The sequence below is a fragment of the Anser brachyrhynchus genome (assembly GCF_964034855.1).
Source record: "Anser brachyrhynchus genome assembly, chromosome: 3".
In the NCBI taxonomy this organism is placed as follows: Eukaryota; Metazoa; Chordata; class Aves; order Anseriformes; family Anatidae; genus Anser; species Anser brachyrhynchus.
This window is the reverse complement of record NC_137696.1, coordinates 74,371,826-74,443,914: the sequence shown is the minus strand read 5'-3', so window position 1 is coordinate 74,443,914 and position 72,089 is coordinate 74,371,826. Positions and strand designations below refer to the sequence as shown.

The following is a 72,089-nucleotide window of genomic DNA, read 5'->3' as shown; positions in this document are numbered from 1 at the left end:
AGTTTAGGCTTGGATAGACAATCTTTTCTCTGAACATCTGTAGGATCTTAATGCCTCTGAGCCAGCCTGGCTCTCTGTGTTGTGGAGAAGATCTGGCAGCAGCATAAGCAGTAGGATGCCCTTTCTTGCCTACTCAAATCCTGCTGTTTGGCAGAGCAAAGGTGTGGATGTTTTCTAGCAGAAGACAGGATCCAAGTATGAAAACTCACTGTGTGTCTGTTAGGTACAAAAGGTGAAGGCCCACTGAGCTGAAAATTTGCTGGTGAAATTAAGAGGGTTTTAAAATAAGGTGATTGTGGTAAGATCTAATAGGATAATATGCTGTTCTGTTTTCTATCAGGACACTTGGTTTACTCAATTACTACATTATTAGATTGTACTGCTGAAGTAATGGTAATTTTCATATGCTGTGTCATAGAATAGTTGTGCTGTCAAGATTTGTTCTCTAAAGGAGCATTTATATGGCAAATGTGATCCTGAATAGATCTTAGGAAAGTAATTAAAATTCTAGATCTAAACATGCAGACAGATGAACTAATAAATGAACAAATTACTCTACATATTACAGGGAGTATGGGCCTGGCAGAACAATTAACTGGACCAAAGGACCTCTTCTTTTCCCAAGGACAATATAGAAGGACTTGGGGGTGTGTAACATGATCATTCCTGTGGTGAGGCAGGCCTTTTATGTGGTAAGGAAAGGACTTCAGCATGTAAAGATCCATCATTAACACTGAAATAAAATTAGTGGCCTAGACAGCCAGGAAGCTGGCTATTGCTAATTTACAATGCTTAAGCCTGTTTTGACATTTGCTCTGTTCAATTCATAGACTCCCACTGACTTCTGGGACTTTGGAACAGACCTTCAGTGATTTTTTTTTTTTTTTATAATTGTTTGTAGCTGGCATTAAAAGTATGTTTAGATTTTTTTGTTAGAGTTTGGATCATGGAAATCCAAAAATTTGATGAAAAAATATTTTCAAAAGATTTCTCCAGATGTTAATCACTGCATGATATGGCATCATCAGAGTTTAGTGAAATTTCAAAGATATATAGGAAAAACAACTTTAGATACCAAATATTCTGTCTAAAGTTCATTACAGAAATAAGCTGTTCCATTCACTTACTTTTCACTACAGGTGAATTCAGATTCAAGGGTAACTGATATGATTCAAATGCCTTTTCTGTCTCTGTGCGCAAAGCTCAATTTAGGTTTAATTATATCACTCACCCGAGGCTTGTTATGGATGTGTTTAAATTTTTGCAGGGTGGAAAAAAAAACAGTTAATATCTAATCAGTGCTCATGGGCTTCTAAAGAGGTTTAATGTTTCCTATATTTAGTAAAATTATATCAAGACTGAGGTTGTTTGCTCTGATGTACTCTGATTTTGGACAAGACTCTTCTTTTAACTAACAAACTCCCCAAATGATTTCTTTTTTTTTTTGAGGGGGGGTGTAGAATTATTTCTAATGTACTGCTCTGCTGAATGAAAGGTTTATAAAAGTGCTGGTGTAAGAAGCTTCGAATTCAGCTTATCAGTTTTATTGACAAAGCATACCAGGTAGGTGTTCTTCCCAATACCCTGTCAAGAGTCCTTACTGACTTTTCTTCCATGGGAAATACACATTTACAGAAGGGTATTTCTCACTTCTTCTCTTTGTTCAGTCTTTGTATTCTCTTTCTTTCTTTTTTTTTTTTTTTTTTTTTTAACAAAGGGAGTAATTAGAAATGTATTATCCTTAGTGTCTGTTGTAATACTTCACATGGCTAAGTGTTCGTAAACTGGTGATAATCTGTACATTCTTTGGTCTTCATTAAACAGACTGATTTCAAGGCGAAAAAGTACTTATTCCTCTCATGTTTAGGTCACTTAGATTGACTTTGTTTTCATTTTACTTGCTTTGGATTGCAATAAATTAAACTGGATATTTTCTTCTAGTAGGCAGACATTTTTTTCCTCCCCCCCTCTGTTTTTACAGATAAACACTAATCTGAAATTCTAGGAATATGAAAATGACCCTACAGAATCTTTTGTCATGACACAGGACTGCAGACTATCTTCAAGGTCATTGAGTTCATTTTCAAATGCAACCTTTGTAAGTTGCAAACTTATTAAGTGTTCTGATTTTCCTCAGCTGGGCAGCTGAAATCCAGCACAACCACTCTCTCACTCCCCTCCCCTCAAAGAGAAAGGGGAGAAAATACGATGAAAAGGGCTCAAGGGTTGAGATAAGGAAAAGGAGATTGCTCAGCAATTATCATCATGGGCAAAACAGACAGCATAGAGAGATTAATGTAATTTATTATTTATTACTAGCAAACTAGAACAGTGAGAAACTAAAAATAAACACCTTCTCCCCATCCACCCTCTTCCACCTCCTCCCCCTGAGCAGCACAGGGTAACGGGGAATGGGGGGGCTGCGGTCAGTCCCTAACGCTTCATCTCCGGTGCTCCTTCACAGTCAATCTCTGTCCCTGCTCCAGTGTGGGGTCCCTCCCACACAATGTTTTCCTTCCCAAACTGATCCTGTGTGCACTTCCCACAAGCAGCAGATCTTCAAGAACTGCTCCAATATGTGTCTGTACCACGGGCGGCAGCTCCCCCCAGACCCCCTGCTCCTGCGTGGGCTCCTCTCCACGGGCTGCAGCTCCGGCCCGGGGCCTGCTCCTGCGGGGGCTCTCCATGGGCCGCAGCCTCCTCCAGGCCACATCCACCTGCTCCACCGGGGGCTCCTCCACGGGGGGGCTGCAGCGTGGAGATCTGCTCCGTGTGGGACCCATGGGCTGCAGGGGGACAGCCTGCTCCACCAGGGGCCTCTCCACAGGCCGCAGGGGAACTTCTGCTCCCTGCCTGGAGCACCTCCTGCCCTCCTTCTGCACTCACCTCGGGGTCTGCAAGGCTGTTTTTCACTGCTTGTTCTACCAGCTGCTGTTGCACAGCAGTTTTTTTTCCTTTAAATCTGCTCTCCCAGAGGCACGAAGAACATCGCTCATTGGGTCGGCTCTGGCCAGCAGTGGGTCCCTTTGGTGCCAGCTGAAACTAGCTCCTATCTTACATGGGGCAGCTTCTGGATTCTTCTCATAGAGACCAGTCCTAAAGCCCACTGCTACCAAAACTATGCCATGTAAACCCAAAACATCAAATCATGTAGGAGTTTTCTCTTAAATATATCTATAGATGCCTTTCCAGTGAATGTTACTTTTTTTTTTTTTTTTCTTTCTTTTAGCAGAGGTTCTTTTCTTTGGTATTCACCTTTGATGCATTTAAAGTGAAGACTATTCTGTCAATTTGACTTTTTCTGAGCTAGCCAAAATGAGATAGTCTTGTAGGCTCCTTTAGCATGGTTCCTTTTATCTCACTCAACTTACTCTTTTATTGCACCCTGTTGCAGTTGAAGGATATCCTCTCAAGGACTGTTAACCAGAATTACGCACAGTATTCTAAGACAAATCTCTGGGTTTTCTGATATCCATATTTTTTTATCACTGTGTCATTTGTGGCTCATGGACTTCTGAAAAATAACTTGGAGTTCCTTTTCTTTCACAGTGATTTTCATCTGATAGACTCCTTACACCACTTCCTATCACTCTAGTCACTCTAGTCTTCACTGTTAGCCTGCCCATCCTGTTTGATTTTCTGAATCTGTTGAGTTCTGACATTACTTTTTAGCAGCGTCAACAGTATTTTTCCTGTGCCAACCCATGTAACTACCAAATAAAGCACTCTGCAAGACTGTTTTGAAGTGATATCATCAATGGTGATATTATTCCAACCTACTTCTAGCATCTGCTTACTTCCTTTCCAAACACCTAAGTCTCATTCTAATCATTGTTTTATTTCTAGCTAGATGTGGTACAAACTGTCCATATACCTATTATTTTCCTTCTCCTTTCTTTTTCCAGTAGTACTAATTCCTGGCTGTTGAGCAGTGCTGCAGATATTTTGTATCCTCTGTCTCCTTTCAGCACACCAAGGTCCATGCTCGGTGTCCCAGTGTGGTTCCATGACACGGTGCCAGGGGGCTGGTATAATTTTACCTTTTATCTTGGGAGCTGTATGGATTCTTACTGTATCAAATGTTTTTATGCAGCCCTTGTTCATAAAAGACCTTTACTGGTGTGAATAGATGTTACTTATCTACGATTAGAAAGTGAGAACAAGTTCTGAATAAAATCTTATAAGTAGCTATCCATTGCTGGAATAAACTCACAGATACAGTTGCTGAGTATCCGAGCTTCTGGATTTTATATTACAGGGAGGACTTGTGTTTAATTTTCTCTGTCATCTCCAAGTCTGATCTATGTACAATATACAGCAAAACAGATCTCACTCAATTTGTCTACTGTCTAGATTGCAGTCAGGGTTGACAAGTTTAGAAGGTTAAAATATATACGCGTTGGGTGTAAATTAAGTACCTTGAGTCTGTGAAGGACTGAACAAGATCTAATAACATCAAAGAAAGTTGTGCTTTGCTGGGTTTGGAAATTGAATCTTAGTTAGAGAAAATTAGGTTAAAGGATCAATAGAGATGGATTATTTTAGACAGAAAACATGGATTTATGTTGGTTCTCACACTATTTACAGGAATGTTCATTACCTACTTTTGGCCTTTTTTTTTTTTTTCATATCCATTTGTTTTAGCATTAGTTTACACTCTGATGGATGAAATTAAGGTAGTAGTACATCACTATGTCTATAAACACTGTGCCTTCCAGTAATGGTCTGGGACCACATCCTCTCATTCATTTGCAAAGTTAAAGAGCAGAGGAAAAAAAAAAAAAAAAAAGGAAGACAACTTGGGAAAGGAAGCCTGAAGAAGAAAACTAGATGCTCTATCAGTCTGGTTTTCTGAAGGCATTTGTGTCATGCAGTGGAAACTGGAAGAGATAAAAACAGGTTACACAGCTCCCAAGAAGCATGGTTCTCCTGCTAGAAACACACAGGATAAAAATTCACTAGTTTGTGCAGTGAAGCGGGGAGAGGAAATGGACATTTTTTTAATGAAACTAAAGACAGCAACATTTTTTGGTTTATTTAGTTTCTTCCTACTCTCTGTTTCATCTATTGAAAGTGAGAAATGAAAATATAGTCTTATGTGACTGGATGTTACCACACAAATAATTACGCTCTCTCTTAAGGGCAGATGACTAGAGTGTTTAAGGTATACCTTTTCTCCAGAGGTCCAGAGGTGGCAAGCAAGAGGTAGGGTTCATTCAGAGCCATAAGATAGCTCCAAAAAGTTCACCAAGTTTACAGGTAGAGTTTATCTTAACTGTTCGTATCTTTTTTGACAAAATATTCAAAACATATATGTCAAAATCAAATCATATATATCACGATCATATATTGGGTATATTGGGAAACATCGTCGTCATCCCTGAACTGTTGAAAGCCCCTACATCTCTTTCCTTTCCAAAGAGGTCAGATTCAAAATACACTCCGTTAAATTAATAAATATTTTGTAGACATTCTGGCTAAATTGGGAATAAAGGTTTTGCCTTATGTTTATTTAAGAATACCGTAAATGGAACTACGAAAAAATTTGAATCTGACCTGCTATTGCTATTTATTTGATTTCTCTCTAAGGTAATTTTTAATATAATGAAGCACATTTTCTCCTGTATCTATTATATTTCTTTTTGATAACTAGAAAAAAAAAAAAAAGCCTTTGTGAGCTGTTTTATAGTTACATATGGGAATTTTGGTGCAGCACTTTTGTCACTTGAGTGGCACTAGCTAACACAACAGATGTGAACATTCACTGTGTTCTTTATAGCTTTGTACAGTAACTATAATTTCTTTTCCACAAAGAGATATCTGAGAATAATGTAGATTACTAGTTAACCATGTCACAGAGATATCATTGTACAATACTGCGCATGGCACCTTTTATCTGTGTTGAAATAGAATACAATTTTCTTCATGAAACAAGGGGTATGTTCTATGAAAGTCTTGCATTGAGTTATTAGTAAAATAAAAAAGTCACACTTAAACATGAATAGAATAAAATACATCCCCGCTCCTGACATTGTAGTTTACATTTAAAAGGTGTGATATATGTATTCATGGGTATATAAACGAGGCAGACAGAAAATATATGCAAAATCACACTCTACTGAATATTTGTGTAAGTATTGAAATGCCACCTGTTTGCACAATGTAGAAGTTTTATTTCTGCGTGTCACTGTCCACATTTCCAGATATTCTTTCTGCACTGTACAAGAGTGTCAGATTCAGAACATTAAATGAAGGGTATGGGTTTTCTTAAATGTTCGTTGTTTTGTCACATAAACAGATAACTGATATGAAAGCAAAGTTCAATCTTTGCTTGATCATTTGCTACCCAAGGAGAATTAAGGTTCTGAATCTACAAGGGACATCTTTAAATTCCCTGGCAAAAAGTATCACCTCTCCCTTCAGCTTCTCTACCTGTATTTCCTGATTTCTCAGTAATTATGATACTTAGTAAAGGAAATATTTTGGCATTTTTGGTTTTCCTCAGGGGTAGCCCCCATACTTACCTGTTTGAACACTGCTTTGACTGTCACGGATAAAAGCTTATCTATATTGAAAACATTATTGCATTTAATGTAATTAATATTTGAAATAAACCTTTTGTAAAATGAGGTCCTTTCACTGGAGCTAGTTCTCCTGGGTATCAGTATAAACAGGACTTTACCTGGGGACATTTAAAAAGAAAGGAAAATCTCATGTCATGACCAAATACCAGGTTATGCTACTATAATGATGCCAGTAGTATGAAGCTAATGGTCACCAGTAAAGCCATGTGGATGAAACCTAATGGTCTTTAATTGCTTCTGTGTTACCAGAGAGAAACAAATTTACCAAGAGCTCTAATGCAAAACATTCACTAATCTCCTTGGATTTACTGGGACATCAGTGTGTTTAACTCTAAGAGCTCTCAGTGTACTACAGAGTAATGTAGGCTGCCTTGATTTCAAAGCATCTTTGCAGTTCAGTGGCATTTACTTGGAGCTCTTGAATTCAGACTAGCAGATAGAAAACAGAGTAGATTCATGTTAACAAGGAGCTATTAAATGGGATGGGTGGTACAAAAAATTCCCCACCAAGAGAGTGGGAAGGACAAAGCTTTCAGTCAAAACTAAGGAAAATGAAAGCATGGTGCTGTCAAAGACCTTAAAAGCTGTGCTAAAGTAGCTTGTGCTCATCTAGGTTGAAAAGGTACAATATTTAGAGTTAAACAGCCAGAAGAATTTAGAGAACTTTCTGACCTGGTGCCCAAACCACTGCCTTCTTGTTAGTAACTAACATAGAAGGCAAATCTAGTGTTGTAATTTTGATTGCAATGATTATTGAGTTTTCCTTCCTGAAAAAGGGGAAAATGCACTTTTTTTTTTCTTTTACATTTCTTTCCCCCAACTGTCAGTCATTTCCTGTTTGCTTCCACTCTTTTCAATTGTTAGCCACTTATATTACTGTACATAATAGACATGGGCTTGCTGTGTTCAAATAGCCACTTGCCTTAAATGCTAGTTGAGTTTTCAGTGCCTAATTGTGGGACCACAGAGTGCAGAGTTTAGGGATTTGTCCACTTTTCTGATATACTAGAGACAAGAGCACTCACGAAACACTTTCAAATTGATTAAATCCACTTATCCTCTTTGACTGAACCTGTACTTACTGTCACAGCAGCAGCAGTAACCTTTTCTGTTTTTCTCTTTACCACTGCCTGCATGGTGTGTGTGATATAGTTTAATGCAGAACAAGGAATGTTAGAAAATGAAATAACACAATGAAATAACAAATGAAATAACACACACCCCAACAACAACAAAAAAAAACCACTATCACCAACATTTCCTCTGCTGTGGAGGAATCATTCCTGGAATTTAGAATAAGAAGTCATGGGCAACTGATGCATTAAACAAAGCATAAAGTCAGTCAGCAAAGCATCTGCTATGCCCTGCAAAGGACTACAAAAGCACTGTGTTCTTAACCCCTGGGCATTTAAATGTAATAGAGGAAAAAAAAAAAAAAAAAAAGGCTTTTTGTTGGTGAGTCATCTTTTTACCTGTTTGTTTCCAAAAAAACAGATTTTTGTATTTTGCCAAGCACTCTTAAAATGAAGTACTTCTTCCTCCTTGTATACAGGAAATGATAAAAGGAATGCAGCACATCTTCAGACTTTGTTGTGAGTCAGGGAAACTCACTGAGTACCAGGGCATTGCAGAAGCCTTGACTTCACTGTGTCTGCACAGAATAGCCCAGGAGCAAAAGAATAAATAGTAACCTGAAAATATAAGTAAATAAATCTATGAATGAAAACAGAATATCAGCTTGCTGTAAGGTTAAATATTTTTGCTTTTGGACAGCTTAGCTGAATCTTCTTATAAAATACAGCATGGTTTCCCATGTTTTCCATCTTTTCTTTTGTAGCCTAAAGGCTAAATGCAACTTTTATAGAAAGCATTCAGGATTTTGAGCAGCCATTGAATTTTTGAAGGCAGAGAGGCTATTCAGCATTTCAATTGGCATTCTTTAAGTTTAAGGTTGGGTGGCTGTGCAGGGCATTGTTGGGAAACATATTGATCTCCTAACACATTTGCTGGAACTCTTTTTTTTTTTTTTTTCTTTCCTCACTTGTCTGCAGCACTTTGTCATTGCTTTGGAATTTTTTCTGTTGCCAGAGACTACCCTCCACACCACTGATGCACAAGGCAGGAAGTATACCTGAATGTGCACTTGATGAATTGAATGAGGACGCTTACAAGTAAATTTTTTTTTTACCTTGTATTGCTGTTTTTTACATCTTAAATTATTGCTTTCTCTGTGTACTGTTTGGTGTTATTCAGTAACAACAGGCATTTTATCCTTTCACCCTTGAAACTAATGTGATTTCTTGCGGCCGAATATAACATTGTAGCAAATTTAATGCAGGAGCTCAATCTTGCTTCAAGTTCATTTAATGGGAATGAATGCTGAAGAGGAAGGCCCAGGTGCTGGCAGTATTTTTTCACATGAAGTAAAGAAAAATTATATATATATATAATTTTATATAATATACATTATATATATATAAATATATAACAGTTTTCCTTTACAATCTTATTTGTCAGCAATCCACACCATCCAAATTCATGGAATTTGACTGGCAAAAGCAACATTCACAAAGAATCAGCTTTGTTTTAGAGACTTTTTTTTGGTTGGTTGGTTGGTTGGTTTGTTCTGATTTGTTTTTATATATACTGAAAATTTTGAAATGCCTAGGGTTTTATTCTTGGAAACAGTAATATCTGAATGGACTTTATTCAGAGCAAGAAATTCATGCAGTTATGGTTATTATTGATGTAAAGTGATACTAACTGGAAATGAGTTGCAAAATTCAGTCCACAAAATTTAGTCCACATCTTCATTCACTTCATCAAGTACACATTCAGGTAGCCTTCCTGCCTTGCACTGATGAAACACCATTCCCTTGTGTGTCTGTGGAGTGCTGGGTAGTTTGCTTCAATATACTGTAGTGAAGCTTAGTTTTTGCTACTAACACTTATAAAATAAAGAGCTAAAGGGGAGAAATGCGGTTTGTGATTTAAGTTTATTTGTGCAGACTTGTTTTGGAGATTGGGGACACAAAGGAGTCGACAAATCTTAGAGATGAGCATGCAGTGTCTCATTTCCTACATCCCATCATGATAATGTGTATTCATGATTTCAGCAATGGAACCAGGACTTCCCATTATAGGAACTACCAGAAACAAGTTGTAGAGGGATTTAAAAGCCTGATGAACCACACATGAGCTGAACTTATTCCAGAGCTTGAATACCGAATAAGTATTTTTTGGACTTCTATTTAGTCTTCATGAAGTATCTCCCTGCAGGAGTAGGGGAATTTGCATCAGTGATCGTAACAGTAATTTCTGATACACTAGCCCTACAGAAAACAAATAAGAACTGAGAAAGAAATCAGATTTGTTTGTCATGAATGGTTACATCCTTTTTCATTTTGTTTTTTCTTTCCCCTTAGTTTCTGATTGATGTATTGTCTGTAACAGGAATTATAGTGTTTAAAACTTTCTGCATATTTATAGCTAGTTTTTATCATTTATCTTAATAAATAGCTAACAGGTTGCCTTCGTGTCACAGAGGTGTTCTGAAAATTAATTAACAGCTTTGAAACAATTGTAGTGATGAGTGTTATGGTAAACTCCACAAGGAAATGTACAATGCTGTAGATGGAGCAGGGTTGAAACAATAGGCAGCATGAGACTACATTTTAAGCTACAAAGCAATAGTAAAAATGGAACATTGGAGATGGAGAACAAAGCCTTATTGTCATTAGGTGCACAAGTCCATGTACTAACTGAAAAACAGGGTCATGTAACTGGGGAAAAAAAAAAAAATCAGGAACACTAGACAAAAGAGAGCAAATAATAATGGAGATATGGAGATACAGAGATTCTGTTCTGACTGAATCTTGACCAAAAATGCAAACTAAATTAAGAAATTTCCTTAAAACTATTTTTTTCTTTTTATATTTGCAATACATTAATATACTTTCAGGCTTCCTTTGTCTAGGGAATATACCTTCATAGAATTGGAAAACAAACATTTTTTGTGTAATATTGGTAACGACAGCAGTTTAAGTTATGATGGTGCTGTCCTTGTAGACCAAGTCAAAATGTGTTCTCTATTGTTCCTCCTCTTTTAGGTTTTTCTGATTGGTCAATATTCTCAAAATATTTAAAATTTTATAAAATCTGACTCAAAAGAACAACTAAGTATTCTGGCATATGTTATGAGTACTAAGTAGAACCTGGTGGTGAGAGGGTTCTTGCTGTGCATCTTAACATGTTGAATCATTAACAAGTGCTCATAAATCTAACTAAAATGATGGAAAGTTAATAAATACATAATGGCTTTCAATGGTATTAACTTCCCAAGTGCTTGTATAGTCCCAGCAGCCACAAAAGAGCATCAGTTCTCACTCTGTAATTACCCTTGGAAGAGCTTTCTGAGTTAAGAGGATACAAGCCTTCTTTATTTACTGTTTGGCAAATGGACCACCAGGGACTGAGATATACTGGACAAATAGCAGAGTAGGAGTGAAAAGCCAACACTGCCTCACCCAAATGAGCATCTTAATCTCTTTATCCTTGAGGAAAAAAAATATTTTTCAATCTAGAATTTCTTTTTGGAATCACATCAATTTCTGAATAAAATTGTGACTCATCAGGGGAGCTGTGAGCTGTGGCTTGTATTATTATGTTAATATTTCTAATATTTGCAAAGCTTTTTTTTTTTCTTTTTTTTTTCTTTTTACCCGAGACATCTACAGTACTTATTCTAACAAATTTTAAATGCTAAATATTTATTTTAACAAAATCCCTTTTTATCTAAATTAATTTGTTTCTTTGATAGAAGAAAGAAAATAATTGGAGTCCTGCTAGTATCATGATGGTCACAGCAGCTAATATTTATCTTACAATATGAGAAATATTGATGTTGCAGCTGATGCTGGCAATAAGCAATTGTAAATAAATGTACAAAAAAAAAGAGTTAAAAATCTTTCTTACTGCCAGGATGATGACACTGATGAATTATTCTTTAATAATCTAAGAGATATCTCTAGATTAGCTGCCCTTGTCCTTATGGATGACTTCAACTTGCCAGACATTAACTGGGAATACCACACAGCTGATTCAAACAGGTTTCAGGAGATTTCTAAAACATCTTGATGATTACTTCTTGGTACAGGTACTAAAGAAGCTGACTAGGAAAGGTGCCCTCCTACATCTGTTGCTTGCAAACAGAGAGGGCCTTGTGGGTGAAGTGGCAATTGGTGGCCATTTTGACCATAGTGACCACAAAGTAGCTGAGTTTAAAATCTTTAGTAATAGGAGGAAAACAGCCACCGAAACTTCAACCCTGTGTATGGGGAGAGCAGGCTTCAGGATGCTCAGGGAGCTAGGAAGTAAGGGAAACTAGCAAGCTGCTTTTCAAGGCATTAGGGTCCATCAGTACTGGTCATTTTTTAAGTACTACCTCTAAAGAGTGCAGGAACAGGCACCTCCAAAATGTCAGAATTCAAGCAGGTGGGGCAGGTCAGCTTGGCTAAGCAGGGATCTTCTTGAAGAGCTTAAACAGGAAAAAAAAAAAAAAGGTGTATGGCCCCTGGAAGAGAGTTCAGGTGACACAGGAAGACTGCAAAGATGCTGTTCACCATTGCAGGGAGAAAATTTATGTGGGCAAAGCTCAGTTAGGCCAGTAGTGTGGGGGACAATAAAAAGGGCTTTTTAAAATATGTTAACAGCAAAAGGAGGGCCAGAGGTAGCATTGGTATGTTACTTGATGAGGATGGTCAGCTCACTAACAGGGAAATAGAAAAAGCAGAGTTGTTTAATGCCTTTTTTTTTGCCTGTCTTCAACACTGATTATGGGCTCTGGGACCCCTGGAGACCTGAGCTAGAGGACCTTGGCTGCAGTAACAGTAAACTCCCAGCCACCCCTGAACTCATGCAGGATTTTCTGCTCCACCTGGCCACATGTAAGTCTATAGAACCTAATGGGTTTCATTGCAGGGTACTCAGAGAGCTAGATGATTTCACCGCAAGACACCTCTTAATTGTTTTTCAACAGTCTTGAGAATCTGCAGAGGTCCCAGTTGACTGGAAGCTGGCAAACATATTCCAATTTTCAAGAAGAGCAAGAAAGAAGACCCTGGTAATTACAGGCCTGTCAGTCTCACTTCAGTGCCTGGTAAAATTATGGAGAGAATTTATTCTGTGATTTACTGAAAAACACCTGAAGGTTAAATGTGGTCATTGGTGACAGCCAACATGGCTTCATGAGGGGAAAGTCCTGCTTAACAAACTCAATTTCCTTTTATGACAAGGTTACCCACCTAGTTAACCAAGGGAAATTACTATTGTGGGGTGCAAGGACCAACCATAATGTTCGGTGCATCAAGCACAGCATTGCTAGCCTATCAAGAGAAGTGATTGTCCTGATCTACTCTGCACTGGTGTAGCCAGTACTATGTGCAGTTTTGAGTGTCACAATATAAGTAAGACATAAAATTATTAGACAGCATCCAAAGAAGGACTACAAAGATGGCAAAGAGTCTAGAGGGCACGACGTATGAGGAGCAGCGTAGGTCCCTTGGTTTGTTCAGCCCAGAGAAGAGCAGGCCGAGGGGAGGCCTCATGGCGGCCTGCAGCTCCCTCACGAGGGGAGCGGAGGGGCAGGCGCTGAGCTCTGCTCTCTGGGGACAGCGGCAGGACCCGAGGGAACGGCATGGAGCTGGGACAGGGGAGGGTCAGGCTGGGGGTTAGGGAAAGGTTCTTCACTGACTGGGTGGTTGGATGCTGGAACAAGGTCCCCAGGGAAATGGTCATGGCACCAAGCCTGTCAGAGTTCGTGCACTGTTCGGACACCACTCTCAGTTATATGGTTTGATCTTTGCGTGGTCGTGTATGAAGCCAGGAGTTGGACTCAGTGATCCTTGTAGGTCCCTTCTAGCTTAGGATATTCTATGATTCTATGATTCTGCAGAAGATTTGCAAAACAAGTAAAGTTTACTCAAAAAATCAGACCAAAGTTGTGTAAACCAAATACAACTGAAAATATCTATATTTCACTTCAGTTTCCTGAAAACCGAGACTTCGGGGATGTGATATCTTATCCACTTTTCCTCAAAGCCATAATTTGGTGTTTTTTGTTGTTATTTGTTTGCTTTGTTTCTTCATTTGTTCATTTCCTTTAGGAAAGAACACTAACTGGTACTATTTTATTTGAAATTAAAACTCTAAAAATTACTTTTCTACTCTGTGGACTGCACTTCTTCCCATGGCTCATTTACCCTGCAGTGCTATTTCCATTCATGCTGCTGTAGTCTAGGCCGAGACTGTCAGTTGTGCTTTCCTTTTGCTGACAAAGAGAGAAATCCCATGGTTGCCACTGTCAAGAACATTTCTCTGCCTTCATTCCACAGGGACATCAACAAGATGTCTGATCCCTCTCTGTGCTTTCCTCTGTCATAAGGGTGATCACCTAAGCTTGGACTGCCTTTGCTTCTTCCTTCCATTGACAGCCACTGCTTGACATGTTATCATCATGCATGCAGAATCCTGCTCTTCTTATGTATAAAGGTCTAACTGAACAATAAAAACCTTCAGTCAGTCCTTCCACCTTGCAGGCTCTAGGAAAAAAAAATAAAAAAATAACTGAGCAATAGCCAGCGTATCAGAAAGCAAACTGTTGTGATTTCTAGTTCTTGACAAGAAGGAAATATAAAGTTTAGAAAGGTAACCTAGAAGAAATACCAATATACTATGACACTTGTTTTAGTTATATGTGACCAACCATATCCTGGTTAATATCTATTATTTCCTGGAGAGAGATAATGTTGTTTTAGTTTACATAGAGTCCCCATAAAACACTATACAAAACTGTGCTGTACCAAAATTAAAAAATATAATCTGGCAAGGTCAAATTCACCGTAGATAAAATGGTTCCGCACCTCCAGTTTAACTTCCAAAGATTCTTTTATTAACAGCCTGGAACAGGACACAGCATTGAATACACCTTTCATGTTCTAATACGACCCTCATCTTCCATCTCTGCACCTTTGTCTATTTCTCTCCCCTTTTCCCTGTCAGATAAGCAGTGTCCCACAAGTTCCTCACTGCCTAACTGGTCTTCCTGTACCTCTTTATTTCCCTGGGCATTTAATGTTTGATATGTTCAGAACTAGTTTTTGAGGGATCCCAGCAAAAAGATTGGTTCAAAGTCAAGGACTTCACATGGAAAACACTGCCATCAGCCTCCTTCTGTGTTATTTATTAGCATGAAGGGTGCTTTTAGCTGAAGTACCTCAGGTGACCTCGGCTGTGGAAGAGACACAAAACGAGGTGATGTTTTTTACCAGACTGATACCCAAAACACTTTAAAAATGGTTTAAAATGTTAAAACAAACTACTCTGCATGAAATGCTACTAAAGATGTGATCTAGCATGTTCTGTACCATCTACGTATTTTAAGTGGCTTGAAGGTGTGGCCCATGTAGAAAGCACTGCAATAACCTGCACTTGAGGTAATGAAGTTATAGGGAACCACAGAAAATTCACAATCAGAGAAAAAGGGGAAAATCTCTTTGCCAAATATTGAAGTTAGATCCCCTAGACCCCTGTTGCAGAAGCCAGTATGATCAGGCAATCAAGTGTTGCCCCTGAGCTCAGTACATCACAACCGTGCCTGAAAAAGCACCAGGCACAGTTCCAGCACTTGCATCAATATATCTCTACAAATAATTCAGTTCTGTTTCTTTTTCACCATTTGCATTGTGAGCAAATAGCAGAATCTAATCCTGTAACTGTTTTCATGTCAGTATCTTTCCATTAAACTTACGTTGATTTACACTTGAACTTTTTCAACTGAATCTGTTCAGTTTTCTCTTTGGTGTTTTCCAAATGCTTCCCATGAGGTCTATTTTCATGTTCTGATTTTTTTTTCTTCCTTACTACCTTATTTCTCTCTGTTCGCCCTGAATCCCTCCCTTTCTTTTACCTACTCTTTAGTTCATTTTTGTAATTTAATCTTTCTCTCATTCCCAGTCCATACATTGCTTTCCCTTTTCTATCCATTCAGCCCACCAGAACAATTCCCATTTAATAGTTCAGCCCACACTACTCATTCCCTTTTCCCATTCTACTTCACTGATTATGAATAATGCATTCCTTCGCAATTTCAAATCTTATCAATTTTAGTTTACTCTCAAGTCATTGAGACTAAACTAGAAAAGAAGAGAAATTAACTGCATTCAGCTGGAATCAGAATACAAGTAATGAGCGAAACTTGGAAGTGGAAAAGTAGCAAAATAGAATGAAATTAAATAATGGGAAAGTTGGACCGGAAAGTAGTAGTGAGTAAAATTGAGTGTATATTTGTATTAAAGGGCTACACAAATACTTGGCAAAGTGGCTGAACTGGAAACAGACTAGGGAATCAAGTCCAATAAACTAGAAATTGAAAAGAGCAAATATGGCCCAAATTCAAAGTGGGAGAAGAAAAAGATCTCCACAGGAGAGAGACTAAATCTGGTGAGATGAGGGACAAAAATAAATAAATAAAATGTTCTAATATCTTCAATTCCCACTGTGAGCAATGTTTTCGTTTACTACCTAGTGAGTGATAGCTCTGCAGCTCAGTAGAGAGAAAATGCTTTATTACAAACACACTCGGTGTGTAATTAGAACTTCAGCACAGCTAATGATAACATAAGCATCAGCCTATCTGAGAAGCAAATTATACAAGAATGCCTAATATTACAGTTTAGTGAGGAAAAGACTCTTGAACATCTGATTATTTTTTGAGCTTGTTCGTATCAGTAATATTGTGAAATCTGGCTTTCTTTCAAACTGGAGATAATTTGACTGTTATAGACTGGCAGTGTGGTTTGATTACATTGTTGCAATGAAAATGTGCCGAAATTGGTTTTGATGGAATTCTGACACCTGTTTGTTAAATATTGTTAAATATCTGCATTGATCCAAAAGACTAAGAATTATTTCAATTTACCCATAAGCACTGAAACATTCAGGATATTAATATCTAAATACATGAGGTATTGGCCATGAATCAGCAGTGTGTCCTTGTGGCAAAGGAGGCTAAAGGTATCCTGGGCTGCATTAAGCAAAGTATTGCCAACAGGTAGAAGGAGGTGATCCTCCACTTCTACTCAGCACTGCTGAGGCTGCACCTGAAGTATTGTTCCCAGCTCCGGGCTCCCCTGAACAAGAGGGATATGAATCTACTGGAGAGAGTCCAGGAAAAATGATTAAGGGACTGGAGCATGTCTCCTATGAGGAGAGGCAGAGAGAGACGGGCATGTTCAGCCTGGAGAAGAGGAGGTGTGGTGGGGATTTCATCAGATCTCATCATAAAAATGTACATAAAGGGATAGTGCAAAGAGGACTGATTTAGGCTCTTTTCAGTGGCATCCAGTGCCAGAACAAGAGGCAATGGGCACAAACTGGAACACAAGAGGTTTTGTCTGAACATCAGACAACACTTCTTTACTGTGTGGGTGACTGACCATCAGCACAAGTTGCACCAAGAGATTCTGGAGTCCCCTTCCACTCAGGACATTTGGATTTGTTCCCAGGCAAGTGGATCTAGATGTCCCTGCTTGAGCCTGTGTTTGAGCGTGGGTTTGTGTGAATCAGATGATCTCCAGGGGTCCCTTCCCACCTCAAACATTCTGTGATTTTGTAATGCTGTGATCAGCACTGTCAGTATCTGTCTAGACACTGTTGAAGTACTGGACTCAGCACTGCAGTGAAAGCTGTTACAAGAACTCAGCCTGGATCTCTCAAGTCTGAAGCAAGTGTCATTAAAAGAAAGGCAATTTTCTTTTTTCCTATGAGACGTTTGCTTCTCATGCTAAATCCTCTGAAGACCTGCTGAATGTCTTTCTATTTTAGTTAAGATAACTTGCATTTGTGTGTGATAAAATACATTAAAGAAAACAAAATTCTGTCTACTGTGCTAATAAAAATTTTAACTGTATTTGGAATATTTTGGTATATACTGTTAAAATAGCATTTTGGTTTTGTTGTTGTTTATTACAAATTCCAAGTAATGTTACAAAGTTAACTTCAAAAGTTTTAAGAGATAATATATATATATATTTTCGCTTCTTGTTCTCTATTGATAAAATTTCAAAATTGATCATCAATAAACAGTAATATTTACATAAAACTGAAGATTTCCTTATTGATATATAGAGATACATTTTTTTATCTTTATTTGGATACTTTTATCTGTCAGTTCACAATCTGCCCTCCTGGCTTGTAACAATCTGATAGCTTATTACATAATCGTAGAGAAACAAAGATTGGAAGAGGAGAGGAAGAAGTAAAAACTGAAAACATCATTAATCATATTGATAATAGCTCATATCTGTGGAAAAAATAAAAAGATTTTGAAACACATCTATTAGCTGTGACACTTAGATTCTGTATCTCTGTTATATAAAATACTGCTTAGGTATCATGGTTTCTACAGAGCCATTAAATGTCTTAGAAATCTTCATAAAAAGCCCAGAAGCTTGGCCTATTTTTGCCAAGATTTTAAACTGCGTGGTTTGAGGTTTTGGATAATCTTAGGAAATGGTCAAATTGAAACTTGAGCTTCATTGTATATGAAGTGAAAATCCAGGTACATGCTGTGGTTCTGTGGTTCTGTGTCCAAACCTTATCTTGAATTGGTTGAGAGGAGAAAAGACTCCCAACATATTTTTTTTTTCCCTCAAACAAAAGCTTAATCTAATTTTTTTTCCTCGTCTATTTCTACATTATTTGGGAAAAAAAAAAAAAGAGGAAGATAAAGAATCTCAAGACTTGTCAAATCCTCCTCCTCACTCCCACTCCCACTACTATTAAAAAAAAAATAATAAAAAAAAGGTCTAGTTAAATTGTTATTGAGCATCTTGTAAAAAAGGTAAATAAGCCAACAAAGAGTCACTTTTCCCATGTTTTTCCCAGAGGAATCCCTAATGTCCACTCACAAAGTTCAAAGTTGCTTAGAGAATTAGTATACTTCTGGGAAGAGAATCTACTGGTAAGATGTTGCAAAGCAGGGACATTGCATACAGCTTGCTGTGATTTTTAACCAGCGAAGGGATGTCATAAGCTGCACTGACAGAGAATCTCTGTTTAGGATTCTGAAGAAGTGGAAAAGTGGGTGGACAGCTGTGCTAGCTCAATGATTTTGGAGTCAGGGGTCTTGTCCAATGTTACAAGCAAGAGTGCCTGAATTTTCAACTTGTTTGGCTACAGTCTAAAATGTTTTCTCATTTTAGTGTGGCTGCTCTTTTGGGGGGAGTTTGGTTATGTGCCCAATAATAACTGCAGCATAGCACCATAGGTGTGGAAAAAAACTCATATGGAATAAATACCATTTAAAGGAATCTGTAGGCATGCTATGTAGCTGCCAGAATGGCACAAAAGGCCAAATTCCTCATAGTTTAGGTAATAGCAAAGAGTAATTTATAAAATATAAAATAAAAAATGTCCCACTGGACCTCTGAAAGGTGCTGATGGAGTTGGGGATTTATTGTAATGGTGCTGTGGGTCCCTTGCACCCACCATGAGCCGTCTGTCCACTGGCCTGTGTCAGAGAGAAATCCCACCATCCTCAGCATAGTTGCTAAGCAACAACCGATCTTAAAATCGTGAATAGATTTTTGAGTTTTCTTCCCTTACTCTTACACAGGTGAAGCACTATGTTTTGCTAAGGTGATGTTATAGCTTCAAGACTGAGAGTTATTTTCAGCTGTGCTGTTGAAATAACCATGAAATAAGCTTAAGGAAGGTGAAAATATACTTTGATATATAAACACTGAAGAATAAAACTTCACGTTCAAAATATTTGTTTGCTGCTCTGTATTCCTAAAACAGTATTATCCATAGCATGCAAAAGGACTATGGTGTATCTATTTGGAAGTAGATGAATTAATAGTAATTAGATTCTTTTATAAAGGGAATACATCTTGTAATGATTTTAACCACCTTCATCTATAATGCGATGCTCATTTACTACTGCTTTTCCCTCACAAGATCCTCTGACATATTCTGCTTATGTCTTAGATGTGCAAGTCTGAGTTTCTCTCAGGTGAGGAAGTGCATTCCTGTCTCTAGCCCTGAATTTACAGTTGTGGTTCACTTAACCTCCTATGGGAACTTAAAGAGATTTAACATGAGTTCAGCATTTGTCTTATGGCTCTCTCTCTCGAAAAAGAAAAAGAAAAAAAAGAAAAAGAAAAAGAGAAAAAAGAAAAAGAAAAAGAAAAAGAAAAAGAAAAAGAAAAAGAAAAAGAAAAAGAAAAAGAAAAAGAAAAAGAAAAAGAAAAAGAAAAAGAAAAAGAAAAAGAAAAAGAAAAAGAAAAAGAAAAAAAAAGAAAAAGAAAAAGAAAAAGAAAAAGAAAAAGAAAAAGAAAAAGAAAAAGAAAAAGAAAAAGAAAAAGAAAAAGAAAAAGAAAAAGAAAAAGAAAAAGAAAAAGAAAAAGAAAAAGAAAAAGAAAAAGAAAAAGAAAAAGAAAAAGGAGTTTGTCTGTAACTAGTCAGCTTTCAGAAAAGTGCTTTTCATTTAAAAGTGAAAAAAGACTCTATAAAAAAGTGTATCATAAAGCAATCTCTTTGCAGTTATTACACATCAGCTGCACATAGTACAGGCAAAAAGAACTCATTTGTTTCCCTAGTCCATGTTGCCAGCTTTCCCACTTTTGCTTCAGATATGGGCCGACCTTCTGTTAGTCCTTTCACCAACATCTTCATGATGCTTTTTAAACTGCAGCAAACTGTGTCCCCAGGCTAGAGGAAGAATAGGCTTTTGTCTCCTTCACCTTCCTCCAGTAACGCAGGAAATCGAAGCTACGTATCAAAGCTGCAGCAGTGATACAATTGGGAGAATCACACATGTAATGTCTCTAAGTATAATTCAGGATAATAATCTCCAAAATGTTGATATTTGCAAGGTCTCATCTGTCAAAAGCATCAAAGATGACTTCTAAAGATTGAATTGGTGTCAGAAGTTAGGGCTTTCAGCTAATAGGATTAATAGGTTTAACAGTTTACACCAGGAGAAATGACAACATCTCTTTCTGCAAGGTGGGCTAAGAATGCTGGACAAAAATACTGTCCTCAGTTGACTTCCTTGGGTAGCAGGAATGGTAGCTGAATGCCCCCACCTAACAGCAGAACTTGAAGGTTAGAAGTGTGCTTGGGTTTATATTCCTCATTAATATCCATGCAAAATAGTGCATATGTCCTACCCAACTTGGTATGTTTCTGTCTTTCCTAAACCCTTTACAGGTTTTCCAGAGGTGCTGCCCCCTCCAGAGAATAAGCTGAATTCAGGCCCTAAGTGCTTATGTAACTTTATTTAACAGAAAGTATTTTGGCCAAGATTGTGAGCTATTCATCAGCTGGGTTAAATGTGGCCCCAAAATATCACTTGCTATGACAGCTGGTAGAGTGGTAGCTTCTACATATAGCACTGTGACAGTTTCACTTCACCTTTCTGGGGGGAAAAAAAAAAAAAAAAGACATTTATATCTTGCCTGCTGTAAGAGCTAATAATAGGTACTTGTCTGCTACTAGCTGACAAAACCTGATTTGCAAGTTGCAAGACAGCTCTTTCCACATGAGTTTCCCTAAATCAGCTGCTTACCCTAAATACTAACTGCAATGATTTTACTACTGTGGAACAACAGAGAGGAAATGACATGATAGCTTTCCACTGAATGAGGCCAGAGCTGAGAAAGAGTCACAATATTTTTATAATGCCAAGATGAAAAATATTTATATTTTACCCATAACCAGGTAGCAGTTATGATGTTTTTGCAGCTGTGGTCTGTAGTATGCATATCGCAGTCAGTTCTAATTACATTATCAGTTCATTCCCTTTGGGTTACGTGACTTATCTAAATATTAATCTTCATTTTACATATAATGTTGCAGCATTCATAATTATACTACCTTCCCACTCAATCCCAGTAAAATCTGAGGGTGGAATTCATTACTGTCTTAGTGTTATCTTAGCCTCCATTTATGCAGGTTTTCAACTGAATTTACCTATGTCAACAAGTCAATAAGGAATAGTTTATTTTCATTTATAACATACATTACTGGATTAAAAATGGTTTCTTTTATAATGAGGTAAACCAAGATAGTTTGATTCAGTACAGGATTAAAGACAAACATGAAGTAAAACAAATTTCACAACTCTCAATATATCTGATTACCATTTAAAAATAAATAAATAAATTGTCAATGACCACCCAATTAACAACACAGAGATACCTCTCTTGTTTTTTTGTTTTGTTTTGTTTTGTTTGTTTGTTGGTTGGTTTTGTTTGTTTGTTTGTTTGTTTTTAAGTAAAAGAAAGCTTGTGATATTTAGCTGTTATAACACCACCACCATGTTAATGAGAGTATTTTTACATTGTATTGCAGTATATAGATAACTAATATTATGACAGTTATCACTATGCCAAGCATCTACAGTAAAGTGACAAGATGCATGTGAGAAATTGCCTCAGCCCTTTAGACTGCAGTACTGCACTGCAATTGCTGAACAAAACAGAAGTATCCTACTTCCCCTGCCATTTTTATGCCACTTCTGCACGCTCAATATGTTCAAACTAACTTGCATAATTGTAATTATTCTTTCACAATAGCTACATAAAATGTACTACAGTTTGCTTCTAGGAATTATTGGCCCAGGTGTGAGGCATGGCAACAGAAATGTAAAGTAATTTTTCAGTATTGCTATGTGACAAAATAATTGCCTCAAAACTATTTTGTTTTTTGCTCAAATCACAGCCTTCTGATTTGGATGCTTTATGTACAGTTTAACTTGTTGATTCCCAGCAGAAACTGCCTCAGACTCTCTCTCTGGTTGGTGAAAAAAGGAAAACAAAAACAAACAAACAGAAAAATACTGTTCATGGAAGTAAATTTAAAGAAGATAACACCCTTATTTCTACATCTCATTAAGTGAGTCCTTAGAAAAGTCTGTGTTATCGTTTCTCTGTTTACTCCAATGGGTATATATGATTATTAACTGTTTAGTTATTTTCTCTTTCTCTCCTGTTCCCCTGCCCCTCCTTTCTTCTCTCTCCCTCTCTCCTTTCTTTATTTTTTTCCCCCTAGAACTCTGCAAAACAGTACTCTTCATATCAACATGTCAGAGTTTTGAAGACATTTGTTGTTGTATCCAACAAAATATCTTATTTTAAGAAGGATGACATGATGCAGATACTTAGTCTCAGAATGGAAACATAGAATCATAGAATGGCCTGGGTTGGAAGAGGACCTTAAAGACCATCCAGTTCCAACCTTCCAGCAGTGGGCAGGGACACCTCCCACTAAACCAGGTTGCCCAGGACCCCATGCAACCTGTCCTTGAACACTGCCAGGAATGGGCAGCTTCTCCAGGCAACCTGTTCATGTGCTTCACTACTCTCTGAGTAAAGAATTTCTTCCTCATATATAATTTGAACCTACACATTTTCAGTTTCAAACCATTACCCCTAGTCTCTTCACTACAGTCCTGTGTAAAAAGTCTCTCTCCATCTTTCTTATAAGCCCCCTTTAAGTACTGAAAGGCCACAATAAGGTCTTCCCAGAGCCCTCTCTTCTCCAAGCTAAACAACCCCAGCTCTCTCAGTCTTTCTTCATAGGAGAGGTGCTCCAGCCCTCTGATCATCTTTGTTTCCCTCTTATGGACAGGTCTGCTCTAACAGGTCCATGTATTTCTTGTACTGGGGCCTACAGAGCTGGATGCAGTACTCCAGATGGGGTCTCAGAAGGTCAGAGAAGAGGGGGACAATCACCTCCCTCCACCTGCTGACCACTCCTCTGTTGATGCAGCCCAGGATATTGGACTGGCATTCTGAGCTACAAGCATGCACTGCCAATTTATGTCCGATTTTTCATCCACCAATACCCTCAAATCCCTCTCTGCAGGCCTGCTCTCATCCCCTAGTCTGCACTCATATCTGGGATTGCCCTGACCCACGTGTAGCACCTTGCACTTGGTCTTTTTGAATTTAATAAATTTCATGTGGGCCCACATCTCATCTAGGTCCCCCTGGATGTCACCCCTTCCTTCTGTTGTGTCAACGGCACCACTCATCACTGATCTCGACTTGGACACTGAGCCATTGACTGCAACCCTCTGGATGCAACCATACAGCCAATTCCCTATCTTGATGGTAAGTGTTGTATCCATAACTATATTTATGGAAACCTGTAAAACAAACTGTTTTCAGGTTTTAAGTCTGAAGCTGTTGTATCTTGTCAGTGTCTTCATTTCAAACTGAATCGCACCAAAGGCCACAATGTGCCCAACCCTTTTCAGGTATTAAAATCATTAATGTCACTGTGTCTACTTGCTAAAGTGCACCTTCATTTGGTAGTCTGGAGTCTTGATTGGTTTGCAAAACATACTTTCAGGGTTGATCAGCTCTTTCCCAGGCCTGTCTTGCTGAGACATTTGTAATGTATCAGTCTTAACTTGGTTGGAAAACCCTTTAGATTGCATTTCTTGTCATTTTTAGAACTTTCCCCCCAACCATTGGCTTTGCTTTTACATCTTATCAGTCTTCCTCTCTGCTGTAACTGCTCTCTCTTATAGTTGCCTGGTAAGCAGCACTGAGCTTATACCTCCTCTCACATCCCATTAATCTGTTTCCTTGATAGCTAGAAAGAGTGAACCCAATGACTGTCAATATTCTGTAAAATGCAGCCCAAGACTGGGTCCTGACAAAATACCCAAATATTTAAATATTATTTCAAGATATATTACCAAAGCCATCCAATCAGATACATATATTACACATTGTATGTATATATACACATATAAACTGAATATAAATGTTAAACATTAAACGAATAAAAACTAGATGGAAAGGTAAGGAGAGAGGCTGTATGATAAGTCACCAGTATCATGCCTGAAATAAAATCTGAAAATATCACCCATTTTTTACAAGATGTCTTTTAATCCAAAACCTGAGCTGAAGTTCTCACAGTAAAAGAGGTAAAACCTTTTTCTATCTAAACTAGGGAAACCTAAATCTAGTTTCCTTAGAATTTCAATAGTTGCTGAAATACATTATCCTCCTTGGAATAATCATAGTCACAAGTAGTAATTTCTGAAGATGTTATTAATAGTGCTTTGTCTATCATACTTTCAGAAAAATGGCTCTCCTCCATAGGTTATCTATTAATGGTCTTTAAGATATCTGGGTTTTCATTATTCATTGGCAGTTTCTGGATGAGTACAAACCCTTCCCTCTCCCCCGCCCCCCCCCCCCAAAAAAAATGTTTTCCTCTTATAAACATCTACCGAATAACAGAAATTAATTGAGGGCAATTTTAGGACATTTTGATTTTCTTTAATGCTATCACATAATCAATCCTTAAGCATGATTCCCCATTTCACACTCTCCTCAATTCACCTCCGCCCACATTTCTACAATTCTTTTATTTCTTCTTTACTCAGTGAAACAGAACATTCTTATAATTCCCTGTGGAAGACTTTTTTTTTTTTTTTTTCAGACAACAGCAATCTATTGCCACGTTATATGAAATTCATTATTTTTCCACTGGGTTAACTCAAACTGCCTTAAGCAGAGTTTGTATATCATGGGACAAAAATGGTTGAAGTTTGTGAGAGAGAACCTATCAAGTGTGTATGTGTTTATAATATACAAGTATTTACGTATATATTATTAATGTATTAATTTCATAGTCACTTAGGTATATGAAAATTTTCCCAAGGAATTTTGGAAATTTCCTGAACAATGCAAAAACTACTGAAGAATGATTTTTAAAAAGGATAAATAGTCAGAGTTTTAAATACAGTTTTTGCATCCCTTGGCATAGTTTTGTGCCCTCAGCATTTCCCCTTTTATTTTTTACCTTTTAAAGCCTTATAACTGATGATGACAGATTAGTAAGTGATGATGGAATTTTACAGAATTTCACTGCTGTAGATGCAAGATAATTCTTTCTAAGCATGTTTTGGTTTACTAGAACATTAAAGATTATAATGAACTCCTGTTCTTAATACTGTCTTTGCGTACTGCGTTTTAAATACATTGCAAAATATTATCAGTGGAGAGGCTGTCATTAAATTTTGTCAGAGAAAAAATAACACAACATATTTTTGCATGCAGAAACAGCTCGGCTATTGTAAACAGAGAAATGGAGAGATCTGTGATCCTACAGGCCAAATTTAAGATAAATAAATAAATAAATAAATAAATAAATAAATAAATAAAGTGGTTAAATAATGTGCAGTGTTGGCATATAGGAGGTGGCTGTCCATTCCTGGGATGTCACTGCTATTGCAGGTGGCTGTCCTGTTGATGCAGAGAAGTCAACTTCTGGGTGCATCCTACTGTGTCAGTTGGAGATTTGTGTTTCTCAGGAGTCCTCAGACCAGCATGCTACAAACAGTAGCATAAAAGTTTCACTTGATCTGCTTGTGAGTTACATATAACTAGAATTACATGCTCTACCCCAGCTTATAATAGCTAATACTTTGTCTGTAAAGACTAAGTTTATAACTAAGTGCTCAGAAGTAGAGGGAAGCGTAATGAAACACTGATATTCACAAACAAGTCAATTCACTGAAAACAATGTAATTTCTTTTTTGGCTTTTTTTTCTTGTACTTTCTGTAAAGAGATTATAGCCATTTTGAACATTACAATTACAGTGCTGAATGAATTTATCTGCAATACTTCATCTGAACATAAGTTGTTGTTATTAAATATTCAAGATTTCACTTATTTTGAATAGATAAAGACCATATATTAATTGGATGAATGTAATACTAAAACATAGTTTTAGAGTCTGTACAACAAAGCATTGACTTTCCCTGAACATTTCTTCAAGATTTCTGTTATAAACTCAGTCTCCAGGGTATGCTTTAAAAATTAATAAAAAGCAAATCAGTTTATTAAATTTATTTGATGTCCATGACTCGTATTGATCTTGTACCCACTTGCCTGACACTTGTCTTTCTCTGAAAATATTGTTGAACACAAATACATTGAGAGGAGGAGTACTTTTTGTTTGTTTTTAATGTGCTACCAACAAGACAGATTTGTGTCAAAAGAGCAACTCTATGTTTTCTGAAGTTGTAGGGCCTCCTTCAATTTCTTTGTTTTGCGGCAAGATGTCCAGACTGGATAATAGAAGGCAAAGGCTTATAACACCTGAATGCTGTTGTAAGGGATTTGTCACCCTAAACTTTTTTTTTGTGTGTGTTTTTGTATTCTTGTTCTTATTTTCCATATGAAGAATTGAAATACTGATGAGAGACATAACTATTGCCAGGTCAAAAAGACAAGAATAAAAATGTTTCCATTCCAGTATTTCAAATTAGTATTTATAGCCTAATCAACATCCTTTCCCTCTTTCTGTTTGTTGAATTTTCAGCTTCATTTGATTTTTCAGTAGTGGCAGAGACACAATAAAGAGTTATATTTAAACAGAGCAGAATTTGGAAAGTCATTCATGTACACAACATTCTGGGGAATGCACATATTTTCCTATGAGATACAGAGAATCCCCAGAGCAGCTAGGCAGAGCAGATATAAGACATATATAGATATATGTATGTCATCTGCTAAGAATCAGCATCACTTCTTTTCTGTCTCTCATTTTCTCATAATGTAGTTTGAAAATGGCTAACAGCCCTGTGTAATTTGCTATGCATTGGACAGCCTGTGATGTTATCTGTCTTTCAGCTGGACAGTCTGGCATCCCAGTAGTAGAAATCATTACTGGTATCAACTAACACAAGAATGACTGCATCTCTATTATTCAGTGTATCTTGTTATGCAAAAAGATGCCACTTTTTTTTTCAGTTTATTTCAGAATTTTGCAGTCCCCCAAAAGCTTGCATGAATACAAATAAGTAATGTGGTCTATCGCTTAAGGCAAAAAAAAAAAAAAAGGCTTTTTTTTTTTTTAATCTTTGAACTAATGAAGAGAATATTATTAAATGAAAATTTCACATTCTGTGCCCCAGACTAATATTACACTGACATCCACTTGGAATTGGCTACGTACAGGAGCTAAAAAATAAAAGTGTGGAGAAAGAAGTGTTCGATTACTTTGGCTTCTACTGTTTTCAAAATTAATTTCAACAGAGCACAGGACACACGTTGCAGCGACATGTGCAATATGCCAAAGCTAATAAAACTCCCAAACAGGACTCACATTTGCAATTCATTTCATGAAATAGTGGGGCATATGTTCACATTTTCTTTGAATTGAGTGTTTTTTTAATATTCTTTGTTACACGTGTTGTAATACTTACCAACTACGAAAGCGCAGGCGAGGCTATATTACTAGACTGCTGTATGTTCCATATAGCTCGTAAAGGTAAAATGTTACTTTCTGCCTTTTTTTTCTCTCTGTTGTTCTAATCCCATTGAGGAGTGTCTGGGGTATTTTTATATTTATTGTTTGATTCTTCTGCTCCAAAATCAACTACATTTTAGAAAGGAAAGTGTTCACACACCATAATTATCAATCTGCTTTGTCACCTGAACCCCCAAAACACAAGCAGACTACTTGGGAACTCAGTCCCAAGGCCATTTGAAATATTTACTTAAGACGTACTTGCCTATTTAGTCTTTTAGTTGATTATTTTAGCATGTTTGACTAATGCTTTATGAAGCACTTGATGGCCTATATAAAGGCTTTGAGGAAAGGTTGCACTTGTGTGTGGTTGTTTTACCCAGCTGGCCAGCCGAGCTCCACCACAACCGCTCTCTCACTCCCCCTCTTCAAAAGGAAAAGGAGAGAAAATACAAGGAAAAGTACTCAAGGGTTGAGATAAGGACAGGGAGATCACTAAACAATTATCACCGCTGCTGATCCTTCACGGCCACTCTCTGCCCCTGCTCCACGTGGGGTCCCTCCCACGGGATGCCGTCCTTCCCAAATTGATCCTGCGGGGGCTGCCCACAGGCAGCAGCTCTTCAGGAACTGCTCCCACACGGCTCCGTACCACGGGGTCCATCCCCCAGGAGCAAACTGCTCCAGCACGGGTCCCCCACGGGCGGCAGCTCCCCCCAGACCCCCAGCTCCTGCGTGGGCTCCTCTCCACGGGCTGCAGCTCCGGCCCGGGGCCTGCTCCTGCGGGGGCTCTCCATGGGCCGCAGCCTCCTCCAGGCCACATCCACCTGCTCCACCGGGGGCTCCTCCACGGGCTGCAGCGTGGAGATCTGCTCCGTGTGGGACCCATGGGCTGCAGGGGGACAGCCTGCTCCACCGGGGGCCTCTCCACAGCCCGCAGGGGAATGTCTGCTCCGTGCCTGGAGCACCTCTTCCCCCTGCTTCACTGACTTTGGTGTCTGCAGGGCTGGTTCTCTCACACTTTCGCACTACTCCCTTTCACAGCTGCTGTTGCGCAGCAGGTTTTTTCTCCTTTCTTCAATCTGCTCTCCCAGAGGTGCAAACAACATAGCTTATTGGCTCGGCTCTGGGCTGCGGCAGGTCCCTTTGGACCCGGCTGAAACTGTCTCCTATCTTACATGGGGCAGCTTCTGGATTCTTCTCACAGAGGCCACCCCTGCATCCCTCTGCTACCAAAACCTTGCCACACAAACTCAATACAGTGTGCAAAGACTCTGTGTAAGAAAGGGAAGGTTTTCTTGAAACAAAGATAAGTTTGCAGGACTTCTAGGTAATCCATGTCTTTCTTTCTCCACTACACATATTTATTTGGTTCCCAGCCCCTAGCTGTGAGTGGTTTTGGGGGAACCCTGGAGAGGCGCAGACGCTACTATGGGATCTGACATTCATTGTTTACATGAGCTGAAAACTCTTCCAGATACACATTCCTGGAAGCAAACACTTATCTATTGCTGGTATGATCATCACTGAAATTTCATGATACTTCTAAATCTGAAGTCAGCAAGTTGTTCATATTTTGGGTAGCAATTATTCCTGACTGATTTTCTAAATAAAAACGGGCTGCTATGTAATATATATTACCAAATATATTTAATCCGTTCTGTAGCTTGACCTTGTCACCAAACAACCTTGAACTCTTCAAGAATGTAAAGGAGATATAGTAGATGTATATGCCTGTATTCTTTTCTGTATTACCGATGGATTACTATTGGACTTTAAAATACTTCCGTTTCACTTAGAAAGTTGTATTATGTCTTTGCAAATGTTTGTTAAATTGTTACAGGATTTATTACAGGGTTTATTGAAAATTTTAATATTATAGTTAGCATTTCAACATTTCAGAAAGTATAATATTCTGCAAATTCTCCGTGTAATATGCCAGGTATCCTAATATGTTTAAAAACAGCAATAGAAACGATTTCAAAGGCATTCTGTTTTGTAAGTAAAGTTGGAAAGTTTCCTGCTTGAGGACAAAACACTTCTGAAAGGATCTGTAATTTTTTGGCAAATTTTAATGTTCTGGCTGTGTTTGCCCTTGACAAGCATGACCACATCTGAGAAAAAAAAAAAAAAAAAGCATTAGTGAAATGGCAATCATCCCTTATCTGATGTATTTCCTGAATAACTGTTACAGTTATTTATCAATGTTAATTAGTTTTTTTGTTTGTTTGTTTGTTTGTTTGTTTTCCCCTAGGTGTGCATATAAGTGCATATTGGGAAATACAGTTTTGTTTTTTTAGAATAAGGTAACACATTTGTCCTTAAGAGGTTCAGACGGTCCAGGGGGGGGTTCAGTTTACTTATTTTTATTCATTTATGTTTTTTTCCTTTGAAATCATGATGAAGCAATCAGTGAATTACGTAACTCATTCCAAAAGCTAATAAACCTTTTATGCTACCCCGATGTATGTTCTGCTTAAGGAACATTCTGCACAGGAGCATTATTTTACAAGTGGTTTGGGGTTTCATTATAACTATTTTTCATATCCCTCTGGCTGTGTTCATTTCTCTAAGAAACACAGACAGAGTCGTAGGAGAAAAATAATACATTAAAAAGAAAATCTCCAAAAATTACCAACATTTTTCTACTGCAGCCCCTTCTCTCTCTCTCAAAAACAAAACAAACAAAAAAAAACCTTTCCACATCTTCCACATCTATTTATGTTGTATGTATTGATAGTTAAACTAAAATTAAATGCTGTCTCCTTAAAAAGTAGGCTTAATGTTCTAACATTTTCATGTGCTGGACTACATTATTGGACTTTATTTGGCCACTGCTTCTGGATATATTCTTCTTTATATTTAGCTTGCATATAAATCTACAGTAACACTGGGAAGACAATTGTAATTTAAAGAAATTGTAAAAATATTTATTTATTTATTTATCAATTTATTTATTTATTTCGTTCCTGGTCTCTCTATTGAATAATATTCTTCTGGAGATGGTTTGGTAGATAGAATGAAACTTATGTGAGACAACTTGCATGCACTGTATGACTCTGATCAACTCATAAACTGTTGTAAACGGGACTATGCTTACTTTCTCACATTTATAAAAGTGTGAGCAATTAGCATGAAGTTTCTTTTTAAATTGACAGCTTTATTGTAGATATTATTTCAGAAGGGAAAGATCCGAAAATGGAAGTCTGATAGGAGACCACAGTGCAAGACATTTGCAGGACAGAAGCTTTGAAACCAATCACAAAATTCCACTTAACAGAAAGCACTCCAGGGGAAGTGAAGAAGGCTGGACACACTGAAATTGCAGGGAAAATTTAAGAATAAAATAAAATAAAATAATAAAATAAATAAAATAAAAATAAAAATAAAATAAAATAAAATAAAATAAAATAAAATAAAATAAAATAAAATAAAATAAAATAAAATAAAATAAAATAAAATAAAATAAAATAAAATAAAATAAAATAAAATAAAAAAGTTAAATTAAATTAAATTAAAGCTCTGTGGACTGAGAGTATGAGAGGATAGAGTTTCACCTATGTTTTTTAAACATAAATTTGCAGAGCCAGGTCACTTAAAATCATAAACTGGCTTTCTTGGTTTCATGGCAATGTAATTGCTAAACACAAACCTAATATGCATAGCAAGGAAAAAAAGTTGAAGCACAGTTTTCAGTGCATTTTTGTGAGCTCAGCAACAACAGTCAGTGTACACATAGGTAATAGAATTTTAAATAGAAGGTAAATAACAATACATCTGATTGGTGAGAGAGAGAATGGCAAAGCATAGCCTCCAAGTTATTAATGTTTTTAAAAAATAAGGCTAGGCCAAAGATGAGACAAACGTAGTGACCTAATTTGCCTGTTAGAGATTGTCTTCTCAGAAATGTCACTATCTCAAGCATATTCAGCCATATCCAATTATATTCAACCCATACTTGTAGGTTTTGTTTGTTTGTTTTTGTTTTAAGTTGAGAGGAAGACCAAAACCAGAATCTTCACAACACAATAGCCCATTGCAGGCTGAAAGGATGATGTTCAGCTTTTATGGGAGAAGAAAGGGACACTCTGCAGGAGATCTGTCCAGGTAGGAGAAGATAAAGAAACCACAAGCTGTTAAAAAAAAAAAAAAACAAAACAACAGCAACAACAACAACAAGCTGTATATTGTACACTTAATTCATTTAAGTTGTTAAAAATCAAACTCTAAAAGGAGCAGCAGAGTTTGAGAACAAACTGAAAATAATATCAGAACAATGTCTGCCTTCCTGGTACAAAAAAGACAGGGATCTCCTGGAAAGAGTCTAACGGAGGGCCACAAAGATGATGCGGGGCCTGGAGCATCTTCCCTATGAAGAGAGGCTGAGAGACCTGGGTCTGTTCAGCCTGGCGAAAAGAAGACTGAGAGGGGATCTCATCAATGTGTATAAATACACATGTGGAAGACAGAGGGATTTGGCCAACCTCTTTTCAGTGGTTTGTGGGGACAGGACAAGGGGTAATGGCCACAAGATAGAGCACAGGAAGTTCCACACCAATATGCAAAAGAACTTCTTCACAGTGAGGGTGACGGAGCACTGGAACAGGCTGCCCAGGGAGGTTGTGGAGTCTCCTTCTCTGGAGATATTCAAGGCCCGTCTGGATGCCTACCCGTGCAGCCTGCTCTAAGGAACCTGCTTTGGCAGGGGGGTTGAACCCGATGATCTTTCGAGGTCCCTTCCAACCCCTTCAATTCTGTGATTCTGTGATTAATGCCTGCTGAAATGTTACTCTACTGCCTATCATAGAGTGGCCAGGAAATATTTCCAAGTATCCCTTAATGAAAATCAGGCCCATAGAAAAAGACAAAAAGCTACAGAGAGGCAGTAAAAGACATGAAGTGCTAACATTGTATTTCTCAATGTGTGTACAGGCAGTGTTAGATAGATCATCCCAGTCTATTTCTATTTTTCATCTCTTTTTTTCTTTAACACCTTGGTCTTCTCCTTGTTACCTACTTTACAAAGGGCTATATGTAAATTTTTAATTCAAGTTGTGTTTTTAAATCACTGTATCTGGATATCACAGCATCCTAATCCCACATCAGGATCATGTCTATACATGCAGCAGATTCACCCGTGCCCTTTTTATATTATTGTTGTGACGCAAGAAAGCCTCAGTGCACTCTTGTCTACACCTCTGATCTTCATGACAGGAAAACGAGAATCTTGGGACCCACAATGAGACATGCTCAGCCACTGTTTGTTCTAGGAGCTGACACGATAAGAACACTCTCTGAGGGTATCCTAGTCAGAAGCAGCCATGCTACAAAGATTCAGAAAAAAAAAATTGTGAACAAATTCCCCAAACACATACAAGCCCTTAGGTTCTATATCAGCAACCTTCATGAGTGAATTCCTGGTTTCTCAAACTTAAGTTATCCTTATGGAAACAACTGAAATGAGCTGGAGTGGAAGACAGGGCGAAAGGCACATAGTTCTTAGCACATCCACCAGATAGCATGGCTCTTCTCTGCTTCTACCCTCATCCATACACTAGCTGATGACCGGCTCTGTGCACACATCAATCCTTTCAGATCTTTGTGAATCAGTTCAACTCTACTGCAGCACAACAAAGTACAACACAGACATGTCAGCCTCTGTATGACACTGTATCACACCACTTTGTGATTGGAATACTAAAACACATCTGTTAAGTTTTGCAGGATGTCTTCATGCTTCACAAGCAGCTTAAGATAAGATTGCATATGAAAGGTAAATATCTTCTAGGCTATTTACATTTAAAACACTTCCAAATATTTATGCTACTGCTAGTTTTGGTAACTGTTAACATTTTAAGTTCTCCTAATTGATCTTTATAAATACTTTATCAAAAATTTAAACAACTCATAGGTGATTTTAAGTATGTGGATTACAGTTGTTGTAAGAGCAAGAGAAGTGCTTGTTTATGTTGAATTTTTTTTAAACCACAGATTACTGCATTTTGTTAAACCACGGATTACTTCATTTTCCCACAATGAGATAACCTTTGCACAAACTTTCTAAAAAAAAAAAAAAAGTTAATTATTTGATTAGTCTTTAGATTACTTTTTTTATGAATTCATTCCCTGTTGGCTGAATACTTCATTCATAGTCAAGTGCTTTATTCAAGGACATGACAGTGAACTACTGTACAATACTTATTCCATTATTTGTTCATTAAGTGCTAATTTGGGAGATGCAATGTGAAGGAGTACAGCTTTCAACCTTTGACAGTTTCCTCTATGCAATTTTTTCTTTTTTTTTTGGTTGGTTGGTTTGGTTTGGTTTGCAATTCATTACAATGCATTGAGTGCAAATCTATTTTCATGTTATATTCCCAAGGGGCAGGTTTTTCAAAGTATAAAAGTTGAAATTCCTCTCCTGACTGCACATGCTATTTACTGACCTGAGGACCCTGTTGTGCCTCTTGAGTAGTGTTCCCATAAAGTTGCTCCCCCCCCACTAAGTGAACAACCCTTTTATCTGAAAGGTAAATACTTTTTTTTTTTTTTTTTTTTTTTTGGCATTTCTGTTGTCAGTAGAAATGTGAGAAAACCCTTTCCCCTAGGAGAAAATTGGCCTGTGACCAAAAGTCTTGCCAGGTCATAAAGACAGGCTTAAGATGCTGTTCCAATGCCCTGACGGCACCCCCAGGCCTGCCTGTCCCTCCCATCCCATCGGTGCTCTCCCACCAGCCCAGGACCCAGAACCCTATGTCAGCCCCAGAGCCACCAGCCCCTGCCTCAGGAAGGCCGCAGCAGTGCTGGGTTCCCCACAGCCCAGCCCTGCCCAGCCATGGTCACTGAGCCAGGCCCAAACATGGGCCCATGTCCCAGCCTCAGCCCATCCCTGTCCCCAAGGAGGTGCCTGGTTTGGGACTGCCCCTGTGCCCGAAGTTGCCCTGCTTCTGGCTGGGGCACTGGGATGGGCCCTGGTGCCAGGCCCTGCCCTGGGGGTTCCCACTGCTCCCAGCCCTTGGGTATCCTTGGCCCTGCTGCTCCCTGACAACTGCTGCCTTCTCTGATGACTTCACCCTTTCTATATTTTGAATGTAACTGCACTCCTTTGTATGTTTGCTTTATCTTGTTTGAACAGAAAACACCACAATAATCAGCAGAACAGGCAATATGGCAGCATCACAAATGTCAGTGGATTGTTGCCACCCAGTGCCACCTTAGCCTGCCTGTTGGGCACCTTTATAATTTTTACTTGCATGTCTGGTTGTTGGATGTTCTATTTCATTTGAGAAGCGGAAAGTGTTTGCTCTGTACTTGTGTGTGTGCTAGGCAGGCATTTTCTCCTATTTACATCTTCTATGACTATTCAGGGAGCTTGTTTTCCCTACCGCAAAAGAGAACTGTGTTAACTGCTGCTTTGCACTTCATCCACTGAATAGCCAAAGGGAAAAAAAAAATAAATAAAATAAAATAAAATAAAATAAAGTAAAAGTAATCCAAATGTTTACTACCCAGGGATTCATCCTGAAGGATCACAGAAGTTCGCTGAAAATTATAGGCCTTGTGCTGCTGGGCTTTCCCATAACCCCTTAAGTTTAATGGCTGCTCTGTACAAAGCTGTGAAACAGCTTTTTATTTATTTATACACTTAGACTACACTAAGCTATGATTCTCCAAACAACCTTAAATAGATTGGAATTGTATTCCTTACTAAATGAGAAAATCTGTATCTATTTCAAGAAATGTATTAATAAATTATTGTGTAGCAAGTCTGCTGGGAAAAAAATATGTCTGCTGTTAACAATCAAGATATTTAGTATGGAGTTGAGGTGGAAAGAGTTATTTTAACCCTTGAATCCAAAATACATGGTGTCTTCAAAGCATTAATTAAAAGCAGCTGAAGGAACAGATAAAGACATAAAGCCCCATCGGAAGAGTTTTATATTAACTGTACATGAACAGCCTATTTTCTTTTCTGTTTAAACAGGCTCTTATATCTGAACAACCAGATCAACAGCCAACTGAGTGAGTGCCAGTTCAACAGCTTTAGAGGCTTCTGCCATCTGTGGATAAGAGGCTGTCAGGTTTTTTAATTGCAGTACATAGGTTGGGAATGCAATGCATGTCCTAATGGCAGCTAAGTGGAATGACTTGTGGTTTCCTCTTACTAGAACAAAGTGGAATTATGACTCTGAACAACAGGCCATAGAGTATTTTATTATGTGGTCATGAGTGTCACTTTCTATGAGGAACAAAGTGGTAATTTAGTGCTTTAAATTATCACTTTACTTTGCAAAATCACATGTAACAATGAAATCTGAACTAACTTTAATTGAAGTGATCTCAAACTTCACAGCACTTTACTGAAGACCTGTTTGTTGTTATGTAGATATGTACTTTTTTTTTTTTTTTTTATTTTGGAAAATATAAATGTTTAAACTGTGCTCATATCAGGACAGTAAAGGAAACTTTGGTCTTTGTTCCTATTTATCCTCATGGTGCCAGAATTCCACACAGTTCCTACAAAGTAAGAAAAGAAAAGAAAGAAAGGAAAAGAAGAATAGAAAGGCAAGGCAAGGCAAGGCAAGGCAAGGGAAAGGCAAAGGCAAAGGGAAAGGCAAAGGCAAAGGGAAAGGGAAAGGCAAAGGGAAAGGGAAAGGCAAAGGCAAAGGGAAAGGCAAAGGCAAAGGGAAAGGCAAAGGCAAAGGGAAAGGCAAAGGCAAAGGGAAAGGCAAAGGCAAAGGGAAAGGCAAAGGCAAAGGGAAAGGCAAAGGCAAAGGGAAAGGCAAAGGCAAAGGGAAAGGCAAAGGCAAAGGGAAAGGCAAAGGCAAAGGGAAAGGCAAAGGCAAAGGCAAAGGCAAAGGCAAAGGGAAAGGCAAAGGCAAAGGGAAAGGCAAAGGCAAAGGGAAAGGCAAAGGCAAAGGGAAAGGCAAAGGCAAAGGGAAAGGCAAAGGCAAAGGGAAAGGCAAAGGCAAAGGGAAAGGCAAAGGCAAAGGGAAAGGCAAAGGCAAAGGGAAAGGCAAAGGCAAAGGGAAAGGCAAAGGCAAAGGGAAAGGCAAAGGCAAAGGGAAAGGCAAAGGCAAAGGGAAAGGCAAAGGCAAAGGGAAAGGCAAAGGCAAAGGGAAAGGCAAAGGCAAAGGGAAAGGCAAAGGCAAAGGGAAAGGCAAAGGCAAAGGGAAAGGCAAAGGCAAAGGGAAAGGCAAAGGCAAAGGGAAAGGCAAAGGCAAAGGGAAAGGCAAAGGCAAAGGGAAAGGCAAAGGCAAAGGGAAAGGCAAAGGCAAAGGGAAAGGCAAAGGCAAAGGGAAAGGCAAAGGCAAAGGGAAAGGCAAAGGCAAAGGGAAAGGCAAAGGCAAAGGGAAAGGCAAAGGCAAAGGGAAAGGCAAAGGCAAAGGGAAAGGCAAAGGCAAAGGGAAAGGCAAAGGCAAAGGGAAAGGCAAAGGCAAAGGGAAAGGCAAAGGCAAAGGGAAAGGCAAAGGCAAAGGGAAAGGCAAAGGCAAAGGGAAAGGCAAAGGCAAAGGGAAAGGCAAAGGCAAAGGGAAAGGCAAAGGCAAAGGGAAAGGCAAAGGCAAAGGGAAAGGCAAAGGCAAAGGGAAAGGCAAAGGCAAAGGGAAAGGCAAAGGCAAAGGGAAAGGCAAAGGCAAAGGGAAAGGCAAAGGCAAAGGGAAAGGCAAAGGCAAAGGGAAAGGCAAAGGCAAAGGGAAAGGCAAAGGCAAAGGGAAAGGCAAAGGCAAAGGGAAAGGCAAAGGCAAAGGGAAAGGCAAAGGCAAAGGGAAAGGCAAAGGCAAAGGGAAAGGCAAAGGCAAAGGGAAAGGCAAAGGCAAAGGGAAAGGCAAAGGCAAAGGCAAAGGGAAAGGCAAAGGCAAAGGCAAAGGGAAAGGCAAAGGGAAAGGCAAAGGCAAAGGGAAAGGCAAAGGCAAAGGGAAAGGCAAAGGCAAAGGGAAAGGCAAAGGCAAAGGGAAAGGCAAAGGCAAAGGGAAAGGCAAAGGCAAAGGGAAAGGCAAAGGCAAAGGGAAAGGCAAAGGCAAAGGGAAAGGCAAAGGCAAAGGGAAAGGCAAAGGCAAAGGGAAAGGCAAAGGCAAAGGGAAAGGCAAAGGCAAAGGGAAAGGCAAAGGCAAAGGGAAAGGCAAAGGCAAAGGCAAAGGGAAAGGCAAAGGGAAAGGCAAAGGCAAAGGGAAAGGCAAAGGCAAAGGGAAAGGCAAAGGCAAAGGGAAAGGCAAAGGCAAAGGGAAAGGCAAAGGGAAAGGCAAAGGCAAAGGGAAAGGCAAAGGCAAAGGGAAAGGCAAAGGCAAAGGGAAAGGCAAAGGCAAAGGCAAAGGCAAAGGCAAAGGGAAAGGCAAAGGCAAAGGCAAAGGCAAAGGCAAAGGCAAAGGCAAAGGCAAAGGCAAAGGCAAAGGCAAAGGCAAAGGCAAAGGCAAAGGCAAAGGCAAAGGCAAAGGCAAAGGCAAAGGCAAAGGCAAAGGCAAAGGGCAAGGCAAGGCAAGGCAAGGCAAGGCAAGGCAAGGCAAGGCAAGGCAAGGCAAGGCAAGGCAAGGCAAGGCAAGGCAAGGCAAGGAAAAAGGAAAGGAAAAGGAAAGGAAAGGAAAGGAATAAAAAGAAATAAAAGAAAAAAGAAAAGAAAAGAAGAGATGCCAGCGTTTAGACCTTTGCAGTCAGAAGAGTCTGACTTTTTCTTCTTTACTTCCTTCTATCAGCTATTTATGCTTATGAATAAGATCCCACCACTAGCCCACACCTTCTCATTTTGAGTCTAAATAGTTCAGGCTCTCTCAGCCTCTGCTTGTATGCCAGATGCCCTAGACACTTAATCATATTCATGACCTTTCACTGGACTTGCCTGAGTATGTCCATATCTTTCTTGTACTTAGAATCCCAGAACTGGATTGGGCACTTCAGATGTGTTTCACCAGTGCTGACAAGAGAAAACGGATCATCCCTCAGTCTGCTGGTAATGCTCCTCCTAATGTAGCCCAGGAAGCTGCTGTGCTGAAATATCGTCAACCTAGACATGTTTAAAAACAGACTTTTTAAAGCTTATTTTAAATGATTCATTTTGAGGCACAGTATTTGCCCTTATGCAGGATAGATGTATAGGAATTTGTCCTGCCTGAATGATGTCTAATTTCGTAGGAAGTTTTCTTCATAACCTGTGATAATATTTCAGACTTCAGAAGATAAAGACATGAATGAGAACTCTGACATTGTTATAGCACAAATGACATTTCTGAGTTATGATCTGGATGTGATTTTATAAGAGTTCTTTGCAAGGTTATAGACCATGTGGAAAAGTCCCTTCCTTTCTTCTGCAAATCTATTAAACACAAAATATGATTTCTAATTAATATTCCCTTTGAATGTGGATTAAAACCTCTATGTCTGATTCAGAAACTTCAAAATATTTAGGTTTACAGTTTTTCAAGTTGTTCAAACTTTAAATTACATTAGATTTTTGAGACCCATTATTATATTACCCTTTATTATATCAAAATAACACAGGTAGTATTTGATTGCTGGAAAATACGTAGTTAACCACATCAGTCACAAATGTTCCAATAGCATATTTATAAAATATTTCACATTAGAAGAAGAGCAACACATCAACTATAGATTTGAAATACTAGTGATCACTTCAAAATCTACTATTGAAGAGCTGAAGTTTTAACATATTACTTTTTTTTTCTTTTCTTTTTTTTTTTTTTCCTTGTTCATCCCATCAGTAAATACTTTGTTGGTCATTATCTGCTGGTAAGTATCATTTTGAAGAGGTTTATAGTTTACACTTAATTTTCTGACTGCATTTCACTTTTCACAGAGGTGATACAAAATGGTTAGGAAAAAAATAAAATTTGGAGTATACAAAAAGAGAAATGATAGCTTTCATAGAACAGAAAAAAGTTAAATGATGATGAAGGAAAATGTGTCTACCATGAATGAGCTCAAGTGCTTTAAATGAGCTGGATGTTGACAAATAACGAGGAAATTGAGAATGGAATTAGGCCAAAAATAAGCAGCCAAAAGATGCTAACAGCAAAATAAAATGGTACAGGCCTGTCTAACACAAGTGACCAGAAATCATTTCTGTTCCTGTGTGTATCATCAAATTGCTTTGTAATCATAACCTTTCTGCACAGCAGCTTCTCTATCTGCAAAAAAAAAGGTGGTATATCCTTACAACGTTTACTGGGTGCTTTGAAATATATTGATGTTACATAAATGTGAAATATTAGTATAGCTAGCACTGCAGTAGCAAGTGAGATTTTTCAAATCATATTGTAAGTGTCACCAACATTGGGATGACTATGCCACATATACGCAGTATTGCTTTGTTTCTCGTGTAGTTTACTGAACTGTTCAGTCTGTGGGAAATTCTCAGATATAAGATTATAGCACTAATTAAATTTCCCCACAAAAAATTGTCAAATCTTTATCAAATAAATTATCCAATAATTTATATAATCTTACATAACAGTGCATTGAGTATAATAACTTTGCAGATCCCTTTAGGATATATCAATTTAAAATACCTTGAAAAAATGATTGCATTCTCTTTAGAGTTCATAGTTATATTTTTTGATCTATTTTATAATATTATGTTATATATTGATTCATATATATATGTCATAGACTCAAATACACACATATATGTAGTCCTGAGAATAGAATTTCTGCTCATCTCTTTGCAGAGTCTTAACAATGAGGCAGAGTCATAAAAGTTTTGAGGACAGCTTTTCTTTTCAGTGACACCACTTTTATCATGTCTTTGTACAAAACAACAAAAAAGAAATTGCACAAACAAAATCTAAAAAAACCCAACCAACCAAAAAACAGAAAAGAAAATAAAAAAACCTATGTACTCAGTCAACCTTCTTATACATCAAACTTAAAACAACAAGTTCAAATGTATACATGGTGGAAATATGAGGGGCTGTGTGAATTGCATTAGTATCAAAAATCTCTTCTGCTTTTTCTTTATTTTCCTTTTCCTTTGTCAGTGTCTATTTTTTTTTTTCTCTTTCATTCTCTGACTTCTTTTCCCTCACAAAGCACACCCTATTTTCTTTTCTTTCTCAGTCTTTTATGTCTCCATTTCACCATCCTCGTATGAATGTAAGGACAGCTGATTTTTATTTTTATTTTATTATTTTATTTTATTTTATTTTATTTTATTTTATTTTATTTTATTTTATTTTATTTTATTTTATTTTATTTTATTTTATTTTATTTTATTTTATTTTATTATTTTACTTTATTCCTAGGTTTATTAGAACTCTGTAGTCTCAATGGCTCTCTAATTTACCCTCACTTACAAATTCAGCTTATGAGCTTGATACCTCAGCATTACTATTAACATGATTTATTTGGGTTAGTGTCTGTCATTCATCCGGTAGTTTTAGCCAATGAAACCTTTATGGTACCAGTCATAGGACACTAATTAGAAAGCAAAAAGCATCAGCCAGCTATTGTCTGCTGACTTTGGGTATACTGAGTGCATCATTTCTTATCATTTGATAAAAAGATAAGTCAGGATTGTTTCTGAGGGCTCAAATTATTATCACAATGTTAGAAGACTGTTACCAATAAATCATTATCTAAAGTTCAAAAAGACAGGTTGGTGGAGCATTTAACATACACGAGACCTAGTCTGTAGCTGCTGCAGACGGGAATGATAGATCCCCTAGAAAGACCTTAAGAAGACTTATGGTCTGATGATCAAAAATAGCTTAAAAACTTAATAAAATCTACCCCTGACTCATAATGTGTTTTATTTTTCTTCATTAGAATAGAATAGAATAGAATAGAATAGAATAGAATAGAATAGAATAGAATAGAATAGAATAGAATAGAATAGAATAGAATAGAATAGAATAGAATAGAATAGAATAGAATATGCAGAAGTATCAAGCTCTTGACTCTCCTTGATAACTAAGGTATCTGTGTGCCGCGTGATACATTTTGGCACTTTGACAGTGGCCAAATACTGCTACAATGGTACAGTTTTTCACAGAGTTCATTTATGAAACAACCAACTTTTATTACTTGTCCTGGGCAACTACCTACAGCATGAACTCAAATGCATCCTTGCTCACAGTCCTAGTGAAGATCTCTAGGCAGCCAATTTGTTTTGTCTGTTTAATTTTTATTTTTTTTCCAGACATTCCACTCCCAAATCAGAATATTTGGGGTGTGTGACTTTAGCCCTGCGATTGAAAAGGAGAATCATGTGGTTGTTCATTAAATCGCAGAATGGCTTGTGTTGGAAGGGACCTTAAAGACCATCTAGTTTCAACCCTCCTGCCTTGGGCAAGGATGCCACCAACTAGATCAGGGTGCCCAGGGCCTCTTCCAATATGGCCTTGAACACTCCCATGGATGGGTCATCCACAGCTTCTCTGGGCGACTTGTTCCAGTGCCTCACTGCCCTCTGACTGAAGAATTTCCTCCTAATCTCTAATCTAAATCTCCCCTCTTTTAGGTTAAAACCATTCCCCCTGGTCCTATCACTATCTGCCTGAACAAGTCTGCCGTACAGACTGGGTGATGAGATGCTGGAGAGCAGCCCCGCAGAGAGGGATCTGGGGGTTGTGGTTGACAGCAAGTTGAATATGAGCCAGCAGTGTGCCCTGGCAGCCAGGAGGGCCAACCGTATCCTGGGGTGCATCAAGCACGGCACTGGTAGTCGGTCGAGGGAAGTGATTGTCCTGCTCTACTCTGCGTTGGTGCGGCCTCACCTCGAGTACTGTGTGCAGTTCTGGGCACAGTACAAAAAGGACATTAAACTGTTGGAGAGTGTCCAGAGGAGGGCGACAAAGATGGTGAAGGGCCTAGAGGGGAAGACATATGAGGAGCGGCTGAGGTCACTGGGCCTGTTCAGCCTGGAGAAGAGGAGGCTGAGGGGGGACCTCATCGCAGTCCACAACTTCCTCGCGAGGGGGAGTGGAGAGGCAGCTGACCTATTCTCCGTTATCACCAGTGACAGGACCCGCGGGAATGGTGTTAAGCTGAGGCAGGGGCAGTTTAGGCTGGACATCAGGAAGAGGTTCTTCACCGAGAGGGTGGTTGCACACTGGAACAGGCTCCCCAGTGAAGTAGTCACTGCACCGAGCCTGTCTGAATTTAAGAAGAGATTGGACTGTGCACTTAGTCACATGGTCTGAACTTTTGGGCAGACCTGTGCGGTGCCAGGAGTTGGGCTTGATGATCCTTATGGGTCCCTTCCAACTCGGGATATTCTATGATTCTATGATTCTATGAAAAAGTTTCTCTCAATATATATATATATTTTTTTTTATAAGTCCCCTTTAAGTATCGAAAGGCTGCAAGAGGTCTCCCTGGAGCCTTCTCTTCTCCAGGCTGAACATCCCTAGCTCTCTCAGCTTTTATTCATAGGATAGGTGCTCCAGGCCTCTGATCAACTTTGTGGCCCTCCTCTGGACCTGCTCTAACAGATCCACGTCCTTTTTGTGCTGGGGGCCCCAGACCTGGACGCAGCACTCCAAGTGGGGCCTCACAAGGGCAGAGCAGAGGGGACAATTACCTTTCTTGTTCTGCTGGCCTGTGTTGATGCAGCCCAGGATGCTGTTGGCCTTCTGGATTGCATGTGCACACTGCTGGCTAATTTCAAGGTTTTTGTCCACCAGAACCCCCAAGTCCTCTGCAGGGCTGTTCTCCTCTCTTCCTCTCTTCTCCCACTCTACTCCACTCTCTGTGTGCAACCTCCAAGGCAGCTCCTTATACACTGAATGGTCCACCCTTCAAATCGCTCTCTCTCCAATATGGAGATTATGATGTCATGTGGGACCCTGTCAAAGGCCTTTCAGAAGTCCAGGTAGATGACATTTGTCGGTTTTCCTTGTCAACTGATACAGTCACTACTACTGTTTTCCTGATCCCTTTTAGAGATTTAGAAGAGCTAGTAAGAGGAATTTTGCAATGTTGTTATTCATCATTGCCCCATTTGAGAAGCATAAATCGTGGGACAGAGGAGCAAAATGCCTGTGTCTAGCAAGCTAGCTGTATTGTTTCATGTCCAGAGAAGAATGGATTTTAATACTATCACACCTCAATGAAGCTGGGTAATAACACAGCTTAAGTCCATAAAAGAGTCATTCTGTTGTCATTCAACTCTGGTGACCATTCATTCTGCCAAGAAACAAGGAGCAAATGCACGCTACAAATGGGGTAATTTGTTCAAAAGACATTTGAAGAACAATTATGAAGATTTTTTTGGAGGGTAAGCCAGTATAATTGTGCTGCAATGTGTATTGATTATACAAGAGAAGAAATCTTAGCTAAGACTTCGTTTTGATATCTTTTCAGGAAGGGCTAAATGTTGTTTCTTGGACTATTTATACTGAGAAATGAAGTACTACTGCCATTTTTTAAGCTTCTTATCTTATTTTTCATTATGAATTTGAAGCAGTAGTTAGATATCATCTGTAAACATCATCTATGCTGCTGATTGATTTTACAAACAAAATGATATGTCATTGTCAAGATATAGACTTCATAGCTGCAGAGAGAATCTTAAGCAGTATACAATGATCAAAACTTCAAAGATAAATGAAAATTATACTCCTCCGCCTTCTAAATATATCTACTCAAAGTAAGTTAAAATAAAAATAATAAAAAAAAAATCAGTATTTAGTGTGATAAAGTTCTAAAACAGAGCTTATTGTTACTCTGTGTGGATTAGTATTCTTTTGTTTGCTTGAAGATGGGTAGTTCTTTTCTGTTGAAATACTTTGCTTTTATACCATACTGTAGAGAAAAGAAAGGAATGATTGAGCATAACTACACTGTGTTTAGAATAAAGAGGCTTGTGATCAGTGGGTGGGTCTCTAACCTGGTTAACTACTATTGCATCTGCTCTCAGTCAAGATGCAAGGTATATACATTTATCCCATTTAGATGTTTAAGCTGCAGAATACAACATCTGGTGTAAGGTATATTACACCTAAACATGCCGATGACTCAACAAAATGCCAGATGACAGTTATTTCTCTTTAGTCAAGTACCAGGAGACAATATATTGGCCTAACAAGAAAGCATTGTGTCTTCAAGGAAATAAAACATTTTCATTATAATGAAGATTTATGACAAGCCTGATTTCAACAAGGAAGAAACAGGATTAGTCTCAGAAAAAAAATAAAATCTATCTGACTTTCTGGGGCACCTCAAAGTGGAAATTGCCTTAAAAGGTAACACATTCCAGTAAGATGAAATATTATGCTGATGAAGGTTCTCTAACAGGAAGGACCTAATGGATCTGCCAGGTTGCCAGGGCAGAACAGCAAATCATCTGTATCTGAATGAGATGTTGTCATATCTGAAAGGAAGCATGTGTAGATTAAGCATATTTTCGCTTTCAATTTTTCACTCATCTTACAAAAAAATCTGTAACTCGTGTGCAATTGATAACTGCAACACTACAATAACAGTAATTTGCATTGTACCTGAACCTAACCTAAGTACTTTAATTAATAAAAGTAAAGCCTTCCTTACCAAATACAGCAGTATATGTATAAACCATATGTATAAACATCATAAATACCCATTCTACAGCGCATTCATTCATTCATTTAAAAGGCTGCAGTGTAGATATAGTTCAATAAATAGTAAGGACTCAGAAGGTAACTGTCTTCGACCAAAAAATAATATCCAGGAAGACCCTTCAGCATATGGTGAGAGATCAGACTGAAAACTAGACCTGTAGTGGTTGGCAGGGCATACACCATTTGTGCCTCTGTGTCTCTGGACCTCTTTTGCTTGTGCGCTGACAAAGGAGAAAGAAAACACAGTGAAGTTCTGCTTTTTCGTTTCTGAAGACTGAATTTAAGAGCTTCTTCATTGTTCAGGTTTTCTTGAAGAGGTTCTACATCACTCATTCATAATAAGACTTTTAATAAAGTAATAGGTTAGAAGTTGACGTAACCATCTGAACAGAGTGCAGTGGCTGGACTGAAATAGTTGCAAGTCCAACTGCAATTAAAAAGTAAATGTAAATACTTAAAAATTAATGGAACAACTCAGAATATTAATCTTAATAGAAATTTCCCCTGGGGAAAAACAAATGAACAAACAAAACAAAAAAAAAACACACAACAAACAAACAAAAAATACTTCAAGACAAATCTGATTAACAATATCAGAATAAAGCACAGTAGATACAATTATAGACTACTTCATTATCAGTTAGACCCTAAGTTTCAGCAGAGACAATGAGCAATGGCAGAAAGCTGAAGCTTGTTTATTAAATGCAATTGCATTAACAACTTATAAACTATTTCAGCTTTCAGCAAGGCTCCAAGATCAGTAATTTAAGTACAATAAAATTCTAAATATTTTGAGACTTAACTAGGATATTTTCCTGTAACAAATATGGTATAGGAGAAACTGCAGAGAAGAGGTGTGGAGGAAGCAAAAGAGGATATAAAAGTGATATGAAAAATATACAGCTGGTAAGAACAGAGAAGCAATACTTGCAGGAGGGAATACAACAGGATGATATTTAATTTATTTATATAAATAAGAGAGCAGCAGTAGTGTAAACCAAAAATATAGGAGTCAGACAAACAGATAATGATTAGATAGTGTATAACACACCACAGCAATTACATTTGAGTTTTGCTGTTGAAAATACTCTAAAATGGACACTAATGCAACATGTGAAGTTGGAACTCAAGGAGAAGTTTAATTTTCCATGCTGAAAGTATAGCCTTGTACTTTCCTTCTTCTGCCATTAGACTAGAATGTTTAGAATCTAAACTATTACCTCCATGCTAATTCATGGAACCATCTAGGTTGGAAAAGACTTTCAAGATCACCAAGAAAAGGTCACCTGAGAAAAGATACTGATACCCTCCTTGCTGCAACCTCTTTTCAGGTATTTGTAGAGACGAATGAGGTCTTCTCTGAGTCTCCTTTCTTCACACTAAAGAACCTCAATTCCCGCAGTTGCCTCTCACATGTCTTGTTTCTAAGTCCCTTCAACAGCTTTGTTGCTCTTCTCTGCATATGCTTGAGCAACTAAATATCCTTCTTGTAGTGAGGAGCCTAAAACTGAACACAAGTGCAAAGGGACAATCACGGTTCTTTAGGTACAGAAGAAAAGATCCTTATGTACTGAGTGATAGTATCAGCAAGGATGTAATTCATCACTAGGGAGACAGCTACTTTGAATTTTCATGATATAAGCAAAATATTTGTTCTTTGCTTAGTTTATATCTGTAAGAGGAATGTATTGTTAGTCGTCCTAGACAGGGGTTATGTGAAAAGCTTGTAGAAGGGGAGAAGACTTTGAAAGACATGAAGAAAAATATCTGGGAACTAACAAGTTATATAGTGTGGTCAATGATATGACTTCATTCTATACTCATAAGAAGGTTTAGGGTTTGTAATCTGATTTTATTCTGAACATCAGTCATCTAGATGAAACTGAAATACAACTCTTCTTGCACAAGCTGTGTCCTGATTATTAAAATTCAAGCCCACATAAGTGATGCAGCAAGCTAGGACACTGTGATTCCTTTGCCTGCAGGAGATGAAGTCCATAGCCAAGATACTTCAGTGCAACACACTGAGGCTTGTCAATGCAATATGACATGTAGAGAAAGCAGATGACTGAGGTGAGAGAGAGGCACATGCTGATGAAGGCTCCCTAGCAGAAAGGATCTATCAGATTTAACCTAGTGCATAGGGTTGTTCACAAAGAGGAAGCTTTCAGTGCCAGCTTTTCAGGAGAGAACAGCAAACCATCTGGATCTGAATGAGAGGTCTTCTGATCTAGCAGGAAGCCTGTGCTCAATTGGACTGGCAGGGTAAAGACAAAACAGAGCACAGGTGCAGAACCAGAGTAGAATGGACAAAAAAAAAAATAAAAAAAAATAAATTAGTGACAGAGGCTGAGAGAAAAAAGAGAAAATCTGAAAAAAAAAATAATAATAATGTATCTGCTACTGCAGTAGGAACCAGTCCTTAAAAAGGATAATAAATATCAAGAAGACATCTTTTTTGTTGTTATGAACAAGACTTTGGAATTGATGAATGTGATCAACGACTGCTACACAACAAAGTGATGCTATTTCATTTCAAAATACAAATGCTTCCCCCCCAAAAATCATAAAGTTTCTAGCTCTTGCTATTTTACTTTGTCCAAATCTTTGAAAAGGAATGTGTGCAAACTTCTATCAACTGCTGAGTATTAGCAAGTATTAAACAAACTTCATGTTAGTGTATTTCTCTTCACTTGTATGTCCAATGTTTAACTAAGTTTGATACACCATTGTCTCCTACGGAGACAACGGTGTGATAGTTTAAGTGAAGGAAAACACTACAGGAAACAATTCTGCACCAACAGATTGGCAGAGTGAGAGGTAATCTAGCAACATGTCAAGGTAGACACTGTGTCCTTCATTTCAGAAATCAAAACATGTCATTAAAGTCTCAGTTTGGACATGTCTCAGTTTCCAGAAAAAAAAAAAAAAAAAAAATATCATAAAGCCAACCCCCTACAGGAATTTTTAAATGATCACTAAAAGAGATCTTTGGCAAGCTGATAATATTTAACTGAACTTCTCTGAAACACTGCTCATGGAAACCCCTGTCTGACCCTTAGTCACCCAAACTCCAAGATTTCTCTGAGATACAGATGATTTCTTCCATCAACTGTGAACCACTTTCCTGCTATTCTGTCCACTAATATCACATAACATTGTGCAACATATCCTGTCCTGAATACTTCAAATAGCAAGATCATTTTTCATAGCATAAAGTCAAGGATGTCATTATTATAATTCTCTTCATCTTAACCCACAATTTTACTTTAAATAAGGAACATGACCCCTAGATAGCAGGAACAAAACTAGGCCAATTATTAAATATGCTATCTTGGAGAGATTTTAAATAGTTCAACTGCCAAGTCTATATGATACCTAAAATACCCATTTGATTTATTCACATCTGCATTAGAAGAATGGTCTGTTCCACTGGTTTCCAAAACATAATCAATAATCCTATATCAAACTGGTTTTATACTATCACCGCATTAGAGTTACTTTCCTAGTCCACAATCATAATAAATAAGTGGCAATTTGCAAACTACAATGTTCAGAAAACCCAAAGACCAATATGATCTCTTTTGCATTCTTATAAAGCCAGCAACCATCTTCATCAAGCCAAAAGAAGCTATAATACAGAGACAGCAACTCAGATCATATCATATTTCCTCTGAGGGAAACTCATGAGGTACACACCTCCACAATCTAAAAAAGCTAATACCTAGTAGGAACATTCCACCAGAGAATTAGATTAATAATTTAAAGGTGGTTTACTGTTTTGAACCATGTTAGAATTTAATTCAACACAAGGAGAACCCCATGTCCTCACACTGCTGCCACTCCTCCAGACACACAGCAGAATCTGCACTGGAAAATGAATTCTTCCAACAGCCTTGTCACTAAATTCATCTTTCGAAACAAGCTCTCCAGAGTCTGATGTGCACTGAATGTATCCAGGTTGTGCCTCAAGTAATAATTTAAGCTTGCCGAAGACCTCCACAACCACTGCAAAAAAGAAACTCCCTACGGCAGAGCCATCAAAATCCTTAGAAGCTTTACTTTCATTTCATGAAAGATACTATATTTCATCCAGTGTACTCAGTACTCTAACTGAAATTATGTGTATAGAAATAAACAACCATTATGCACCAGAATAAACTCATGCAATCAATCAATAAAGGATCGAGTCACTCCCCCTGCTAGCAGGGGAAAAATGTTTCTCAGAAAATAATTTTTCACTCATCTCAGTCTAGATCTTAACAAAAGAGATGACAAAAGACAAAAAGATTAACTTAATAACTGTTCGTAATTTTATGATATTGCAAGAGTCAATAGGAATACTGGTTCTAAGGTATAACTTATTTTCCCCACTTCCTTGTTAAGAACCTTTTCTTTCTGTTTTCTCTCAGATGGTCTTTCTGATATAATATCTAATTAAATCTAAAACAGTTTGTTCTCAACTTGCATTTACTTTCAAGTCTGCTTCTTCTGTTTCAGGCCTGGAAGGCTTGCATGCCCCAGTGCTTGGCGTGCTCTATATAAAACAGTGTTGAGTTACAAATTTGAGAATGTGTTCCTTCTCCTCTGAAACTCTGAAATCTAAATGAATTATGTAGGGTCCTCTCTGGCTTCTGTGGGCTCTGTCTTCACTGGTATTACAGACATCTCCAGAAAGTGATTCACCCCATTCTGAAATGAATGTTTAAGACAGGTGAGACAAACTGCTCCCACAAATAGAGAAGCTGCCACCTCCCCTGGTAACTGGAGTTATTGGTTACAGCCTCACGTTACAAACATTTCACCGTATTAGTGATCTGAATATTTTAATGGCAGACTTCATCCTTTATGTCAGCAGCTTTATTATTATTATTATTATTATTATTAATAATAATTTTATTATTATTATCATCATCATCATCATTATTATTTTATTGGGAAAATATTTCTATGTAGTATGTTCATAATACTAATGTTTTTATTTTATTGTACTCCAAATCTTTATTATGCTTGCAGAGATCAGATGTCTTATGTAGGTTTCTAGAAACTCAAAGTTTTACAGTTACTTTCAAGCTGAATTCATAGATTCAAAAAGTAATTCATTTTCTTCATTAAAAACCCCGAGCAGATGGATATATTCAAGAACTCATTCTTTTCAAACCTTTTGAAATCTTTGCACAACCTTCAGTAAATTCCAGCTTAAAAACTAACAAACACACACACACACACACACACACACACACACACACACACACACATAATAATAGAAAAACAGGGAGGGGAAGGGAAGGGAGGGGAGGGCAGGGGAGGGGAGGGGAGAAAACTGCTAGTCCTTTTATTACATAACAGATTTATTCTGTCTATTTTCCAGTCCTTGAAGACCTCATTCAATCAGCTTTGTCTTTTCAGTTTGTCTAACTTTTTTTATGGTAATTCATTTGTCCTGGAAGTATCTTGTGGGGTGTGCTCTTATCAGTTAGCTCCTTCTAGCATTTGAATGATCATTCCTGCTTTACTCTGTAGACTTCCTACTTTCTCGTGCTATAAAAGTGATAATGCTGAATAAAGCTGACTGTTTATTAAACTAACTGTTTACCTAAACTAACCAATGCCTGCCCTCCTGAACATAGTGGAACAAGAAATAGTCTCCCTTATGCAGTTGATGCAGCTTCACAGAAATGTTTATATACAGAAAGGTTAATCAGATAACACGATCAATTTTCTGCAGTAGAATTCTTGATTTGCACTGATTCAAAACTTCTTGAGACTGGAAAGTCTGGAAACATGCTACAGTAAATGGTACAAGGAATCATAGAATCATTGAACGTTCAGAGTTGGAAGGGACCAACAAGGATCTAGTCCAGGTCCTGTCTCCACATAGGACCACCCCAATAACAAATCATGTGTCTGAGATCATTGTCCAAAATCTTCTTGAACTTCAGCTTCCTGAATTCCAGCAGGCTTGGTGCCATGACCTGACACATATTGTTCATCCATTGTCAGTTTGTTGCTTTGCCTTGACATTTTATGCTCATTACACTGTTTATCTATTATTTGCTTTAAAAGTCTGGCAGAGAGGAAGTGAAGCTATGAGACGTACGTCTGCCACAAGCTGACCAGAATGCCTGGGCTCAGCATTTTATTATATCACTTTAGCAGATCAAAGTGCTTTTTTGATGTGTCCTTGAGTTTTGCACAAACAAACAAACAAACGAATTGCTACAATTTTGTAATGGATGTTTGCAAAATGTGTTGCAAGGACCTACATATGCTTGTGTGTAGATCTTTTTGTTAAATAGAACTAGATGATCATAACTAATGGGAGTGTTACAAGTTTAGTAATTTAACTGCTTCTCAGTGTGTCATCTGCATCGTTCTTTTTATCAACAAAATAAATAGTAGAATGTTTTTTGGTTGATAACTTCCAACTAAAAGCATTTAGCTGAAGCAGTAAAGCTGACAGGCCCCCTGCTTTACACATCTTTAACCATCTCTGTTCTTTCCTAGTGCTCACTCTTGGCCACCACTGTAATTCATTTGACTTGAGGGTTCCCATTCTTCTTTAGAGGATCAAGTTCAAGTATACAGCCAAGACTTTTCTATTTCTTCCTTTCCCTTCTGTGGTGGTTTTAATCAGGTGGGCAGCTGAGCTCTGCCACAGCTGATCTCTCACTCCCCTCCCCTCAAAGAGAAAGCGGGAGAAAATACAATGAAAAGGTCTCAAGGGTTGAGGTAAGGACAGAGAGATCACTCGTCAATTATAATGATGGGCAAAACAGACTCAGTGTAGGGAGATTAGAGAAATTTATTACCTATTACTAACAGGCTAGAGAAGTGAGAAACAAAGAAAACAAACTAAAACCACCTTCTCCCCATCCACCCTCTTCCACCTCCTCCACCCAAGCTGCACAGGGTAATGGGGAATAGGTGTTGTAGTCAGTCCCTAACGCTTTGCCGCCATTGCTCCTTCACAGTCACTCTCTGTCCCTGCTCCAGTGTGGGGTCCCTCCCACAGGATGTCGTCCTTCCCAAATTGATCCTGTGTGGGCTTCCCACAGGCAGCAGCTCTTCAAGAACTGCTCCAGTATGTGTCTGTACCACAGGCGGCAGCTCCCCCCAGACCCCCTGCTCCTGCGTGGGCTCCTCTCCACGGGCTGCAGCTCCGGCCCGGGGCCTGCTCCTGCGGGGGCTCTCCATGGGCCGCAGCCTCCTCCAGGCCACATCCACCTGCTCCACCGGGGGTTTCTGGAGCACCTCCTGCCCTCCTGCTGCTCTGACCTGGGGGTCTGCAGGGCTGGTTCTCACTCCTCGCTCTCCCAGCTGCTGTTATGAAGCAATTTTTTTTCTTACTTAATTCTGCTCTCCCAGAGGTGCAAACAACATCGCTTATTGGCTGGGCTCTGGCCAGCAGCAGGTCCCTTTGCAGCCGGCTGAAACTGGCCCTTGTCTAACATGGGGCAGTTCTGGATTCTGCTCACAGAAGCCACCTCTGCAGCTACCCACTACCAAAACCTTGCCACATAAACCCACTACACCTTTGTAACACAGGCAGAACATTTTGGGTGGTCTGTAGTAACTTCGAAGAATGAACTAAGCTGAATAGCGGATAATTTTTTTCCTTATATAACCTATTATAAGGGAAGCTTTTTCTCCCTGTTCCTCCCCCATTACATCAAATAAATACTACCCATGAGGCCAGTAAATAGGGCAGTCTTGACAGATTTTTGTATTGTAGCTGCTTTTTGACTCTGTACGTGAAGACTTCTGAGCATTTCTATTATCTGAATAAGAAAAAAAAAATCCTAATTATAACTTTTACACTAAAATGTAACATTACAGTTAAAATTGGAGAGAAGATCACTTTGAATAGCTAGCAATTGTGTTACTATGTGATATTTTGAAATGATTTTACCAGTGATAACAAGAAGCAGCAGTTATTTTGACCTGAACTGGTTGAGACTTCTTAAGATCTAATCATAACAATGTTAATTTAATTCTTTACATCAATTTCCAAATCAACTCAAATATTCACCTAGTTCCTGAGATTGCTTATTAAACAATAAAAATTAGAGTTGAATTGTCATTATAAATTACATCCCATAAAGTTATATTAAAGAGATGTGGTGTAAGAAGCCTACCACAAAAGCTGCATTTAGATTAGCTGTCTTTGGGGATGCTAAATCTGCTACTGAGGGTTATTTTTGATTTTCATATCTATATGGATTCCAGTCATTTGTTTCCAGAAGAAACATAGAGCTGTGTTTGGATGCTTTTGCTGAATGATGGATCACAGTACAGCTGTGGTTCAGCTGCTGCTTGTCCGAGCTGACATGGCTATACAGCATCTCTAATGTTTGCAAAGTTGCAATAATAAGCAGGAACAACGCAGTGCATCCCTTTGTATGACAGTGTCTGCCTTGCCTTCAGGAATTCAGCTGCTTCCTCTAATATAGCGGCTCCCTGTTATTGCAAACTCTTACCAGCACAGGATAGATAATTGCCTGTGTAGGGCTATGATATCAGTGTTTGCCTAAATTAAGGTAATTTTCTTTGCTTAAGACAGCAGCTCCCAGCTTGTGCCACAACATATACAGATATACTGCAGTAATACTCAATCTGAACCAGACTCTCTCCTGTGGGAGCAAGCGTTGCTGTTGTGGATAAACTACAAGAAGTAGCAGTATTGTGATATTCAGAGCTCAAATGTAGCACCTCCCAATGCCCAGGTCTGTGATAACTCAGGTTCTGAAGTATTTGCACAGCCTTGGAAGGGTTTGCAGCTCTTCAGATGCATCTGTGTAGTTTCTCATTGTTGTGCTTGCCTGTTCCCTTCATTGGCAGTTCCTCGGTTTTTGTGGTGTCTGAGCCTTTTTTCTTACTCCAAGACAGAGAACATACAGGAATTTACAATTATTTAACATGCTGTTGCATCTATATGTGCATGCATCTATATATGTATTGCATCCGTATATGTATCTAGTGTGCTCTGAGCCTCAAGAAAACATAGAGCATGCAAAGTGGAAGAAGAAGAGAGCTCTTACCAGAAATCTGAACATACACTTCAGCCTGTGCAGCTGCACAGTCCAGTGCTCACCACCTACTTCCTGTTCTTTTGATAGTATTCACTATGATGCTGTGACTGCCTAATCCATAGTAGAGTGTAGCAATTAAATCTGAAGCATGAAAGTCTTTATACTCACCTGTTATATTTTGTCCCCAAATGGATGAGAAGTACCTACAAGGTCAGATTCAGCACAGAGATAGTATAAGAAATTCTACTTGTTCCTCTCAGCTACCATCTTCCAAAGCAGACCTAGTAATTCACTACACTGGTAAATCTAAATTTGTTTCTCCTTTCACTGAAGTCTTTTTTTTGTCAATATATCATCCTTTTGTAGCAGGTTAATAGTCTAGGTAGTGACAGTTTAACTGTATAACATCATATTATTTTATGCTATTTACAGATTTACAGTGAATAGACATTTAAGTATTTTGTTCATTCTTGTAACTTTTCAATATATCTCAGGCTGTGTCTTGGGATTCAGTTACACTTCACTGACAGCCTTTGAGTAAAGGGGATCTACTGGCTACCTTTATTCAGGTTAGCTGTTGCCAAGTTCTTCCAGGTATTTTACCTCTGTTTGCCCAGTCAACTGTATTCTTCATGGCTGGGAGCCATGTGCTGCCAGTATGTGCTCTGCAGCTGCCCAGCTGCTCTCTGCATTGCTTGTTTGCTTGTTTGTTTCCTCTGATTAAAAATAAAGGTCAGCTCAGTCCTCAGCATTTTTTTTTTTTCCTCCCCAGTGGAAAAGGGGGGAATAAAGTCAGTGCTTTCCTGTCAGGAAGAGAGAGAGAAAGAGCAATGCAGGAGTGATTGTTAATGCTATTTTAGCTTCTGGTTCATGTTTCTGGTTTTTGAACAGACACATTCCTGTTACGTCTTGCATTTTTGCTGACTCCATGAGACCAGTGACTATCTTCTGCAATGGCTAATTGTCTTAATTTTACTAGTTTGGCTAAAATAGCACAATAAAATTTTGTGTGTACAAATGCCCGTGAAAGCCCATCTTCTTGTCTTCATGAACGCTGAGGAAAAATTGGAGGGGAAAAAAAAAAAAAAAAAAAGAAGAACATTGTGTAGCTTACATTTACAAGAGTAAATGGTGGTACGTACTAGTTAGATGATAGGTATAATTACATGGAATATATTCATCTCGAGCATCTGCAAGGTGAGCATTGCTGTGAATAAAATAAGAAACACTAAACAAGCACAAGATCACTGTAGGGTATCACCATGCAAAGGGAGTCCTAGCTTTATTTCTTCCAAGAGCATAAATAAATTGATACTGTTCAAAGACAGAACCCAGTGTAATGGATCAAGGTACACATTTTAATTATCAGCCAGGGGCCTGTTCCTCTAATTAGGCTTCCCTCCATTTTTAGTTCATGTACCATCTTTGTTGATGCTAGAGAAAGGCTGATGCATATTTCGGAAAGAAAGAGAAAAAAAAAAGAAAAAAGAAAGAGGAAGAACAGGGAATGAGCTAATCAGACACTCAGTAAGGAAGTTGTTCTGCTTTCATCTGGGAAATGTCTGAAGGGACATTTTCTTTGTGCCACTTGGGAAGAGCATCTGAGGATACTTAAAGTCTGCCTAAGGATAAAGTGTGTCCTGAAGTCAGATGAGACATCTTCTACTGAAACCACCCTATTGTTGAAACATATTCATATTCTATGCTTTGGTTTTGCAACTGAATCACTTCAAAGGTGATCAAGGGATGGGACAAAGAAAGAATTACACTAATGAATGGCTCTGTAACAGAGACATTAATCAGAATTTTAGTCCCTTCCTGATTAGAGGATAAGAAGGCACAGATTTGAGATAAACTGCACACATGAAAAGGAATATCTGACATTGTTGTCTAATAATATGATCAAAGGAAAAATTAGCAAAGGTGAGCAAAACTCAGAGGCTTTGTAGAGCCTGCCTGCATTTGACTGCAGTCTCCTGCCCTCCTGCTTTCAGATGAAAAGCAGGTAGACGAGCAATAATTGATAAACTTGTTTTTGAAGCATTTATTTAGCAGTGATCGACATTTCAGGTTTAATTAAACACATGTAAAGTATTGGGAGCAGTGAAAGAATTTTTTGGTTGTACTGCTAACTAAATGCCGTTGAAGTCAGTGTAACAGATTGTATATGTGTATTTGCATATTTTGAAATACAGATAAAAATCCAATATCATCATGAAAATAAAACTACAATGGAAGTTGTTTAATTTCAAAGACAATAAGGGAAACTGTGTCTTGAAATTCCTAAGGACAGGAGGTAGGAGAATGAGTAATAACTTCTGCTGCTTGGGGTGTTTGCAGTGACATGCTGTTTGTTATTATCAAAGACAACAGGCACAGCAGCAAGTAAAGATCCCAAACTTTTTTTTTTTTTTAGAAGCTAGTACCTCTGCGAGATTTACTGCATTCAGAGATTTGTCTGCATTCAGATTGATTTTTAGATTGGTCAATCACAGCTACCACTAATAAATCTTACTTCCTGTATTTTAGTTATGTTAACTAAATGGATTCAGGCCTGCTGTAACTTCTTTAAAAAATATTTTTATAAATACCTTAATAGGGAAACATACAGATATTCTGGTAACATTAAGCAAGTTTGTACATAGTGATACTCAGAAGTGATGAATTTTATGTTGACCCTCACCTAAATTTGACAGAGAAGCAGACTGGAATGCTTTAATATTGGTGGGGTAAATGAAGGTAACAAACAGGGTGATCATGTGAATATTTTTCCCTAGTAATCAAGCCAAAAATATAAAAATGAAAATGAAAATAAAAATAAATAAAAAAGACCTGACAAGGAAGCTACTGAAGTGATGGATAAACTGAAGGATAACTTGTAGCATACAGAAAAGGCTTTATTGGGGTGGTTGTGCTAATGAACATTGTTCTTGCTAAGTATACTGCAGTTTGTCATTTTTCCTGTCTTATTTAAAAGTAGCTCTAGCTTAACTGGGCATCTGCTTCAGAGCAGCTACCTTTTGAAATATCAAGATAATTGGACAGCAGTATAAAACAAACAATAAGACTTATAACTTCCTATTACTAAGGTACCACTCTGCTAATTACAAGCAGATGTATTTGAGCTCAGTGCAGCATTAGTCTTCATCAGCATACAAAGTGAAAAAGCACATCTTGACTCTCAATTGCCACAAATAAGGCACATGGTATTTGCCTGCTCTGTCAGTCAGTATATTATTTATTTATTTATTTGAAAAAGCTTTAGGTGATTGAGTGACTCTGTAATGGAAAAGGAAGGTTGTCCTGCATCACTAATTTCTTATATATTAGCTGTTATGATTTGGGGAATTGGTTAAAAACCTGAAATGTAGCAAGGAAAGTTTAACAAGGAGAAAAAAGAAAAAAAAAAAAGGAAAGAAAAAAGAGAGAGAGGGAAAAAAAAAATCTGTAACTCATTGAAAGACCATTCCCTCTGTGCAATTTCCAGAATTCAGTTCTTTGTTGCACTTGCTTTAAGTTGGTAACTTTCTCCTTCAACTCCCAGCAACAAGTTTAATGTCTTATTTCTTGCTGTCTTTTGTAAAGGCAAATCTTTCTACAGGGCAAAGTGCAACCTACTAGTCAGCTTAATCTCTTCTCCTTTCACCTGCTTCTTTGCTGATCCAAGCGTCTGTGACTGAAAATATGGTCTCATTATTGTATTCTATTCAGGTAAAATATTTCCCTCTGCTTTAGGATCCTTGAGTGGGAAAATATAATAAAGATGTAATAACAAGGCTCTACTTTCCATCCTGATTTTAAGCAGCAGAATCTGCATGTAAAACACACAGGTTGTTATGCTGTGAATATCCCAATATTTACTAATAGAAAATAATTTTCTGGAATGGGGGAATATGGATGAATTAAGTTTTTTGGGAGTGGGTGGAGACTGCTTAAAAATGTTAGGTGATAAGTTGCAGAAGCATGTCCCACTTCAGGTTACTAGATCTGTTGACCTTAACATTACTAGATCTGTTGACCTTAACATCTTCTTATGATGGTTTCCTGTTTCTATTTAACGATGAATTTTTGTCCTGAAGAAAAGAGATATTATATATGCCACGGAGTGTTGAATGTTTCCTTGGTGCCATTCTGTGGTATTTGCAGCCCTCTTTGACATTATCAAATGGATTGACATTTCAAATATTTGCGGTGCTCAGCGGGTACTAATTCAGTGAAGGTGAACCATGGGCTGCTCACATAGTGGCACAGCAAGTGGTGTGTGTCTATTTAATCACAGCTACCGAAATGAGATCAAAAGGTACTGTGTTGTTAAACCCTTAAAGCTTCTGTCACAGCACAGAGATCAGGAGGGTCCCACTGCAGGAAGCAGAGTAAAGAACAAACCTGGACTAGCAACTAATGCAATTCTACTGTAGGCAGTTTTTTGGTTTGCTTTACGCGGGGATGACTAACAGATGATATCCAGAAGGGCATCTGCACAGATGAACTGCACCGGACTGGAACTGTCTTCCACATGGATTTGTCCAGTGATAGGAAGACTAAGAGGCATTTCCCCAAGCAAATTTTCAGGATCAATTCCTCCCTAGATAAATGATATTTTTAACCTCTCTTTCAACGGTGTTCAATTGTACTAGTTTTATCTCTGAAACAGCACTTGTTCAGGTGTTAGCTGGTATTCTGCACTATGCTGAGGTTTTCTGGAAACACAGATTTCAGCCATAGCAGACACTTGCCCAGGACTGAGATCTTCGTGTTTGATTGTGCACAACCTGCTGAAAGCATGCAGTTACTGCACAACTGCATTCTACAGTTCCTAGCCAGGAGAGGGCAACAACATCCACCAGCTGGTGTGCTGGAGCAGAAGACAGAATAGGTGGGGTAGATGATTGCAGAGAGGGTGGGTGATATAAGCGATTAATGCAATAAGTGGTGCAGATAGATTGTCTGCCTATCTTAACTGCTCTCTAGTTATTCACATTTTTTCAGAAGCATTAAGCCTGCACCTTTTCTAAGAATTATGATTTAAAATTACACTTTTTGTTTTAATATTTACACTTTAATTATTATTTATGATATATATTAATAAGGGGGGGGGGGGAGTTTTTCAGATAGGAACCCTTGCAGCCCTCTCTGTGTGTTTCCTCTTTGCCATCCCCACTTCCATTCACTGGGTCTTACTGCCCCATCCACAAAAATGCTAGTTAGAGATCATGAGGCTGTAAGTCTCTCTTTCGAGCCACTAGAGCTGAGTATTTTGTCATCAGTTTCACTGGTTCAAGAACACATTCTTTACACTGAAGATGTTCTTTCTTTGCGAAGACCACAGAAATAAACTATGTCAGGCAAAATAAATCAAACCAGGCAAAGTCAATCTTGTTCATTTTGTAACTACACGAATGCATGCTGTTCTATCAGGCTGAAATACCAAATGTTCAGCAGTCTCCCAAAATATAGACTATAAATTAGGCAAAACCAAAGAAAATTCTGTATGCTATCTGGGAAAGAAAAATAGTCTACAAAACAAGATGAACATTAGTGAAATCTATATTATTAGTTTTTTTTTTCTTTCTTTCTTTCTTTTTTTTTTTTTTTTTTTTAAGATGCAACTATTTTACTCTTGCTCTCCTGAGGAATTCTGTAAATGTCATTTTTCTCACACTTACTCACTTGAACTAGCTCACAATTATCCATAAGTACCGCTTATAGCTCAGGTGGTACATTCTATTATTGTACCTATATTTAGAAAAACAAACAGACAAAACAGCACAACAAAAATAACAGCAACAACAAAAAAATCCACACTTGTTCCCAGTAGGAATATTTATTATTTAAATTAAGATAATTTTAATTTGTTGTTTAACTTGATAATTTTAACCTGACTTTTTTAGCTGCTTTTAAAGTCCTGGAAAGTGTGAGGTAATAACAGCACTGCATGAAAGCTTTTGGTAAGTGCATTATGAAGATGGAAATTTTATCAAAAGCATTCACTTACATGGCTACTTCAAGGAAAAGCAAAGATAGTCACCTGAAGTCAGATTAAATTCAGATAAGTTCTCTCATTTCCACCATGTAACTGAATCCTCCCTCCTTTATTTCATGGAATGAATTGCCACTGACCTATATTTCTCTTCCTCTGTCATAAAGAGATACAGGTGATAAAAACAGATATACACATTCACTTTGAGTCTGCAAAGGTTTCACGCTCAGAAGACTTCCTCCCAAATCTCACAAAATGTTTGTATGCTTCATGGGCAGAGATGACAAAATAAATTGCACCACTAGCTTCTAGCTTTAACAGATTTCTGCAGGGCCTGACAAAGAAACAAGCTTTTGATGAGGAAAAAGCTCTCTGTTGTTTAAACAAGCATACTGATTATGTTCCAGCCTGTCCTGATAATAAGCACTGAGATGGATAAAACTTGCATATGAAGTTGCAAAGAATACAAATTAATTAAAAATAAATAAATAAATAAATAAATAAGAGGAGAAAAGAAAAATAAGAAAACAAACAGTTGTTATAGACGGTGTCTCTCTACTATGTGGCACCTTAAGTGTCAATGCTGGGATTCCCAAATGGGAAGCTGGGACTGACAGACATCATCACTGCTGAAGTATTTATGACAGCTCCTAGTTCTACTTAAATGTTTGGTCAGTATGCTGTTACTGCCTCAAACTGAACTCTCACTGTTGATTATTTAATATGCTATCATATGTTGATAGTTGTGTTATCATCAGCAAACTGAACCTCTACTAGATGAATTTAACACGGAGCCCTCCACTGAACTGCCTTACTTCAAACTATCCTGTTAACCTTTGCTACAGCAAGTGGGGACAATACTACAGAAAATGAGGTAGGTTTTCTATTTATCTAAAGCTGAATCTCCTTGCTTTTAAGATCATATACTGAAGACAAAACTTGACAATGAAACTCCTATGACTTATGACTCTGCACAGGTTATTGGGCTCAGTACAACAGTCTCTGCATGATATTTTATGATCTGTGTTATGCAGAAGGTCAGAAGAGATGATCTAATAGTTCCTTCTGGGTTTAAAATCTTAGAATAGGAATCTAAACTAGACTGCAATGGGACTATTTCTGAGTGTGTGTGTAAATCCAGATGTGAAAAATGTTAACGGGTTCTGGGCCCATGAGGGTTCAAAAACTCTTATTTCAATTCTTAACACTAGCAACCATCAGCATCCCCTTTATCCCTCTGAGAAGTGATTCCTGAGTGTGGCCATGCTGGGTATTTATATCTTCTGATTTTCCACCTCTCCTGAACTTCATGTTCAGCCATGCAAACATGTTCTCATTGCTCAGCTGTACTCTGCCTTCAGCTGTGAAACTGAAGCTGTTGTCTGTCGGAGTTGTTTGTTTGAAAACCACTGTTCAAGGTTTCTTGCATATGAATTGACAGGACCCATATGAGACTTTGGAGAACTTACTTCTATTTTTCAGTAAATTATACATTACTCCTTCTTCATCACCTCCCCCCACTCAGAATGCCAAATTCAGAGGCTTGGAGTTATCTGATTCAAAGTGTTTTTTGTTTTGTTTTGATTTGATTTCTATATCAATACAAACTCTACTAAAGGCCAGATCATACCATGAAATATCCAGAACCATTTTGGAGAGGAAAACTTAACTACTCACACTAAATCTTACCCATGTGTGATTGTCTATCCCAGCAATGCTCAGGAAGTTCACAGTGCTTTTACCCTTTTGTATTTTTCATAAAAAAATGTCTTACTGAGAACATGTTGTTTGCTTCAAGTCTCTGGAGTTTTCTGTTTCTTATTCCTGGAAATATAGCTGCACAGGTAACTACTTTATTATTTTTTAACATTTCCTCTGGGATATTTCTGCATCTTTTTAGTTGCCAGTCACAAACACCACCATGCTGTGTGCAGTATTCATTGCAGAATTAAATGAAGCATGTGTTGCAGCACCTGAGAACAACTGAAAATAAACAAAAAGAGATGTAAAGTCTTGTTACTGTCATTAAAGCTTATTTTTCATAAGAAACATTACTGGGGAATTCAACACCAACCCTCACGGTTCCTCTTGTTGAAGGCTGGCACCAAACTGGTGCACAAGACATTGGGACAAAAGAAGAAAAAAAATGGAAATGGTTGGTGTTATTGGATAACAGAAGGCAAGCAAGTAAAGGAGCAGGAATTGGAGAGAAGCTGAGGAAGAGAAATGACATATTTTTACATGGGAGGAGGCTGAGCCCTCCACTCTTTGCCTTTGCTGCAGCTGTATTATGAATTAATAAAGAGACACTGCCATGAATATGTACATGAGGTCGTTTCATTAATAATTCATCAGGCCATCAATCAAGCAGCTGCACATTCAACACCGGAATTTGAGGTTAGTCCTATTTTGCCTTGCTCTTTCAATTACAACTGGAGATACAAGGTGGAAGGGTGGGAGAACAGGAGATAAAAATGTTTATCAGGAAAGGTGTGGAGGGAAATGAGACATTCCTACACTTTTTTCAGAAAGTAACTGAGAAAGTGTGCCTAAAATAAAAGTGTCTTGACAAGCTGGGGGGTAGGGGAATGGGAATCCAACACAAAATTCAAGAGTTATCTTACACTGTTTGTCATACAGTATGTCTGAAATGATGAAATAATCAGCGGTGGAAAGCTACTCTGATCTTCTGATAGTAAGAACACTTTGTGCGAGCTGCATCTTGAAGAACTGTTGGAATTGTGGAAGATCATTTATTTCTTTCTAGCAAAGAGTACAACAGGAATCTTGCTTTCTAATTATATTATTTATAGGGGGAGAGAGAGAGAGAGAGAGCAACCTGGTGCAAATACTTCATCTCTAAAAACTCTAATTCTCGACGTAAATCTATGGATAAAATAATACACAAACTTAAGAGAAATATTAAAAGACTACTGAGGTCATGAATCTCTCTGTGGAATAATGTTCCACTGAAAGATTAAAGCTAGTCAGAATTCATATATTAAAGCTAGTCAGAATTAATATATAGAACAACTCATATAATGGCCTCCAACATTGTGATCTGGCTCCACACACCTCTCAGTTCCCACAGAATAAGGTTAATAAAGAATGCAGAGGAGTTTTTTGTTTGTTCGTTGGTTTATTTGTTGTTGGACATCAGGAAGAGGTTCTTCAACGAAAGGGTGGTTGCACACTGGAACAGGCTCCCCAGTGAAGTAGTCACTGCACCAAGCCTGTCTGAATTTAAGAAGCGATTGGACTGTGCACTTAGTCACATGGTCTAAACTTTTGGGCAGACCTGTGCGGTGCCAGGAGTTGGACTTGATGATCCTTATAGGTTCCTTCCAACTCGGGATATTCTATGATTCTATGATTCTATGATTTTTTTTGTTTTTTAAATCACAGGGTAATCATCTTCATTATTATATATTTTGAATATCTGTCCTTTCATTTTCATGCTAATATTTAATGCATTTCTTCTGTAGTGCTTAAATTGAAGGATGCTATATCACATAACATAACATATAGTTTATAGTTTTGTTACAGGGAACATATGAAATAGGGGTTAAATATTCATCTACATCTCTTTTGGTAATGTCAGTTGCCTCATATAAAGCACAAGAAGTTGTCTGTCAAGTAGAAGAAATACGGATATATGAAAGGAAAAAAAAAAAGGAGAGGTGATAAAAATTTATTGTAAAACTAGAGAAAGTTTTCAGATCTATTTCAAAAGTCTGATGTTTAATAGAACAGCCTATATGAATCTGTATGGGTTTTATTCTACATACCATAGCTAATTACAGAGGTAATTAACTATTAAAGAAAATTACCTATTGAAATAGGAGTCTTTTGAGTTTTAAAGTATTTTAGAGACTTTCAATACAAAATTTCTGAAAGTTGTACTATAGACTCATTAAGTTTTATTCAATATAAATATATCTAGTTGAAATTCAGAGCTAGACATTAAAGGAAACTGGATGATCTCATGTTCTTCTCTGGCCCTCAAAATTCAAGTCTTCCATAATATTGCATTAAATAATTTTGAAACAGACTTGGAGTTGCAAAACTTCTGTGAGGAACACTAGTCTGAATACAAATTGTCTGCCTGCCCCTATTGTTTCTAGGATGATGGTGAAGAAATTGTAGGTATTCAATGTAGGCAATGACTGTGTCTGACAAATAATTACGTGTCTGGTTTGGATGAGTAAGCTTTTGGATGACCTGAAGAATTGCACATCATAAAGAAGGCTGATTGCATTCCACTAAAGAGGAAGTATCTTTTTACACTTAATTATAAATTTGTCCTTTCTGGTAATTATTCTTTTTAAAGTATTGACACTCATTGGGTATATGAGTAATGGGTACTGAAGTTTCTCACTGTGTTGTGTAAAGAGTAACTTTTCACCCTTTGTCTGTGCCAGAACTATATGTAGATTTAAAAAAAAAAAAAAAAAGTTCCACTGCTTCCCTGTCTTGTGTGTGCACTTTGTTTGTCAAACTGTTCTTTATAATTCCAGCCTGAAGTAAGCAACCAAAACAAGAAGGTGAGAGTGTGAGCTCTCTTTACTTCTTCAGTTTCTGTTTCTATGGTAATGGACCTAGGAAACACAAAAAAAGCAAGTAAGTAGCTTAAAATAAGAACAATTTAGAAGTTCCACTTACTTTGATTTCTCCAATCTTATTTCCAAATAAAAAGAAAAGTAGCTGGAATTGGTGCTAGTTGCCCATTGGGAGCAGAGAGGTAAAAGTGACGTATTTCTAAAGCACTTACAACAGTAAGTAAATGAATCACATCAAAAATAAGACAATAGAAAATAAAATGTCTTCTCATGTTATTTCATTTGATTTGATATGGGTGTGATTTGGCAGAAGAGTAGAAGTAGTAGGCAGTAGAGCTAAGGACTATAGTAAAAAGTTTTGCACATCCACATCAAGTCTTTCCCCCTTTCCTCAGGTTCTTTTCAAACATGATGAGCTTCAGCTCTTCTGGCTCCTTCCAGATATTTTTCCTTCAGACCATCTTTCTGTCTTGTGACCACAGCTTGGGCTTTTTTTCCCTTTTCATCCTTTTTTTTTCTGCTGTCCTGTTCTGAACAACACAGCCAGATTCTTCACTGCTTGATGGATTATAGCATTTAAACCAACCATGTTACAAGAGGTAAAATGAATTGTGCCCACATGTATTTCAAGAGGTAAATTGAGTTGTGCCCACATCACTATTGGCAACTTTCCAATTAAACTAATACAGAATTTACCAATCTGTCTTTGATCAATGTCCCATTTCCACGGCTTTTCCAGGCTTTTCTTAATCTCATGTGGTCACCTGAGAAACGTTTTAATCTGTATGCATAAATCAACAATAATTAAAAGGTATATTAACTGCAAAAACACAGTATATATCTCCTCAATATTTTTAATATTGCGAGTGCAATCATCTGTGTCTGTATACCTTTCATCCATAGTTGTTTTGGTAAAGTCACAAAAATTGTCATTGTTGTCCTTGCTATTTTCAGAAATGTGTGCCTAAGATAAACTTTTATTTTCTTTCCACGGGACACCCTTCCTGAGAAGGCCCATAGAGTCATCATCATTTTCCAGTGAGAAGAGCTGTGGCAGCACAGTACTATAATATCTCTGACATGTGAAGCTGCTGGGAGCGAATTCTCCCCACTAAACGACCTTACATGGTTCAGTAACAATCTGCTGCAGGAATCACTGACATGGATGACTGTTCTTTGACTTTTAACCTCCAGGTAATAGAGATTAAGTGCTACTTGGATGGAGACAATATTTTCTAACATTGAGTTTCTAATAACTACACTATATTACATCACAAAAAATAATGGAATTTACAATAGACAGCTACTGCTCTTTTTCTCCCAATGTTACAAACTGCATTTTCCTCTGGAGGAACTTAATTTATTCAAATACAGTTTCCACAGTCTCCATTTTTTTTGCTTTTTGTGGTCACACACACACAAAAAAGATCACTTAATACTCATGAAGCAATATTGTTCTTATCAAACCCCATTTAAATTACACTCTGCTAAGTAGAAGCCAGAAATTTTACGAAGACTAGACGGCAAGGGAATTATTATTCTTGTTTTCTATAAGAAAAACATAAAAAACACGACTGGTAAATTAGTCATTTTATGCAGTAGTTTTTTTTGTTTGTTTGTTTGTTTCTGTTCTTGTTTTTATCAGCTAAACAATAGCATGTTTATACAGTAAACCCTTGTTGCTCTTATTAATTGTACTTCTCCTAAAGCATATATTGTTTTTCCTTAGCAATTGGTTAACTTTTCTCTTTTTAACAAATGTATTTTTTTCTATTGTCCTCAGTGTTGCTCTGGAAGGATCCACTGTATGGGGAAGGAATGAGCTTACTTTCTTGGGCTGATCAGTCTTTGCCTCTCAGCTGAGAAAGGTAGACAAATACTTCTCCTCATCTTGTGTGAGCTGAAATCTGTGCAGTCCATCCCAAATTGATACAGTTTCCTCATATCATATGGGCCAGAACAGTCTTCAGGAACCACTGGAAATTTATTTAAGATCCTTGATGCACATTTATTTTTCTGTATTGACTACACGTGAAATCTGATAGAGACAGGTCATAAAGGATAGTGTGGTCTCATGCTGTTTGCAGTACATCAAGTTACCTCTTGCAGGACTTTATACAGTACATAAGAGATGGGTTGCACAGTGATTTGTTACTGATAAAGGGCCAGGGACTGATGGCTGATGTCATTCACACAGTGAAAGCTTCACCTGGACCAGATCTGGCAGATGAGTTAGCCTGCACTGGAAATCATCCTCAGCTTCAACAGATCAACAGAGAAAAATTATATTTGTTTTCCAAGAGACAAACACACTTACAAATCTGTACATGTCTTCTTTAACACCTTGAGCAGCAGTTCCTAGAGGCCTCTGTCTGCTGCAGAGAGGAGAAAAGCCTTGTATGCTTAATGTGGAGATGTGCTGGTTGCTACGTCTAATAAACGAAACCTCTACCTTAGGTACAATTAATCACAAACTGGACGTTCATTAAACAGCACCAATCAAAAAGCTGTTATTTCTGCATGAGCCAAAAAATAATACTGGCAATGAGATGACCTGGGGAATCTGGGGGAAAAAGTAACAAAAAAGATAAATCAGTAGCATAAATTAAATGGGATGAACCTATGAAACAACTACTTGTCCCTGGCTATAACCCAGAGTAGAACAAAAGCTGTGTCTCAGACAAAACTTAAATTCTTAATTGGAAGGAAAAAGTATATTGTTACCAAGCTTGGATATTTAGTAGTAGTCAATAACTTTTGAACAACAAACTCAAACTATAAGTTCATGTACAAGGTAAACATAGTTTATGTTTATACAGCGTAAAGATTTCTGAATTTATCCAAGTTGCTGCATTTTTTTGAGGGATTGGCTCATTATTGCACCCTGGACAAAGAGATTTTTAATGTGGAACACAGGTACCAGTAACTGCAACAATATTTGTAGCCACTAATGTCATATTGACATCCCATCTACCAATCTGTGTGGGAGGTAAGGAACCTAAGAGGAAATCTAATAGTTATAGAGAAGAAACAGATGAAATGAAGGGCCATAAAAATGCACATAATATACAAAATAAGGAAATGTAGATGCCTTCTGTCTTTCTTTCTGTTCTTTGTAACACATTTAACATTTAAACAGAAATTTAATCTTCTGGTTGAATACTGAAATAACAGATATCAGACAAAGAAATTTCAATGCATTTCTGGATCAGATGCTAAAGTGACGAGGACAAACATTATAGCTCAAATAGAATTAAATTTTCTTCTTTGACACCAGATTCCAACAAGGTTTCAGTAGATTTATCTCATTTGGAATTATGCCAATCATTTTAGTGTTAGCAACACAGGAAATTGAGAGATATAGTACTAGTTAGCACTTGTTATTTAACACATCCTTTGTATCTTACAGATAAAACAACTTTCTGTCCAATTTTATCCTGACTTCAATGACTTTATATAGGGAAAAACAGTAGAAAAAGATAGCCCATTAACCTAGATAGTAATGATATGATATGATGATATGATTATGAAAACATGGATTTTGAAATACAAGCTAAAATTTTCAAAAACATTTAAATGAAATTTGACAATGACTTCAAGGCCAAGTGTCATTTCCAAAAATATCCTAGATAATTAGCATGAGTTTTACAAAGAAGTCAACTGGAGATTCATATCAAGTGTCTATGTCTTACTGGACAACAGATTTTAAGGTACTTAGGTTATTTTGCAGCTTTACCAATTTTTCCATGTTTTTCTTTAAAACCACTTTGGACAGAAGGTATTTTCCTTCTTGTTTGTATCTTCATATTTCAACATGTAAATACTCATTTGACTCTAAATCACAAGCAGATGTTTACTAATATTTATCTCTTCAGTTTATTATTGTCAGGGGGAAAAAAGTGCATTGCTCTTGCTCAGCAAATTGAAAGCATTAGAAGATGTTCATAAAAAAAAAATAAATAAATAACAAAAAATAAAAGAGAGAGAGAGAGGGAGATCATTCCTAACAATGAATATTGCAGACTTCAAGGAGCAAAATGGATGGTTTTAAGGTCAGAGAAGAGTGGAAATGGCAAACAGATGTATGAGCCATCATTTAAAATTTTTAACTTGGTGATTACTTTCTCTCAGGAGAAATGAAGAGCTCCACAAAAGGAAAAGAAAAGCATTCAGAATAAGCTAATTACCCCTTCCTTACAGCTCCCTTCTCTCCCCTACCCCCAATATACTTCAATATCTCATTGAGAAGTGCACGTAAAATTCACCTTTGACTTTTCTATCATTTCTAATGATTTAAGCCCATATTCATTAATTCTTTTTGTACAAGTGATATTTTCCTCAAATCCCAACAGTAAAAAAGTTAATTGTTTTCCCTACATTTTCTACGTCATTTCACCTTTTTCTTTCCTTCTGTTACTAGGGACATCTTATTGTTTCAGTCTTGTAAATGGTTACTTAATATGTGCAAAGAAAGATCTTTAGAAAGGTAATATATCATGAAAAAGTAGACCAAGTTGTTGTGTACTCCCTAAGGGATAACAGACTTCTCTTATACTACACAGAAAATGACGGTGCCTATTCAGTAGTAAAGTAATTATACCTTATTTTATCAAGTGGAACAGTTAACTTAAACTGGGATGAGTTATTGTTGTGATTTAAACATACTTAATTCCATACTTTCACTATTTTTTTTCATTTGATTCTACTTTTCTCTCTAAATAATCTCCTTGTATGCAGAATAGTCATTCAAATGGAGAGAAGTCATCCTCCTCATCTTTTCTGATAGACATTGTGCGCCTAGGCATCAGAACCAGCCAGTCAGTTGCCATTAATTGTCCCATTGCATTGCAAAAGAAAAAAAAAAAACATACTAGACCCAAAAGTTTCAGCTTGAGCCCTCCTCTGGGGTAGAATCCCAAGCAGGTCTGGAGGCCAAAGTAAACAAAGGTGTATTGGATTTGTGCGGCAAGGTTTTGGTAGCAGGGAGCTGCGGGGCTGACCTCTGTGAGAAGGATCCAGAAGCCTCCCCATGATAAGGGCCAGTTTCAGCCTGCTGCAAAGGCACCTGCCACTGCCCAGAGCCGAGCCAGTATGTGATGTTTGCACCTCTGGGAGAGCAGATTTAAGAAAGAGAAAGAAATATGCTGTGCAGCAGCTGCTCGTAGAGTGAGAAACAGCCCTGCAGACACCAAGTTCAGTGAAGAAGGAGGGGAAAGTGGTGCACCAGCAGCCAGAGCAGCAGCTCCCCTGCAGCCTGTGGAGAGGCCCCTGGTGGAGCAGGCTGTCCCCCTGCAGCCCATGGGTCCCATGGCGAAGCAGATCTCTATAGCAGCACTATAGGCTGATTTATGAATACGTCCTACCTCTTTTTCAGGCCTAGGTATTTCTTCTTAAAAATAAACAAATAAATAAATAAACAAATAAGCCCGCCAAGGAGTTATGCAGAATTAATATTATATAAAATGCACCAAATAGTGTACAGTACCCCATAAATATCTTAAAAATAATTTATGTTGAATTTACAACACAACATTTTTGTATCAACAATTACTGCACTTATTTTAAAGGGTGATCATTTCATTGTAAATAGTTTGCTAAATAAGTACAGAATGCTGATATGTACATGGTTGCTTGGAATGGTTTATGAAAGACTAAATAGGTGTAGAACAACTGAGAATGCTTATTTTTTTTTAATTTTTTTTTTTTTTTAAGGAGGGTGCATTTTGTTATAAAATGCTTAGCTAAAACACTCACCCACTTGGAATGAAATGTGAAAACTTATTTTAATAAATGTATTTGCAGGGGACCTGTGACCAACCCTTACAAGTGTATCACTATAAACAATGATTTTGTTGCAGTGGGGAAATTATCTGATCCTTCATTGGATGGAGGAGTCAGACTCCTCTGCTGTTTAGAAAGCAACAGTTGAACTTTATTATATTATGACTTTTCATGTTTTATTTACCTCTGTTCTTCTTGGACTTCAAACTAAGATATGGATAATCACTCTAATAAAGTTTGTTGTTTGTTTGTTTGTTTGTTTTTCCTCAGAGAATTTGACTTGAAAAAAGAAGGAGTAAGAAAATTGTTGGGGTGAAGAGCTGATTAAGAGTAGCTGGCAAAGGGTAAATCATGCTTAATCAACCTGAAAGCCACCTATAAATAGCTAACTAACTTTAAGAATTATGTTAGTGTAGTGCACACTGTCTATCCTAACTTTAGTTAAGGCCCTTGACACTTTCTCCCATAGCAACTTCATAGTTAAACTGACAAAATACAGTACATCAATATGGGCTGAAGGCAGGCTCTCTGGAAAGCAGCTTTGCAGAAAAGGCCCTGGGGACCCTGAGGGACAAACAGCTGAACATAAACCAAAAATGTTGTCTTCCAGCAAGGAGAGCCAACAGTCTCCTGGGCTGCATTAGGAGCGTTACTGCCAGCAGGTTGAGGGAGGTTAACCTTACATGGGAAAAGGCTACCTAGGGTAGTTATGGAGTCTTTCCTTGGAGATATTCAGAACATGACTGCACAATACCATGAGCAACCTGCTTTAGCTGACCCTACTTGAGCAGGGGACTTGGACTGGATGATCCCCTGAGGGGCCTTCCCACCTCTACTACTCTCTCTGGTTTTATGATTCCTGTGAACTTACAATAGTTTCCTTTAAAAGAAAAGCTGGAGGAAAGTACAAAAAGGGACAGGAAGAAGGTCGAACTGGGTCACTCTCCATTCTTCATCTTAAAGCTGTTTCGTTATACCAAGGAATGCAAGACTAATAGGCCACAGAAAGAATAAATAAGGACAATTAGCACTGTGTTGTCTGTTACCCAGTGAGGGTGCCTATCAAGGATAGCAATAATTGTGATTTCATTCTTAGAAGCTTGAAAAGATATAATGATATAATATTAATTTCTTGTATATTTGACCTGACACAGTTTAATGGTACATGACAGAAATCTGATCATGACAAAGAATTCCATAGAGAATCTAAAAGCAGGAAATATTAAAGGAACAACTTCTGAAGCACAGCATAAAAAATAGTGCAATG

General features: G+C 37.9%; 1 long non-coding RNA gene across 1 annotated transcript; it reads right to left on the bottom strand.

The window, feature by feature from the left end:
• Positions 1-29,769: 29,769 nt before the first annotated feature.
• Positions 29,770-50,157, bottom strand: LOC308192879. The gene is made up of 2 exons (XR_013949184.1): positions 50,032-50,157; positions 29,770-30,038 (listed from the first exon to the last, which is right to left on the bottom strand). It is a non-coding gene; the product is annotated as an uncharacterized lncRNA (long non-coding RNA).
• Between the last annotated feature and the right edge of the window lie 21,932 nt (positions 50,158-72,089).